The following is a 67,471-nucleotide window of genomic DNA, read 5'->3' on the forward strand; positions in this document are numbered from 1 at the left end:
TTCGAGCGTTGATAGCTCCCTCCGTCGTGGCTTTCGTCCACGCTTTGAACAACCTGCTACCGCGTTTGAAATCTTTGCAGTTCATGCCTTTATGCCATGGCGCGTGGCAATCGAAGCACCATTCGAAATAGCATTCTGGGCACGCGACTTGTTTCGTTCGCTCTTTTTTCACACGGGTTAATACGCTGCAGTTTGGACAAGTTTTAGTCAACGGATTTGTTTGTGCGTGTGCCACAAGACGGGTGAAGTGCTCTTGGAGTAGCGGGTAACCTTGGAGGAATTTCTTGATCAAATCCTCTGATAACAGCGAACTGCAATTTGCACATTCCAGCTTCCATTTTCCTTCAGTTATTTGTAGCCTTATGTAAGCCCCAAGGCAAGAATCGCAAAACACAGCGTTGCATCTGCGATGGGTGCTTGTTCGATTTTCATCAACATTGTCCAAGCAAATAGAGCACAAATTGAGCAAATCGGATCCGCTGCCATTTAAGTCTGGACTGTCTCCAATGTTTTCCATCCTGAAAGTCGCCTCCCTTCAGAATACAAACAAGGCGTCGTGCCAGCTGGGAAGACCCCAAGTTGTTTCAGTTGGTCAGGATACAGTCCATCGATTCAGATTCGTCAGTTCGAATGTCAGCTAAAACAGCGAGAAAGCTCCCCAGTTATTGTTCATTCATTCACTTTAGTGTTGGCTGAAAACGTTTGAGTTAAATAGCCGAAGATTTTTCACAGGCCGCTTGCGTTGTTATAAAAATCGTAGACTTTCTCAAAGTCGCTCGCTCACTTCTCATTGAATTCTGAAATTCTGAAATTGAATTCTCGCTCGCTCGCGCTCCGCGCTCGCTCTCCCGAGCTCTGACGATCGCGCTTCGCGCTCTCTAAGCTCGACTAGTAAGCAAGTCTATAAAAATCGATAAAAAGAACTGAGCGGAAGCAATCTGCGCTGCGTAGCACGAATAATTGCCACTTATTTCAATTTCCATAAAAACATTTGGCTTGGAAGGCAAGGCGGGCGTTTCTGACAATTGATGGGCAGATTGTTGGCCGTGCTTGTGTTTAAAACTGATGAACTGCAACAAAACCGCGTTAACTATTTATCTGATTATAAATGCTTGGCAAGCGGGTACCCGTTGGTAATTTTTCTTACAGTGCCTAATTGGACTACTCCCCATGCCCATTAAGAACTGGTTCAATTAGTGGTGTTGAATTACAGCGGCAGGTACGCTTGTTGTTTCCTAATTGGGTCTTTTAGTAGCTTCGGTCCCGTTTCGTTAGAAATAAATCCCGTGACAAGCCTGCCATGAAACATTAAAAATACATTTAACAACAAGAAAGAAAGGATCTTTTGCAATATGTCACGTAGAAAAACAATCGGGAAATTTTTTCTAACATAGCCATGTAAATTTACTGGCTCATAAAAGCGTCTCCTCGATTTGGCGCCGCCTTGGAATAAACACCACCCCTCGAATTATGAGCACTGCATCTTTCACGATCAACACGCCACATAACTTGAAAGATGTATGGACAGTGCTTCCTATAAATTCAAAGGTATTTTTGCGTGGTTTATAACTATGCTGTAAAGGCAGATCTTAGCAAGCAGGGGGTATCGGAACCCAAGAACAAAATTGGGAGGTGACAATTATTCCAAAAGCTTTTTAAAGCCTTTAGAATACATGGACTTTTTTCGCCAAATTGAAGCTCGAATATCTCTGAAAAATTCGCGGTAACGCCAAATTTTCTTTATGGATTCCACTAGCCCTTCCTAAGATCTACTTTAACCGCATAATTATAAGCTGCCCCCGCCCCCCCACTTCCCAAACCTTTGTATCAGGACCCAAGTTTCACGGACCATCTGGAGATGCGCAGAACGTATGCGCAGTAACAAAAGGTGGTACCATCCTTATGCGAGTGGCTTTTGCTCGATGAGTGCCACGTTAGTCAAACTGTAAAACATTTAAACCGAGTTTTAAGTCTCTGTTATTGTTTTAGATCAAAAAGCTGTTTTATTCAAAAATTTTCCTTATAAGAGTTCTTGATAAGGGCCTTCTCCGATAAAACACTGTTTGTCATTCACTGACGTTTCGACAAGCAAGGCGAAGTTAGTCAATGTCACCTCAAACAGTCTAACTCAGGACTACACTCACCCGGATGATCATAATTTGGCTACTTACGACATGATTCTTGGGTTCAAACCATTTACAGCAGACGGTTGGTTAACAATGTTTATTTATAACAAGTATGCGTGGAATAATCATACTTGAACATGGAGCTGGGTTAGCGGACATACAAGGTTCATAATCTGAGCTACCTAAGGTGATATTCATCGAGTACTGACCCAATCACAACGCGGTACGCTTTCATAAGGTTTTAAAATTTTTCTTAAGAGAGCTATGACAGACACCTTAAAAAATAGTCATCTCTTCCGATATTTTTCCGGAAATAACATTAGAAAAATACATGTTTGCTAAGATCGGGCGTTGCCGCCATGCGCAAGAATATTGCCTTTGGTACCTAGTTTAAAATAAAGAGAATAAAATCCCAAACGTCATTACCTTGGGAAAAGACCTACTGATGCACGAACGGAAACCAGTTTTCGGTAGGCCTGAAATCAGCCCCGAATCTGAAACTAGAAACCTTTCTAAAAGCCCTGAAGACGTCATGGGCCGAAAGATTAATGATTGCTTTTCGAATCAGTTCTGATCAGATTGCAAGAGAAGGAAACGCAGAGCGCAACTCAGTAAAAATCTGCGAGACGAATACAGGACGTTGTCTCTATTTTAGGAATCCTTGTACGTCATCTTTCCTTCGCTTGCCACAATCTGAACGCCTATAACAAACTACTGACTTGATAAACATTCTGCATACAATGGAATCTCTGCTAACGGCTACCTCTCCACTAGTTTATCATTTGATTTCCCGGACGTCCACTCATTCACTCAAATGTTCTTATTAAAACCTCCCCATAACTGGCGCCTCTATAACGATCAGTAATTTTTTCTGGCCCAAAATGTTTCATGAGTTTTAACAAATTCTCGCCAGGATGCTGAAAAATCTTATATCAAGGTCTGAAATAAAACTTACAATAGAACAGGCAGCAAAGACCCCCCCCCCCCACCCCACCCCAAGGTTTCAAACCTTAACCCAACCACCCTGGGGTAAACGTTTTCTTCACAGCCCTCCACAGAAAGTTCCCAGTCTCCTGCTGAATTTGAGTGTCGTTGACCACCTGATGGGTGACACTTTTACCAAGCTCAGCGGCGCTACTTTTAACAACTGAAGACGTGACCAGCTCGCCAAGAGACGCTGCCATGAATCCTTTAACTTCGGGATCTTTTACCAGCTCTTCAAGAAGAACCTTGCAAGCATCTTTTGTGCTCTGATCAAGAATCAAAGCCTTTATATAACCAAGCAGTTGCACTCGTGTCTCTTCATTGGCTAGCAGATCAGACAGTGTGCTCTTCGCAAGCTCCGCAATCTTTGTCAGTGTTGTTGGATCACCGAGCACGTGTTGAGTTAGCTGTATAGCGGCGGCCCTTACATCATCTCTGTTAAGAACTTCCATCACAAACGCGCTAGTTAGTTTTGTGATTTCTGCGTCGTGAAGAACTTCTTGTAGAACTGCTCTGGTGACTTCGTCAGCCTTCTGTATGACATTTTCATCGGCTACACAAGGAAATGAACACAAAATACAATAATAAGCTACTCAGCCAGACTGCTCAGCTACTTGTCATACAATAGACCTTTTTCATAAATGGCAGCCGATAAATTATTCTTTTAACTTTTCACATTCGTTAGCACGTGCAAAATTCAATAAAATTTTTACTCTAAAAACAAGGTTAGTAGGGCTAATTAACACATATTGAAAAGAATAATAAATCGGCCGCCATTTACGAAAAAGGTATGACCCTTTTCTTCTGAGAGCCAGACTAAAAATAAGTCACTTTATTTTGTGTCCAAGTATTTAGCATGGCAGTGCTGAATGGTGACATTGAAAATGACAGAAAGCAGCATTACAAATGGAAAACAAATAAACTTGAAACGTAATAATAATTATTAGATGGGGCATAAATAAAGTCAAGTAAATCTTACTTAATAATGCTTGGCTTAAAGAAAAATAAGGTGGTTCTAGTTGCGTGACTGACATCAGCTTTACGTTCTTGTAGATTCTCATTGTGTTGTTTAAATGAAGTGTCAGATGTAGCAAATGCCATTCATCCCTTATCATTCATCCTGTATGTTGTCATATCATCAGGGGTCAACAAGGTGTATTTTTGTATCAGTAAAAGAATATTTCACCCCAGATTCTAATCCATGCCCATATTTTCAGACCTGGCTCCAGTTGTTCAAAGGCTGGATAACTTTATCCAGCGGATAAGTCACTATCGAACAGTTTCAATCTGTGCAAAGATTTCAGTATTTCCTTGTGCACAAGTGAATATGCACACTCTAACCACAGCTTAATTGGGGAGTGTAAGGAAACCTTGGAAACCATTTAACGTGAAGTATATTTTAGATGTTGAAGAGTACCTTATTCAGCGGATAAAGTTATCTGGCCTTTGAACAACTGGGGCCTGATCCCACAAACAGTCTGCTGTGTAATACCTCAGACAACAACAACAAAAACAAAAACTGCTGAAAGTGATCCCATGGTTTTGTTGATGGTTCAACGTCCTAGATGGGATGGGTGAGAGAGTCTCAAACATGTCATATTTATCCATCTGAAATACAGTACCGTGCAAATGTAAGTTGACAGTCTCGACTCGAAAGGCATGAAAATAACAAATGTTGGTCTGAAGTAAAGTTTAAGCCTGGACACAAAGGGCAACACAGTGTGCAAGAATTCTGGAAAATGACATCCATGCCCTAATAAGTGCCCTTCACTGAATAAAAGCCCCCTTCCTTGGCAAAAATAGCAAATAAGCACCTTCCTCAAATAAGCACCACTCCTCTCTCCTCCCCTGTCACATTCTTTAATAGTAAGGACATCAAAAGGAAGCTATTTTTTGTTGTCACTTTGATCACACACTGGCAAATATAGGAGAAAACTTTCTTCTCCATTAAGTCACTTCCAGTTATTTATATCATGGATATATAATATTGTAGATTTTTTTTCCATATGAAGATTTAGCCAAAATAAAGAATGATGAATGGTGAATGCAATGTTGCACCGTGTCCAGCCTTAAGGGTGTTCAGAACTGGCCAGCGAATTCCCAACAACAATGCCAGGAGTAATCGCTCCCTACCCCCCCCCCCCCCCCCCCACCAGTGGGACTGTGATCCCCCATTGTCATGCATAACCTAACCTGCCATCCTTACCTAAAGATCTACTAGCAACATCCGCCACTTCATCAGCGACGTTTTCCCTCAGCGTCTCACGAAAGACGTAAATCACAAACCCTGCGACAACAAGGGCACTTAGGCCCCATCTCAAGACGGAATGGCCTCTGACACGAAACGACTGTTCTAGGTCATGCAGTCTTTGTAGTATGGTGATAGTGTGATGATGTTGTGAAGAAGCATCCACAGGACTCTTCGATTGTCTTTTAGGCTGTTCTGGGCTTTCATGACTTGCAAATCTTCTTGCTACATGTTTCTTCCCCGCGGCTAGCTCAGCTGGAGAAAACTTAGAATGAAGACTTCTAAATGAGATACATGTTTTGCTCGTTCGAAACGACAAAGTAAACAGGCATCTGTTAAACCACACAGATTTCTCAGGAGTATAAAGCAGCTTAAAAATCCGAACTCCGATCATTTTTTCTTTCGGAATTCTCGCAGCAAAGTCCGCAGGAACAACACGGCCATATTTTAAAACAGCTGTTTCAGTGGTCAGCGTTTAGCTTTAAAAGGATGCTGAGTAACCATGCCTGTACAGTTTCAAAATGGCGGCGAAGGAAGCGGCGAAGCGGTGTTTGCGAAGTTTGTGGGAAACCGACATTCAGTGGAAAGCAAGATCCAAGTTCATTGAAACATGGAAATATCATTTTCCTGAAGATCGATTAGCAGCTTTGTCAATGGTCTGGGCTAATATGAAGTTCCTAGGTTGCAGATATCCGGCTAAAACAGAGGAACTTGTGAACGAACTTGAATCCAAGGGTCAGATTTCGATACCAGATAAAGCGGTGAAAAAACTAAAACCTTTGATCGAGAACTTCACAATTTATGAGCCAGTTGAAGGAGATGAATGTGCGAACCACAATCCTGTGAGCATTATGAACGAGAGTGCCCAAAAATCCAAGAAGGAGATATCTTTTGAGGATCTCGGCTTGAGTGATAAAACTTCTTTATATTCTTATGCCGTGATGGTCGCTGATAAAATAATCGCAACTGGTGAAGGGCCTGTAAAAAAGCAGGCGAAACGAAACGCCGCGGAAAATGCTTTGGTAATTCTTCGCGCTCGTCAACCGATCGTTCGTGTTGGGACCGCATCCAGGCAACATCAGTCTGCACCGTGCGTGTCAAAAACCGACATAGTGTCGAAAGCTTATAAATCAGCACCGAGTATTTCCGATGACAACATCGGGAATCAAATGCTTCGGAAAATGGGATGGACTGGGAGCGGAGGAATCGGTAAGGATGGCCAAGGTCGCGCTGAACCTGTTCTGGCTGTAGGTACAGATGGAAAGTTTGGGTTGGGTTGTAATCCCACCCAGGGGGCTGATGTGACAAAAAGGTCTGTTCAAGAAATTCTTCATTCGTTTATTAGTAGCACTGATCAGGAGATTAAGTTTTCTAATGAGCTGTCAAAAGAGGACAGAGCTCTTGTACATAAAATTTCTCAACAATATGGCTTGAAGCACAGATCATATGGCAAGGATGAAGATAGGTATCTTGTTGTTAGCAAGGAATGAGCACGATTTTTTGGTGTCTCACTAGTTAGGATAGACTGTGATGAACTAGTAAAATAAAACTGTTTGTCACAATAAATATTTATTATCTTTAAGCAGAAATTAAAATGCCATTTTATGCAAATGAGCCTCATGTTGATTGAGGCGAACATGGTGCAAGATACAGTGTTTGTATAGGCATCTGATAAAATATTTGACAGTTCAAATTCGAGAAGTGTAGGGCTGATGAGCATTGGGCAATACAATACATACATCTGCCAATTCATGAAAAACTCAGGGTTTGATTCTGTAGCCCCTATTCATGCGTATAGGGTCCTCAAGTTTGATCAGCTAAACCTTTGGCCAGATATCTTCAGTTTACAGAAATTGATATGTACGGAAATTGCCATCAAATTCCCTGGAAATGGTGTAATCCTCAATTTGAAATGGCGGCCAGTTCCTGTGTATTACTTATTAAATTGAGGTAAAGCTGAAGTAGGTAAATTGTGAACATCCAGGTGAGTGTAGTCCAGAAAAAGTCTCTTTGTGGACAGTGGTGACAATGACTGATGTTTCAACAACCTCGGTGGGAGTCCACACCAAACTCACTTAACTCTGTGGTCATAATTTACCTACTTCTGTAAATATGTATATTGTATCCGCTAAAGGATATGCTTGATTTCCACTGTTCTGTTGATCCTGAGCAACAGCATCATGCATGTACTTATAACAGGTTCTAAATGCTTGAGATAGTTTTCATTTTTTCAGCTTTCATTGCCTTTTTATGCTTTATTCATCTCTCAGCATGCAACATATTTTACATTTTCCTTTTGAGTCTGTATATATTCTTGATCCCACGGTTTGCCCCTGCATTGTCTCCAGCGTGTAGGTAAATGTTTTCAATGTTTCAGACTAATCATGTTTCTTAACAGTTTGTGCCATTTCCCTAGAAGTTTAACCTTATTGGGTATTGTAACTTGTGCAAAGTTTAGTGTTTTGCTATTTTTGCTCTGACTGTGAATTGGTTTGAAATCAACGTGTAAAGGTCTTTCTTGCGGATGGGATATTTTTTAGTATCGCTGTTTTACAATCACATGTGGGGGAAACACTTCATTTTCCATATTAGTATGACATGCGCTTTGTGTGATCCAGGCAGTCGTAACAGTATCCAGTTTTTGCAGAAGAGTGTTCAATGTCGGCACAACCTTTTTAGAGTTACTTGCATTCCTCAGATGAAATACCACCAATCGACGATCTCTCCGATTGTTAACTCCACATGTTTGAGGCGTGTAATCAAGTCATTAAACTATTAAAGCAAACAAACCAAAGAAAAATGCACGATTACTTCGGCTGTTAAGGCGTTGTCGCACTAGTGTGTAGTGTGTTGCGGGACTGCTGGAAAGTTACCGGAAGCACGTTACACGACGAAACCGTGGACGAAAAAATCGCTTCAGCGTTCCCGTAATCTTCGCGAAAAATGGGACCAATTAACAACTTTTACTTTTCATAAAAATTTTCCAAATGACCAGCGTTATAGTTCATGGCGATATTTTATAGGGTACTGAACCGAAAAAAGTAAGACGGAGGCCTTATTCATCAGTTGCTACCACTTGGGAGTGAATATAACTTTGAGCCACACCAAAAACACTAGATCCTGGTACCTTTTAGATACCTTTTAGGCGATTTCTCCCGTCCTTTTATATGAGTTTCCCATCGGGCTGAAATGCCCCAAGTAGACGTGTACGTAAATTTACAGCCCATGATGAACATGTTCTTATTTTCCGGCATTCTTGATACGACATTTCAGAGTCCAAGAGATCTTCACACTGGTATTTAGTAAATTCAACAGTTAAGCCTCAGTGATCAGATTTAGTTTCATATTTTCTCTACAGTTCATCCGTTTGTGGATATTTCGCCTCCAGCTCCATTTTCATAGCAGAAGATTTTCACTGAACAAAACCAGTTCTAACCAGGGCTTATTTTCTAGAATCAACGTAGACTGCGATCAGTCTCTTTCTTCTCCTAAGGCCCCGTTTATATGGAGAAAAGTTGTCCCGGGAAAGAGGGTCACCCTCCCAGCCGAGTCAACTTCAGCGAGCGTTTATATGAGAAAAAAGTTGACCGCTTTGCCCGAGCCAACAGCGCTCGCGCATGCTCTGATTGTCTCGCCTCGACGGAGTTGACCCAGCTGGGAGAACCAAACTGTTTATATGGAGAAAAGTTGGCCCCGGCTAGGAGGGTGACCCTACCATCGTAAAAGGGTGACCCGGCCAGGCGGGTTACCCTTCCAGCCGAGCCAACTTTTTGTTTCTCATGTAAACGGTTCGCCAAGTTTTGTAAGGAAATGTAGGAAAAGTTGGCTCGCCCAGGGTAGCTCGGGTAGGCGAGTGACCCCTCTACCCGGGACAACGTTTCTCCATATAAACGGGGCCTAAGATCCCTCCTCGTTCCGTATTCTAATTGCATAATTTTAATGTCACTTTGCGCGTGTGATCTGAGCGAAAAAGTACGACTGCTCACAGTCTAACAACAGCGGTACTCACTATGTGTTTCACAGCGAAGTCCTGTATATTCAGCCTGACATTTACAAACATATTCGTCAACCTGATCGATACACGACCCTCCGTTTAAACAAGGATTGTTGGAACACTCGTTGATATCTGTAAACATATTAATAAAACAGTTTGGTACATTTAATTATGCTTTAGGTATTCAAGTTGGAAGAGTTTGTTTTTTTACTGTTTTCATCTTTCTAACGGTCTCAACCATGTGTAAGAACATTGAAAAGCCCTGTGGTTATATCCGCGATAATCTTGAGTGAATTCATTACTTTGTTCTGGGCCTTTTTGTCATCAGTTATTACAATTCAAATTCTCTTTTTGATAGCAAAAAAAGATAGCAGAGTACTTACTTGTTTGGCAGTTAAGTCCAGTGAATCCAGGCGGACAGGAACAAAAATATGCATTAACCAGAGGAACCTCGAAGCACGAGGCTTCGTTTAAACAAGGATTACTGGAACATGGATCAATAGCTGCAGAAAAGAAAGGCGTTTGTCAAGTATTTTGTATGACTAAATTATAATGCTTTTGACTCCTTGACTAAAGTTTGCTGTGAACTGAAGGGTTATGCTGTGGAGGTTTTCGGTCCAATGGGTTGTATTTGAGGTAAATATATAGGGAACATTTTTTGGAAGAATCCTGTCTTTTCTTATTCCTGTTCAGGAATAGCAAAGTACACACAATATCAGTAGTCCTAAAAGAACACAAATCTGCCTATTCCGAACCGAAAACCTTCCCAAAAGAACGCAGTTTTATCTATTCCGAGTAAACCGCATTCTGTTCATTCTATCAGGAGCAGAATGAACGGAATACTATTCTGTTCATTCTGAAGTAGGTATTGGTCCCAAAAGAACAAGAACACCGTGTATTCCAATTCTGCAACAGCTCCAAAATAACGTACCCATAAGAGGGATCAGTGAGCCTGAGTATCGATCATACAACGTAAAGATTAACACTTGCAGCTTTGGCTTATACTAGAGGTGTAAGAAAAGGAAACGATTCTTCAAGTTGTTTTCTGTTGGTGAAAGGGGTACCATTTTGGCCAGTACGTGAGGGGAGGAGTCCGCCATTCCGCCTAGAGTGTTGACCCCTTACCCACCTACCCCCTTGCTCCCATATGTTTATCCTTTCACTAGTGAAAACCACTGGAACAAACCAAAACAAACTAACACTTTTCTTTTCTATTTTTTTTTTCATATCAGTTAATCTCACCCAGCCTCGTTCCTAGGCCTAATCGCGCTTATCAAGCGAGCCGAGCATCTTCCCGAATCACGCGCTGGTGACTTCACACTCGACCGCGCGACAAGGGCGACTGGGGACGAGGCTGAATCTCACCTGTTTCGCAGTGCATTCCTTCGTAACCTTGAGTACAGTCACAGTGGTACTGATTGTTACTGTAATCTGGAACACACACGGCGTTGTTTTTACATGGAGAGCTGCTGCAAGGTGTCTGAAAACAAAATACATACTGAGCAAAACACAACACTTGTTTTCTTTATTTTCTCTTGGTTTCAGAAATTTAACTTTTTTTTTTATATCGGTGACTTTAGATCCAAATATGCCTCCGTAAGGTTGTAGTCCATGGCGCTATATGTGTTTGAGAATTTTTTAACGATTTTTGGATTGTTTCTAGGAAAAAAAAGGGAGGGGTTGAGAATTTATGCGGGGAAAGGAAAAATTTAAGAACTAAGGTGATCGGAAAATAAAAATTGGAGGCTTATGATTAACTGACGGTAAGAAATATTACCTTGATCGATAGAAAATGAATTTGAAAACAAAAAATCGTAATCCGGCACGTTTGGATAGTTATCGAGTTTTTTGAGAAAAGGTTTAATCACGAAAACAGATGAGCAGTCAGCATTTGTGCAATGCAATAAACGTGATGGAATATTTGTGATGGAGTATTTGTTTCCCACTTGTCTTAATTTCTAGAGAACGTTTGACATTCTCGGTAAATTAAGTAATGTTCCCCTACGTACCTTAATGCTGTAGTGGTGGTATTTCTGTGAGCTAATTAGCAGATGGAAGCTTCTGTATTTGTCCTCATTTAAGAGCTCGCAAAGAAATCTCCCATCAGAATTAGGAGACGTTGCAACATTGAACGAAGAACATGGCGGAGTGCTGACACAGCTTAAAACGCATTCTCTATAGCTGCTCACAACAGTCGACGATGCAACTGAAACTTGAAGACGATGAAACGTGTCAGCTACAAAGTTACCGTACGACACTTGAGTCGTGCCCTGAAGATGCACCGCTCTCATTAGGGGGCTATTCCCGTTAACTTGAAGTTGGATCTCGTATGGATAAGCCACTGTTTTTAAGTAGGTTATGAGAATGAGACGAAAACAGAAAGCTTTTTGTGACATTTCTACAAAGGTAACTTCCCTCTAAATTTGAACAACCTAGTAAAGCCATCGAGTGATCACCATGAGTTGAAATAATTTTCTTTGCGTGCAGGCAAAAAAATTATCATGGTAATACCACGCCCCTAAACGGCCTGCCCACACGCAAACAAAAAATCACCAGTAGCGTTAAACGAACAAGAAAATATTTCACTTTCCAAGTCCAAAAAAAACCTGCTAATAACCCTTAAACGACTCACACACAAGACTTTTTTTTTGTTTCGTTTTGACGTTTTCACCCTGCAAAACGTTTATCGGCAACATTACCAATTTTAAACTCATATCTTGGCTTTTTGCCTGATTAGAATAGTTGGCGGTGGCCTTCAGCTTCAAATAAACGAATTGGTTAAGGGTTAAGTCGTATGAATTCTGCACGCATTTTTAAAACTCTACCTGATAACACTTTAAACCTGAAAAGTTAAAGTGTTTTACGAAATGATCATCAATATAACTTCTGGTCTTAATTTTTATAATTTTGAAATCCAAAGTTCTTTTAAAAATCTTTTAAATTCCATAAATCATTGGCTACTTTAAATTCAATACAATAACAAAAACAGCTTTGTTAGAAGAGAATTAAAATATTGGTTTTCCTCCAGTTTTAGAAAGCTGGCTTCTTGCGACAGTCATCTGCTCAGTTATAATAGTAAGCCAGTTGAAATCAGTTAACTTTGTAACAGTAAGACAGTGAGTCAAATGATATTCTGAGAGCCTGTCGACTCACCATGCTAACCACCTGTCCATCTCTATTGTAGTCTAAAGGCCGGATTACCTGTGATGAAATGGTCCAAAATATTACATCACATTTCCTTTCATTGCGTATATGCCACCATGACCATACATTGACATTCCAATCCTAGCAGTATGCAGGATGTTTGTCCCATGAACCTAATTTAATGGCCTTAGCTCCCTCGAGTCTCCTGTAGCTCAATGGTAGAGAACCTAAATTAGTAATCGGAAGGTCTTAGGTTCGACTCCTCATGGGAGCACTCGGATTTAGTTTGCCTGTGTCATTACTGAATAATACATAATTCTCAATAATAATTACGTTATTGACAGCCAACTGGCGGATCTTTAGGATTAACGAACGATCATGCAGTTCATCCAAGGAGCAAGTATAAAGAAGAATGCTTTGTAACCTGCTCTTCGGCTTCAGTATCATGCATACACCCGTTTGGATCCGATAGGTATCTAGTATCGATTATGATGGGTTATGTACTGCAATTATACGACTAAATCAAGCAAGCTTCTGTCGAGCGCAAACTCATTTCCTTTCTTTTTTTATCAGGTTAATTTCCGTAGAAGAACTTATTTGCTGCCTAGTGTACAGTGAGCGAGTTTTTCCCCTTCAGTAAAAAAATTGTTGAGAGCAGTAGACGACTGCATGGTGTTTGAAAACTGCTCAACGGGGGGGTACTTGACTCATATTTGCATGATAAGGATGCCGCTGTGCTAAACGCTCGACGACAGTCTTGCAGCCATACCCTGTCTCATATGAGGACGGATCAAGACCCTGATTAGGACAGACTCAGGCTTGAACTGATTTACCCTGTTCAGGGTAGATCGCGCGGAGGGGCCAAATCCCATACCCTATCCAGCGACACGTCCCCGTAATAGGCCATAAAGGGGCCAGGGAAGTACCCCTCGGAGTACCCTCCTCTCGCGGGGAAAACTGATGGCACGTCGACTCAGGAAGCGAGGTCTGAGTTTACTATGCAATGCCGCGGCTGGCTACTGTCAGGAGAGCTTTGATGGGCTAGAAACATTCAAGCCACAGATACACGGTAGTGTCGGATAGATAACTCACACCTTGAGTGCCTGTATAAGACTCGATCTGTATAAACTTTCTCCCTGACCCGAACTGTACGAATTCTCTCTGTTACTATGATATCAGGTACTGGTATCTAATAAGGCCCGGTAACTCTACTTAGAGTTAGAATAGGTTTTTTTTTTTTTTAACTGAATCTACTTAAAGGGGAAGTATCACGAAAATTTGATCTGACACCCGGGGGGGGGGGGGGGGGGTACTCCCATATGGAACAGACAGGGATGCTCGTCAGAAATTTTGAATTGAACCCCTAAAGGAGACCATCTGGGCGTGGCTCAAGCTTTTTGTGACCTCTAAAGGAGACCAATCTGGGTGTCGCTTAAGCAAATTTTGACCCCTAATGCGGTAAAGAAAACAAGTTAAAAAGAAAATTTGACTTCTGTTTCTCTGCGCGTAACTCTGTGTTCCTTCATGGAACCCTAAACGAGACCTTGGCGGCTTAAAATATTGGCGCTTTGCCCGGAACACCCTAAGCGAGACCAAAATCCAAAATTTACACCCCTAAGCGAGACGACGAGCATCCCCGTCTGTTTCATATGGGAGTCCCCTCCCCCCCCCTTCGGGGGTCTGACAACAGCAACAAAAAAACGAAAAAAAAAATTGTTCAGTTTTGTTATAAATTATCATCCCAGTGCAATAAAACTGTCGATTAGTGCCTCTAGTCAGAGACAGAGATTGAAACTTGAAATTGTTAGGCTAATGTTTTTCCATTTTCCGTATTTTTGCTTCCAAAATGCGCCAGAACAGAGTACGAGTTGTTCCTGTCAAGAATTGAGTTCATTTCTCTCCTCTCGTCGTTCCAGAATTATTTTGTAGCAAAGTGAAGGTCTTAATTCACCATTTTTAACAAAAGAGGTGAAAAACGCTATGATACTTCCCCTTTAAGGTTTTCCAAGAAATCTCAAGTACCGCACATGCCAAACTTATGCGCATATAAAATGCGCATTTAGCTCAGAGTGACACCGCTGATCAAACTATCCTCAAAAGTCAAATCAACGAAATGACTGAAAACGAAAGTGGTAACTTTTGCAGAACTAAATGCCTCGTAATGGAACTTATTTCTCGTTGGTAGCTTATCCATTCATTTTGTTATGGAATGCTATATACTTTGTGCTGGTAGTTTCGCTGTGGTCAAACCTATTCGGGACTAATCAGAGGAAGGTAGCGAAATCAGCAGCTCGAGGTACACGACGATTTAAAAATATCATGGCCTCTCGAACTCCACCAAAACCTTGCAAAACCCAGAACTCTCTGGATGAAACTGATGATAGCTTACCGGAAGAAATAATCAATCTCCGAGTGCATCATAAACAAGCCTACGAATTCATCGCGAAGGCTTTGGAAATCGACGAGGAAGGAGGTATATATAAATCAAACGTATATACGTCTTAGTTTGGTAGCTTAAATTACATTACACTACCGGAAAATGCTTATAGAGTACAAAATTATACAGATATTCAAATGTACACCTGGCTGGGATAAATGACAATAATCAGTAAGAGAGGAAAGGGCTAAGTGTTACTCAAAAGCTGTCATTTGAATTACAGTACATGTAAATGAATACACTGTATAGCTTCAACTACGTACAGACTCGAAAATTAGAACCACCTTTTGCAGTATTGTCAATTAAAAAAAAACACCGTTGTCTTTCTTGGGATAAAAAATTTACATGAAGTAAACTAAGCTTCTTCCTATGTTTGCTACATTCCTTATCTCTCATTCCTCTAAACATTACTAACGTTCAGGTTGCTCCTTTGTATACGGGTACTTGTAAACCGCAAGTGCATTCAGCTCAGGCTGTATTTCATGAAGGTGACACACTGGTGTGGGTTTCCATATCAGTCGGCATACTGGTGCATGATCATTGGTCTTTGGCGTAAAGCAGAGTAAACAGAGGTAGTGCCTGGCATTAGATTACCAAAAAGGTGTTGGCGTGGAGAATAATTTAACCTTGGTGTTTGAAAACTTATAGGGTTGGTTGTTAAAAGACAGTTTAGATACTGTTTAACAAAACCACATTCTAAGCCATTTTCAGTTTTGCCAACAGTCATATCTAAACATTGTCTGATGCTGACGATAACAAGAAGGCTTGCATCCCAGACGAGAAAACCATTTATCTACTTAAAATAAACCACTTATTAACAGATTTGGAGGCCCACTGATTCGCTTAAGCCGTGGCCTTAGTTGATACTGTTCAAGTATCAAATATCTAGGGTTTCTCTCCCGGTGTAAGATTTAGTGGGGAGTCTGGGGGTCACGGCTGGCATGGCAGTCGGTGCATCATTTAACTAACATAGGCAATTCTATGTGCTATTTCTGCAGCCGCTTGGCATGGAACATCAAAACTCTCACTGTATCTTCGGAGTGGAACGTACATAGAATGCACCCTGGCATAATAAAACTGACTGGAAAAAGGAAGCTCTTAAGCCCCAACACCAACAATGCTGCTTAACAAGAGCCCAGTAATCTGAGGCACCCAAGAAAATGCTCTGGATGCCTAAAGTTTTTGAAGCAGCACCTAACACTTCACATGTTGGGCTCCTAACTTCTTGGCTTTTGGCCTTGTGGGCTCATTGAAATTTTTCTCAGGCAACAGCCTTGAACATGCATTTTCTCCTCACTGTTCAAATGCATTCCTTGTGGTACTATTTGGGAGAAGTGGAGGCACGGTGGTGTAGTGGTTAGCGTGTCGGACTTTCGATCAGAAGACGGTTGGAGGATTTGAGGGTCGTTGGTTCGAGGCCAGGCTGGTCTCTTCATTGCTGTGTTGTTTCCTTAGACAAGAAACTTTGCTCCACCTTTTCTTTCTTCACCCAGGTGTATAAATGGGTACCAGCGACATACTGCTGGGAGTAACCCTGTGATGGACCAGCAATTCCTATCCGGGGGGGAGTAGCAATACTCCTAGTTGCTTCATGCTACAGAAACCGGGCTAAGCTCCGGCCGTGTGGGCCACTTAGGCTCTTGTGCGACTTTACCTTTACTAGTTGGGAGAATTTGTTTTCACATCAAAACATTGTGGCTTTGGTGATCATTTCTGTTATTCTCATAACCTGCACAGTAATGAGCGAGTAGTGGTATTGTAGGAGATATTAGATACCGGTCACCATCATGGCTCAAATGTTAAAGTGCAACTGTACCGTCCTTTAATAATGTAATTATTAATAATAAAGCTTATTCAATATTGCAACCATTTTTATAATGGTAAATTATAGGGCTTCAAGTGGAGTCCAATTTGGTCTGTAATCATATGAGTGATTAACAAAATCGGACAACCGCGTAGCAGGAGTCTGATTTGTTTAATCACAAGTATGATTAAAGACAGAATTGGACGACACTAAGTCCTGTTACCAATTAGTCATAACTGTAACAACATTTCAGAAAAAAAAGCCAACAGTTTAACTTTTTGGTAAATTAATAGAGGACAACAGTTGAGTTAAGTTTCGAGATAGATTTAATTACAGTGTGAGCAAATGACACATACTGTCCAATTACACCAGGCATGATGCGAAAACTGATGTCTGCCGATAGCCAATCATATTCAAGAATTTTGTTATGGTTATGCTTATGATCAAAATGTACAATGGTTTTACAAATACATGTACAAATAAGAAGAAAAGTCTACAGGTAAAATTAGATAACTAAAACATGTACAATGAAGGATGCAACTGCAGAGTTATCCTGTGCATGCTTTGTGTAAAAAACTTGACCTGAAAATAAATGGAGAAACTAAACTGTTTACCATAGAATGAGTCATTGAGATTTCATTACTGAATTAAATGTGCTGCCACTCAATTGTCTTGAGCATAATTAAGATTCTTCGTTTTATTTTTTATTTAAAGGAGGCCTGACGACAAAGAAGCGAGCTGTAGACTTCTACAAAAAAGGAGTAAATGAGTTAGAGACTGGACTACAAATCTGCTGTGATGGAAAAGGTACTTGAACTTTTCTTTAAAAGACATGCACACCATCTGTAACAATATTTTATGGTCATTGTTGGTTTATTAGAGGTGCAATAAGGTAAGCTAAATAGGTTGAAGAGAGTTCCAGGAACTGTGTTCTTTAGTAGCTCGATCTGCTCACCTTTATCATGAAAGTAAGGTGCATCCTATACCCTGTGAGTAGTTAAACAATGTTTTGGACAGCTGATGATTTCATGGGCATATATGCACAGGGTACACAGCCTTATAATAACCCCTACTTGTACAATATGTTCAATATTGCAGTCACAAAATTGAAGAACATGCACATGTATCTGATGTTTAAGTTTGTACAGTGTAATATAATTTATTCACACTGCATGCTTCCATAGGGGAGGAGTGGCAAAAAGCAAGAAAACTTCAAGAAAAAATGAGATCAAACCTGGAAAATAGTAGAGGAAGACTTGATGAGTTGGGTATGTAAAAGTTAATGTTGTTTAGTTCTCTCAGTTGTCTTTGCAATTGTCTTGACTGTTGCACATGTTTCGTCTCAAACTTAGGTTTCTGTGAAAAAACTTTAATCAAGTGCAAACATCTTGTTGGTGGTTCTTCTTATTCTGAGTTCAGACATAAAAACATTGTCCTTGAATTTTCTTCTCTTTGTTCATACATGTATGTCAATGTTCAAGGAAAAGATCTTAGCCAAAAGCCCCACATGTGGACCCCATACTTGGTCGATAAGCAGTAATTAATATTATTTCCTGTCTTGCTTTAAATTATGTGCAGAAATGCGGTACAATTTTTCAAACGCTGTACATGTAATATCAAGAAAGACGAAACTGTTTGATTGTGATAATTTTCTGATTTCTTTCAGTTGCACTGTTGTTATCAGCATCAAGTATTGATAAGGAAGCAGCTGATAAGCTCATGGAAGACATGGTTGCTGAAGTAAAGGCTGAGGAAACTGGTCCTTCAAAAAGTAACACCGGTAAAACATCAACAACAAAAAGCACCACAACAACTAAAAAGACTTCTACGTATCCAAAAGTTAACAGTAGAACTGTTCCGAAAAAGGCAAACACATCAGCTGGTTTGCCGAGCGTGAGACCTAACGTTCCTGGACGGAGTCCAGTCACAGGGAGAAGGAATCCTCCAGTGGTAAGCGTGCATTGTTCAGTTCTGTAGAAGTTAAAACTGTTTGAATAACGACCAAAATTTTAGGGGATAAAAGTACAGTAAACTTAATTCAGATTATCACGAGTTTAGAATTATACTTTGTTGTAGGTTAAAATTAATCCAGGTTAAAATGATTTCAACCTAGGTTGATTTGTATTTTCCTTTGTTAAGGTTGGGTAATTTACATCTGAAACAAAGGAAAATACAAGTCAACCTAGGATGAAATCATTTTAACTTGGGATTCATTTTAACCTACAACATAAATACAGTACACTGCGCATTTTAGGAAAAAAATATGTCTTGAGTAGTTCCTAAGATGAGTTCAATGTTCATATGGGGGACTTTCAACACCCTTGCTGTGTGCTCAAACAACTGAGATACTAACAGCAAAAACTTGTGGCCAGAAAGATAATGGTCAGATATGTAGATTCTGTGGTATAAAATTAATTGTTATAACTAAACCAATTTTGAATGGCTAGAGGTTGTCTACCGTAAATGGTGTCAAGGTACATGTAGCATGCACCAGTGACTGGACAAACATTTATATATTTAAAATGACCCACTTATGAAGAGATATAAACAATAGGTCTTAGGGTTAGGGTTCAAAGTTAGATTTTATTTGAAGTGTATATGACAGATTTTTTTTTTTTTTTTTCATTTGCTTGATCAAATCTTCATGTTGTTCTTGTATTAGAATCACATAAATCAAAAAATGCTGAGAATCAAAAAATTCCCTATTAATTTTCTTCCTCAGGTTTGAGACATAAAAATGTGAAATTTCTATTTTGGTTAGGATACAATGCCATGCAAGATGGGAGACTGGGAATAGTCGGATATGACATCAATACAGGATTGTTAGTTTCACGAATTCTCTATTCCCCTGTTGTTTTTTGTGTGCAGAGGGAAGAAATAATACTACAACTGGGATTGTTGAATGCTCACAGTGAAACAACCGAGCAATAGAGAAAGTCAATATAAAATTACCTAGTTGTGATCATTATTTTACATACATTTTTCAGTCAAAACCATCAGGAAGGCCTGGTGCCTCAGTGGGTGCTGAGAACGGCAGAATCAAGCAAGCCAATGAAAATAGGAAAAAAATTTCACACCTCAAAAATGTTGATTCTACGTTAGCAAATCACATCATGGATGAGATTATAGAGAGGTAACTACATGTTTATTTATCTTGGTATTATTTTTATTATACGTGTAACTTTATTTTATTTTTAATTATTTATTTGTTATACAGGTGTATGTACCTGTATGAAGTGGTTAAATGAGGTTACTGTAGGGTTTGGTGTAAGAATTTTAAAACTAGATAAAATTTTATTATGAATTTTGTGACTGAGTTTCCAAGTAAAAAAACAAGTCTGAAAGAGATAACTTGCACATAATCTTTGAAGCCCGTTCATTTTTTCTTTGTTGAAAAGTTTTAGCTTTAGTGCTTGCCTTTTTACAAAACATCAAAACCCCAAGACTCACGGTGGCAAGCTCAAACATACCTTTTCTGGGAAAAAATATTACTGTTTGTCCTTGATTTTATGTTTAATATACATGCAAAATGCCTGTATCTAGTTTGGGTACATTGTTGTTTACATTGCATCATGTAAACATGTGGCATTTGTTTATTTACATGTATCTTGGGTACTTAAATGGAACAGCTTTTGGGCTAACATCTTTTTTTTTTTGTTTTTAGTGGGCCCCCAGTACATTTTGATGACATAGGTAGGTTTATTTATATTTCAGACAAAAGGAAATTACAGGTCAACATAGAACACTTTTTCTTGTCAAGTTTTAGAGTCAACTCAGCAGGTTCAACTGTCTTTTTTTCTTGCACATAATGTTTCTTCATTAATTTTTAGTGGGGTAACTTGTTTTCTCTTTGTAATTTTTTAAGCTGGCGCAGAAGGTGCCAAGAAACTTCTTCAAGAAATTGTTATTCTTCCGTATTTGAGGCCTGAGGTATTTCTTCAAGCTTGTTCCTTATAATGCATTTTACAGATGTATGCTTGTGTTTGATCTCAGGTCAAACCCTTAAGATCTTGATCCGATGATTCATCGGCCATCAACTGAAGATTCATCCACCTGACCCAAATGGATGTCATTTGTGGGCTTCTTACTTGTTTATGTCTTGAATTAATAACTAAAGTTAGTTTGAGAATATTATGTCCTTATACATGTACATGTTTGTACACTGTAGTTTCATGATTATCATTTTGTCAGTCATTATTGATAGAAAAAAAAAAATAAGGCCAAACATTAAAAGTTTTGTTTTTCTGTGGACAGCTTTTTACAGGTCTGCGAGCTCCAGCTCGTGGTCTTCTTTTGTTTGGTCCACCAGGAAATGGCAAAACTATGTTGGTAAGACATTTTTTTCCTTTTGGGCAGTGACACTTCAAAGCTGTGACCCGGGCATATATTTGCTATCAAGGGGTGGGCTGGCCTGTTTTTGGCAATAGTGTCTCATCATTTTGTAACCAGTTGTAGCCCCAGCTAGTATTCAATGATTAGTTGACCATTATTTTTTTTTTCAGGCAAAAGCTGTTGCAAGTGAATCAAAAGCAACTTTCTTTAATATTAGTGCTGCCACCCTTACGTCTAAATGGGTAAGATGGATTTATATGTATTTGAAATATATATGGAAGGAAACACATATTCTGACAGTGCCAGTTTTATTTATTTTTTCTTGCCTAAGCAAGTCTCATGTAATGAGATTCCTAAAACCCTTTGTTGGTCTGGTAGGTTGGTGAGGGTGAGAAACTTGTTCGAGCTCTGTTTGCTGTTGCTAGAGAACTTCAACCAAGTATTATATTTATTGGTAAGCAAATTAATATTCACTCTGTCTGGTTACTTAATGTTATTGCTAAACGAAGCACCTGCAATATTTAACAATTATTCCACGAGCACACGTTGGATGTGTATGAGATGATAGATAGCCAACGAGGCACGTAGCACTGAGTTGGCTATAATCAATCTCATATCCAACAAGCGCAAGTGGAATAAATGTTAAATATTGCAGGTATTTAGTTTAGAAAGAAATGTATTGCTAGATCTTCCTGATTTCGCTGTGTAAGAACAACCAGAAGACAATTTAATGATCGCCATACCTTGGCCATGGTATAATGGCTCATATACCATGGCCGCTAAGCCAATCAAATCCCTAGAATTGCATTATACAGTGATTCAGTTTTTAATAAAAATAATTATTTATTAGCTGAATTTCTTGAACATTAATTTTGCTAATAAGTTTGCTTCTTTTCGTCAGTGTCTGGTTGCTTGACAGCCAATTAATGATAATCCTTGTTAAAAGTTACCCCAGGTTTTCATTGTGCTTGTTAAAAAATGTTTCTAAAGTTGATTTTAAGTTGAAGGGAAAGGGAAACCCCAGGTTAGCTTAGTTACAAGTGTGGTGAGAAATTGTTTGACACCAAACGCATGGTCTAGAGAGGGGAGTTTACTCAAAATGCTGAATCTAGGGGGGCTATATTTTTTCAGATACTGCACTTTTTTTTAGAACGTTTACGATTTATTCCAAAATAGTAACCACTTTTGTTTAGTTTTATAGCTAAGTACATTGTAAGTAAATGCATAGTCAGTGAGCTTAAACATGTATCCTAAATTCTGAATTTATTTTCCAGATGAAGTAGATTCTTTGCTTTGTGAGAGGAAAGAAGGTGAACAGGAACACAGTAGAAGAATGAAAACAGAATTTTTAGTTTCTTTTGATGGGGTGAGTAGGTGTACTTAAAACTGTTTTTATTACTTTCTAGTCATGCCGTTGGCTTTTTTGAGAAAATTGTGTTGACCATGCTGTTAGAAATTACAGTTAGCTTTTGAACCAGAAAAAGTACTTGTGTGGTGATTGATTGAAGTTGGTGACCATCCTCAGTTATAAACCTCATTTGAAACAGTTTGAAACATGAGAAAGATGTATTATTCTAGAAAGTGACACAGGCATACTTGAAAAAAAGAAATCCGAGTGCTCCTATCAGGAGTCGAACCTAAGACCTTCAATAATAATAATAATTTATTACTTATTCGCTGCAAATATCTATATGAATATATTCAAATGCGCCTTACAAGTTAAATAATTATTAAAATAATAATAAAATAATAAAACTAATATAATAAAACTATCCAATCCATATCTAATATATAAGCTAAAAATTACACAGAGTCAAAAATGTAAAATTCTAAAAATAACAAGCACACGCTTTCCTAAAAAGATGAGTTTTCACTAAGGACTTAAAAACGTCCATTGTCTTAGCATTTCTAATGTCATTTGGGAGACCGTTCCACAGTTCCGGAGACGCAACTTGAAATGCTCTGTCTCCCAATGTCTTTTTTGTTTTTGTAGCATTATAAGGTTGTAATAGTAGCTGTGACGACTAGTTCGGATGCTCTACCATGAGCTACAGGAGACTTGTGGGAGCCTTCACACAACAGTCCTTATAACTGATCATATTCTGGATCCATAGAGTCATTTGCTTATTCCAAGGGACAGGAAGCAAGAGTGCACAGAGGAGGCTCATTTGTACAGTTGAACCTCCGCTAACAAACACCTCCTGTAGACAGACACCTTGTAAGCGGACACTAGGTCATATTCTCAGCTACATACAAACACTACATTTTTAACCTCCTATAAGCGGACACCTCTCTTAAGCAGACTTTTTCTGGCCCTAAGGGTCTCCATTTATGGGAGGCTCAACCGTTGTAGCTCGTTAATCTCATGTAAGAAAACTGGTTGTTAATTTTTCAGGTAATTGCTGACCCCAATGAAAGAATATTAGTCATGGGAGCCACTAACAGGCCTCAGGAACTTGATGATGCAGCTCTTAGGTAGGTCTGTGATGTACCGTAACTCAGTGCTACATGGGTCTGTGGTACACTGTAGAATCATTTGGTAATTCTGTTGCAGTTCTAAGTTAGGCTTTTAGAAGGTGTGGTCTGTGTTGCAGTCCTTGATTAGATCAGTGGAACTGCTACATACAGTCGACTCCCGATAACTCGAACCCTCGCTAACTCGAAACACACGCTGACTCGAACCAATTTTCCTTTCCTTTGAGGTCATTTTCTGTATAACTTTACCCTCGATAACTCGAACTCCTGATAACTCGAACCTTTTTAAATTTCCCTTGAAGGTTTGAGTTATCGGTAGTCAACTGTATGTACATGAACCTGTAGGTCTGTGCAAGAGCCCTTAATACTTCCATCAACTTGTTATGCTACAAATAAATAAAAATTATTGTTATGTAGATTTGTAGTGCATAGACAGGGCTAAAACTTTAACTGGATTGTGATGTTTTTAAGGGTAATCCTATAGTTTTGTGTTTTCTGGTCAACAGGCGGCTTGTAAAAAGAGTGTATGTACCACTTCCAGACAAAGAGGTATGAGCACATGTTGTATCCAAGTTGTTAGCTATTTTCATTGCTGCTAACCTCAACCATTGTCATCTACAGTGTAACAGGTTGCTGTGATTTGTCTAGTGCTCTTATGCAATATGCAGTCATCACTGTCACATTTCCATCAATGTTTCTCTAGTCTTTACTCAGCCTGTTAAAACACCTGGCCCCGATTGTTCAAAGAGCGGATAATTTTATCCACTGGATAGGTCGCTATGCAGCAAATAAATTTGTGCAAGAATTTCCCTTTCGCCCTATAATTTGTTTATAGATTAGAAGTGTATGTCTAATTTAAGTATGGGATTGTGTGGAAAACTTGTCAGAAGCATTGTTTGGTATGCATTTTCAACGCTGGATAGTGACTTTTCCACTGGATAGAGTTATCCGCCCTTTGAACAACTGGGGCCTGGTTTGCCAGCTCTTGTTTCACTCTTCTTGAAGATTGTGGGTAAAACAAGAGCCAGAAAACCCAATGTTTATCGCAGGCTATCAGTTAAGCAGTGGAACTGATTCTAATGATTGGTTTTCTTTCTTTGTTTCTCTCTGAAGACAAGAAAGGTCCTTTTGTCAAAGCTTCTGGTCAAGAATCATAATCCACTAAGTAGTACTGAAATGGAAACACTAGCTAGGTAACGTGAATAGTTTGTGACAGAAATAAAAAATATAGAAATTGTAATAAATGGAACAAAGATAGATACGATAGAGCGGTTTTCAATTGAGTGTCGAAAGTAATTTCGCGTTTGCTTTGGTTTTGTATTACTAAGCTCTGTGATTGGTTAATAAAACTCGCGCCACTTTCTCAACCAATGGGAATCCAAACCAAAACCAATCGTGTTTTGGCCCACACGCGTTTTCCCGCGCTTGGCGCCAGTTACACGTATTTGCTTCGAATTCTGATTGGCTCGTGGTATTGTTTACATCTGTTGCGATTGGCCAGAGTAATTACTTTGGTTCTGGTTTTACGACACTCAATTGAAAAACCGCTCTAAAAGAGGAGACTCTTCAAGGTGAGGTACATATAGTAATGATTGAATCTGAGATTTAAATTCTACAGTTACTTGTCGGTAAGTAACTTGTTGGTAATTTGAGAACTTAGGCGCTGTCTTCTGCAGACCACGGTTGACTGTTTCCCTTTAGGTTCATTCTGCAGTGATGCCCTTGCTTCGATGGCAAGTTACCAGGCACCGAGCTAGTTTTATTGAACCAAGCTCCGAGAGGCCTCTTATCAAATAGTTTTCTATGGCATTTCCACCAATGTTGCGGCAAAGGGTAGATGACACCTCTGATATTCTTATGCGCATTTAAAAGTTTTTTCGTAAAATTTTGTACGCGCAAATAAAGGAACTCTTTTGTTTAGAATGCAAGCAGCATTCCTCCCCTCTGCCGCTTCCAACACAAATGATAGTTATTGACGCTGTATTGTTTTTGTTCACTCTTTCTTCGTTCTTTACTATAGACAAACTGAAGGCTATTCTGGCAGTGACTTAACAGCTCTCGCTCGAGATGCTGCACTCGGACCCATAAGGGGTAAGACATGAAATTTTCAAATTTTCTTAGTTACAGTGTATTTTGATTTCTCAACCGAACAATTAAAACACCCACCAGACAACTGATTCATGTTGTTTTCTCTCACTGTTTAACAGAACTTCCTCCTGATCAAATCCAGTCTGTGGATGCAGCTAAGGTGGGCTATTATGTTTTGCCCTGGCCAAATTAAACATCTAGACTTTAGCAGACGTCTTTATATTCTTATGGTACAAATTGGGAGATTTTGTGCAAACATCGAGACTGCAAGTGGTGAATAAGTGTCGTTACTTCTTTGGGTGTTTTCACGGGTTTGAACTAGAAGGCGTTTGTTTCCCCATGTAGTGGGCAACTTTCTAAAGGTTAAGATGTCTTTGTTACCTTTGATTCATTAATTAATTAATTTATATTTTGCGTTTCAGGTTCGAGATATTCAATATCACGACTTCAGAAACTCGCTGAAAGTTATTCGACCCAGTCTTTCTCCGCAGTCCTTGAAGTTTTTCGTGGACTGGAACAGTCAATATGGCAGCAGTGCTTAGGAACTGTGATACCTGGGGCGGGGGGGGGGGGGGGGATGGGGGTGGGGAAGTCTTCCTGGGAAGATTTCTAGTAGAGTGAAAAATGCCTTGGAAATAAAACTGAAATCCTGAGGAGCTTGAATTACATGGCGAGGTTTCCGTTACCGTCTATCTGATCACGTGCTCTCACTCGCACAGGCAGTGTACTGTCAGGTCACAGGCACCCCACACCGCCACTAGTCAACCTGGTGTCTGCCACAATAGGATTACTACTCACTACTCCCTGGATGGGATATTAGTCAAAAACAGGTTAAAGGCGTTCTGGCACGGTAAAGCAAAGTTGTTTTGACAAAAATCAATTGGCGTGCATGTATGTTGTAACAAGTGAAACTGTGCGGAGCTGCTCAGCAGAATATAATAGAGCTCAGATTTTGAGTTTGCATGGCGTATTGACCCCTGTTTTTTAACTGAATGAAACCATAAGTCATGCCTTGAGAAGTAAAGTGAGCGGAACACGCGAGCATTCCGACTACTGTCTACTGTCGGTAAACGGCGTCATTAAATCAAAATAAATTAATGTCATCCATGCGTTTGTGAAACTCCGATGAAGTCTAAAAAGCATGCGACGATTAGAACAGGGCTCTAGTCTGCCGTCAGCAAAACTTGCAAACCATACTGGTCAACACCCTTTTTAAGGCGGATAGTATGCGTGCAGACTTGAGATTCTGTTATCTGAAGTGCACGCGGATAAAAATATATACGGCTGTGTTTTTGTTTTGTGAGAATCCATAGTCTGATTTGCGTGATATCAGATCACATGGATTCTTCACCAAAAACCCCAAAAAATCTGGAGAAGAATAAATTGCTATCGGATATGCGGCATGGAGGCCGTATCGCCACATAATTGATTGCATTTATGAAATATCACCAAACAAATTTTTGTCAAAAGGTTCTGAATAGATGTAGTTTAGTTTTTATTCGAGTAATCATTTGTACTGTGTTCTTGAGTTGGTTCTGCCGAAAATAATCGTTCAACCATGAATTGAGTGTTGATGCTCCTTGCGTCCCAACTGTCTGCCTTTTCGAATCCGTGGCCCGTCGTGTTAACTTACATAGTTAATTAAGCGTAAGTTACGATGCGCTCAGTTCAATATAGTGTGAAACCTGTGCCATCCTGGATGTAACATACGATCATACCCTGGACACCTGATGACAGGTTATCCTGAGTGCCATATGTTCCGACAACTGGACTGACAGCCGTCTGAGTGCATAATTCATATCTGCACAGACCCAATTGTCACGTGACAACTAAAGTTGTCTAATAAAAACAAAGTCCTTCAAATCTGTGCACCTCCCGTATCCGATAATAAACAAAACGATTTCAGCGAAATGAGATTGTTACCACCGACGTCGAAACCGTTCCTGGCCTTCGAGGAAGGACCCTACCCTAATATAAATACACGATTACTCTGTTTCTTCGAACCTAATCCGCGCTAAAACTGAAAATTCCGCGAAATATTCGATACGGTGTTCTCTCATGCCACAGGCAACCCACTCAATCAAGTTCAGCAGTGGATTCTGTCCTATAAAGCAACTAACAGAACAAATACTCAGTCCTCCCTGGATGGTTTACAAGTCCTTTGCACGGTTCCCGCCATTCTATAGTCAAACTGCTTGCAAATTTGCTTTGCCCAGAAACAAAAGGGCGCGTACGTTTGTTGCGTAAGCAGTATTGCTCTGTGTCGTTCACACGCGCCAACTTGTATATGGTAACAAATGTTGGCTGATTTCTACATGTGGTGGGCAGATGACGCTCCTTCCGGCAATCTTTAAATGAAAGTCAGTCAGACGCGATGACCACCAGACAACCGCTTTAATCATTTTTGTTTTTGTTTTTGTTTTACTTCAAGAGGGGTCTTTAATTAATTGTTGTTGCTAGTGAGATACATTTACCGCTTCGGTTACTGTTGAGGCTACATCAAATAAAGCGAGACGCAGGGTTAGAGTTTAGGATTAGACTTCCTACAGCCATGACGTTTTGTCCCTAAATTTGATGGCTTTTTTATTACTTAAAAAAGTCAAACTTACAGTACAATAGTTTGCAAAAGTAATATGTAGCGGCAAGAGAAAATTATGGAAAATCATCATAATCTCCTGGTATCAGAACCTTCCAGAACGCGTAGAAGTTTCATCTCGTATAACTCATGTCTGACCGTTTGACCTTGAAAACATCATAAGACAAAAGCAAGATTCATAAATTTATACCTTGCAAAACTTGTCTGTTTATCTTTTACCATTTTTTTTTTCAAGATTGTGTCAATTTTTATTCCAGGGGTTATGGGAGGGCCAGGGTGACTCTGGTGTGAAAATGACTGTCTGGTTATGTCGCAAAAAGATTGATGTGAAATAAATACCTGACACACCCACGATACAGTGATAGTGCTACCTCAATAAGATTTCTTTTCAAAATTTCTGGTGATTTCATTCCTCACTGCTATGCACTAACCTCCGCTCAGAACCTCTCCCCCCTCCCCCCTTGTTAACTAGAAATTAGAAATACGCTGACCGATTAATCTTCTCAAACATGCAATGACATATCCAACGTAAGTTGAAACCGATCGTATCTGTCAAAGCAACCGAAACTTCTTGGCGTGGAATTGTGGAAACTTGTGACATAAGTCAGTAAGACCCATAGCCAGTCTAGCAGTCGTCATTAGGTGGTAAAGCACAGTTCATTAATTTATTTGGCATTAATAAGCAGATCAAATACTGTTACGATCATTGTTTCATCAACTTCTCGGAAATAAAGATTTTGAAGGAAGAACTGACCATTGCCGTGAAACCGTGAAATGGCCGCTTTCCTGACGAGTTTTATCAAACATTTTGGTGGATTTTTCTTGGTAAGTACATGAATTTACTAACTATACATTCTGGTTGACGCTGTTGAGCAAATGTACACTCATCATAGAAACAAATGAGTAATCTGACAGGCCCCATTAGTCCGTCCATGATTAGTCGAGCCCCTTTTTTTGGATACGCTTCGAAATTATTGCTTTCACGTTCCAAGCAATAACAATAAACTTTAGAACCTGACTTAAGGACTATTTGTTACAGTTTCTGTTTGTAACTTTGTTTCTTTTGATTGTATGATTACCGAATATCCGTTTTAGAAGAGGTTGAATCAGTCTCTATTTCTTTAGGGCTAAATAGGCACTTGGAATAGATCCTTGGAATTTACAGTAGTGCAAATCAGATATTGTGTTGTTCTTTACTTTCTTCATTGTTTTTCCTTCAACTAACTCAAACTTCATAATTTATCCTATTCTATCTTGACAAACTGGTCAAGTTGAATGTGGAGACAAAAGAGTTTGTTACATGGGAGGAGTCGGGCGGGTTTGTTTCAGAGCCCGTGTTTGTTAAAGCTCCTGATGGAAAAGAAGAAGATGACGGTGTTGTGTTGTCGTGCGTCATCAACGTTGATGACCAGACCACCTCTCTGCTGGTACTGGATGCGAAAGAATTCAAGGAGCTGGGGCGAGCTGTGGTTCAAGGAATTACCCCAGCAAACTTCCATGGCTTTTTTCAGTAGCACTTGTCGGGAAAACAGTGTGAGGTTTTCGTCTGTGGATTTTATCTTCTATGTGTGATTGCGTTTTTATTTTCAATGTTTATCTACCAGCGTGAAAGAAGAAATTGAGAAAGGTTTATTGCGTTCGACGTAGAAAAAACGCATTTTTTATTACGTTTGGAGTCGAGACTGTATGGGATAATGAACTAATCAAACGAATTAATGGAACTTGGGACGCGTATATTGCATCCCCCGCAGATTTTTCAGGGGCGGATGACATCATCACCTACTTATTTATTGGCAAAAGAGAGAGAGAGCCTGGGATCGAGATGATCGAACGCGCTCCCTAATCTTTGATTGCTATAGTTATACCTTCAACTTGGACCACTTTTTCAAACGATCCTGACTTGCTCGCGCATGCGTTTTCATGTGCTTCCTTCCGTTTCCGGTTGGATATATACCTGGGGTTTGTTGTATTGTCTGTTATAATGGTAAGGTTTTAGCCACGAGGCCTTTCTTACTGTTAAGAGATCTTTAAAAAGATTCTAGGTTAAAAAGTAATACAGAAATAAAAAAAAGATAAATATAAGAGCAAATAAATTACAAAAACAGGGCAATAATTAAAGGTGAACTGGGATTAATTATTGTCAAGGGTAACTTCACGTTTTAATTTTTTTAAGAACTGATGTCTCAGTCCAGCGTTCTCCATTTGTTTTTAAACAGCAACAACGACAACAAATTTTATTTTTATACCACACTGGAGTACAGAAAAAGTAAATGTAAACACTACTTATGCAAGGTATAATGCCACCTAGAAAAAAACCAATAAGCTAATCTAGTTAGGAGAGACAATAATAACTACATGAATGTCAAAAGTAGTCGTAATTGGGAGGCAAAAGTATAAAAATAAAGCACACACAAAATACTTTCTGTGTAAGATGGTGTGGAAAGAAAGGAGGAACTGTTAAAAGATTTGACAAAACATTTTTCGATTCTGTTTCTGTTTCGTTTTTTTTTTTTTTTTTTTTCACCTTTCTCCCGGGTATATTTCTTAGCCTCCCCATTTGAGCTCGTGCCCATTCCCCTCCTGCATCCTCAGTACAGACACTATACAATGATTATAATGATAGCTTGGATAGATTTTTCTAAATCTTATCTTGAAGTTTGTTCTATCTTGTCTTGAGCCAAACCAAAAAAATCCAAAATAGACCGCTTCATGTACATAGTCACTACATTGACGTAATTACGTTATCTTTACTATGAGTCTGACATTTCTCTTACATCAGTGCAACTTTCCCTTCAACATCTATATGACGATTTAATGTCACGGCTTGCTGACCGTGTGCCAGTGGCAGCGCATAAGGCTTTCTGTACTCTTCTCATTTCATGAATCTCCGTTTTGGTACCCGCAAATTTTTGAAAGCCACACATCTTCCAGCGGCGAAGGCCTCGGCGATGGTGTACAACATACAGTCATACATCTTCACCCTTATCGTAACTATCGACACGTGCTCTGCTCTTTGACTGGCTCAGTCGATTTTTTTTCTGCGAAATCTCTGTTATAAAAATCCTCTTGGAGTTGTCAGAGATCTCTTTTTGGATCACTGTTTTGAAATTCTTAGAAATGGCTTATCCTCTTCTTCTCTTTATCATGTTTATAAAAGAACAGATTGCTTGAAAAAATAAAGAAAAATTTCAATTTCCGTCTCAAGTGTTTAACTTAAAACCGTTTTCAGTCGCCATAATTTCTAAAGTTTGTAGCATTCGGCTGTTTCAAACAAAAGCGTTTGTTTCGTCAACAGGCTCTCAGAAATCTCAGAAAAGTGTAAAACGCTAACAGCAGTTGGTTCTTTAGTTGGTTATTACTCCATTAATCTTAACGTTCCAGTAGTATTACAGTTTTACTGTTCAGTAGTGTATTTAGTTGAAGGTTGTCGAATCAGTGTTGTAACATCTTACGAGAGCTCCTGCACCAGCTAGGCCAAACCATAACATTTGAGCTTTCCTAACGTGTGATAACCTTCTTCGCTCGAGTCATCAAAATCTGCCAATCTGATTTGTGTAACAGGCAGAGCAGACTTGTCTGTCAGCAGACCGCTGTCTGATCTCCAACCACCGCTACTGTTACGACAGTTACACTTCTTACCATTAGAACAAGAGTTTGTTACTCCGCATGCGCACATATTACTAGATCCACCAGCACCTCCCCAGTAGTTCATTTTTGTTCCGTCACGTGACACCCACCAAGCAAGCGCCTCTTCAACAAAGGCAACGTCACTGCGACATTCAAACTTGATAAACTGTTCACAGTTCTGTGAGACTCTAGTGAGTGCTGCTAGCTGAGCGGTGCTAACTCCAGTGTAACTCACGTTCTTACTGTAGCATCCTGCATAACTACATCCAGGAATGTTAGCAACATGGGTTCTACTCTCACTGTCGTGACTGATGACCGTCACGCCAACTCCACCCTTGTCACTCATGTCACAATACACACTGAATGGAGTCACGCCTCCTTTGCCGTCAGGGTCAATCATATAATTACCTGAAGAGCTTCCACTGTTGCCTGATTTTATGCCGCTGCAGGACACGCGTTTTGTTACTAGTACCTCAACAACAGAAGTTGCCTTTATTGTTCGTCGATAATTCTTTGCCTCACACGTGTAAGACCCAGCGTCACTTGTGGTCACTTTACTAAGAAGCAAAGTTCCGTTTGGATAAACAACATGATTTTGTGGAAGAGTTTTGCCGACTCTTTTCCAGACAGTCACAAGTGAACCCTGTGCTTCACAATTCAGCATCACATTGCTAAACTCTGATACAGCATCTTTCAAGGGAGGGGTGAGGGTAAATTTGAGCCTGTCAATCACCGTCAGTAGTGCAACTGCGGAGTTCTGTCCAAAACGATTCTCAGCTGAGCATGCATAAGCCCCGCCATCTGCCTTTGTTACGTTAAGGATAGTCAAATTCCCTTCAGTCACTGTGGTCTTGTCTTTCGGCACGTGGCCCAGTGCCTTTCGCCACGTGACCTTTGGTTTGGGGTGACGAGTAGCTTTGCACTGCAGGCTCACGTTTTCTCCCTCTTCAACTATGACTGACGAAGGCTTTTGAGTTATCTTGGCACCAACTAGAAGTCAACAAAGAACAAGTATGAGGAAAAGGATTGTTTCGTATCCGCCATATTGAATTGGAACTTAGATAAAGGGCTTTTCACATGCACAAGGTTTTTAATATATTCCCCCACAAGAACCTCCGTGTAATCTAGATCCAGTTCCATACGGAGAATACTAAATGGCCTGTTATCGCTTGATATAAGACTTTAAAAAATTTTCTCGTCGAAAGAAAAATATTGAGAGAGTCAAACTGATGAAAGTCTAGCCTTCAACTGACACTTCAAGAAACTTAATTTAGCTGTCAACCAAAAACATTTGACCTGGCGGTGCTTTACTATATGTCCAGTAGTCGTTGTCAGGAAAGTTTAGCCATCACCGGCAGTTGCTGATAAGCTTGACCTTTTAGATCGGAGTTTAATCAAACTAGACCGCGAATGTCAAAGACTATCATCTATCAGAGCCATTTCATTCCCAGGGCCACCTTCTGTACTGGTCATCAACAGAGAACACAGAGGTGCAGACGTCACTCATGGTTCTAGCTCAGACGTAGCCGTACCCATCCCGTGAGGGGAAAGCATGGGGTGAGTACCGCTAAGCGTAAGCTATGGTGGCTCAGGCCTGAAGTTTCCCTTAACCTTAGCAGGCTCAACCCCAGTTGACACCCGCGTGCAAATCTAAGATAAAATCTCTCCAAACGAAAAGACGCACAGGATAACAAAATTCTTTGAGCGGGCCGTAAGATTCCCTCCACACAAAAAGCCTTCACAAATCAGCCACTCTAAAAAATTTTAGTTAAGATCTGTTAAATCAATCTATTTACCTTGAACAGTTAACGTGGCTGTTGATGCCTTTTTCCCAAGGATATTTTTTGCAACGCACGTGTACATTCCACCATCTTGTGACGTCACGTCTGTAATCATAAGGCCACCGCTTGATTGTATAATTCGTTTATCCTCGAGGAGACTGGAATTCTGTTTCAGCCACGTGACCTGAGGTTTTGGGTTTCCTTTAACCTCGCACTGAAACGAGGCTGTACCAGTCTGGTTTACCACCAAAGACACTGGAGGTGACACAATAGAAGGGGCTGAAATGGATTCACCAGGATTGCCCTTGGGTCCTTGAGGACCCTGATCACCTTTAGGTCCGGGAGGTCCCTGATCTCCTTGAGCACCTCTTGGTCCCTGTGGTCCCTGAGGCCCGGGCGGACCATGTTTGCCTGGGGGACCAGGCCTGCCTCGTTTTCCCCTGATTCTTTTCGGGCAGTGCACCATGCAGGCCAGGCTGCTCAGAACAAGTTGAACTTCTTTTCTGATAGCGTCTCGAATGATGTTTTCACTGGTGTTTTTTACCTTGTTATCATTCCCCAGCTGGCGTTTGTGACGAATCTGTATATCTGTGAGTGAAAAATGCAGTTATTTATATATCAAGGCATGGCAGGCTGGTTATTAAGCCTGGGGCTGAAACGCTGAAGGGAAATTAGCATAAACTACAATACGTTTGATTGAGCTAGTAAAAACATTGTTGCATTTTGTTATATTAAAGTAAACATAGATGTTTATCATAATTTCTGCATTGCTATGCTTTCTTAAAATTGAAACTGAGGAACCCTTATAATCCCAGTTACGACCCGGGCGTAGATAACAGTTCACAAGGATCGAAGTATATTCGGCTCGCAAGCAGCTTAAACAGTGATACTCAAGAACTTACTCTGTAGCATTTAAGGAAAGGTTTGAAATTGTGGGTACAAGCTAAGATCTTCTTTAAACCAAAGAGTGTTCCTTGAAGTTTTCACGATAAGTGCAATAAAACGCTGATCTAGCTGGATGAACCGAACGCAAAAAAAAAAAATAAGGAAAGCGAAAGGTATTTCTACAGGGGTCCACTAAGCGCCACGCACGCGCGGTGAGAGACGTTTATTAAGGTTTGTATTTTTAGCAGTCAATGATGGGATATACCGCGACTCATGAAAGAAATTATTTGCCCTCAAGAGGCAAGTTTTTAATTGCATAAAGCAAATACGATATTAAATGGCAGTAGCGAAACACCGGTCAAGGGAACATTATCGGCAATCGCTCTGTAAGTGTGGCGTTATTTCATTTTTCTTCACTATTTATAAGGAATTGAAACTCCCAGTACATCAGAAAAAAATTCTTGAGTATTATCAGGTTCGGCTGGAGCCTTGCATTTGCGCATTAAGGTATTTTTGGACTGTTTGGCCATATCGTGTAAAGGAGACTGGAGACACTGAAACGTACGTAAGAGAAACAACCTGATCAGATGTCAGTGTTTCTCCCTTCAATCCTCCATTGAGTTAAAAGCGAAACCTTGATTTTGTAAACTGCAACTGAATACTCACCATTTTCCGAGTCACCGTGCAAGAAGCGCTTCAACAAAGAATCCGCAATCGTCTCGTCGTGTATAGTGTTTCGTGGCTCGACATTTTCTTGTCTTTGTTGATTCAAGGCTTGAAGCATTTGTCGATGAGCGTGAAGTTCGATCTCGACATGAATCAGTGCCACAAAACAAACAGCAACGGATAAAAATATTGATGAAAACATCACCGTGTTGGAGACCGGGCGCGACTTTGATTTCTCCATAATAAAAGCTTAAGACTATAAAAACCAGGGAAGGCTTCCAGTTGAAATCTTCCCTGTTCGGTAGAAGCTGTGTTCAGCTGTGTGTCAAGTGGACGTCTCTTGTCAGTCCAGCTTCTTGGTCCTCTTATTTGACCTTTCTTCCACTATTCAATAGTGGCATTTTTCCAAATCTCCGACTTATTTTTAGCCATACAGGAATTCCATCAATTCCGGGAATAAAGACACAGGACATCTCTACAATAAACTGGTTATGTGGAGTATATTGTTTTTTTTTCGCGACTTAATTTCTTAGTTTTCAAACCTGATAAATGGAACTAAATTGAAAGAGAACAATTTTAATTACTTTAATTGGAGGAACATCTAAAGAAGTTCACCGTTTTCAAGCATGGAACAACAACCTACTGGATGACACATGGCAAGACGCATGCGCGCATGATCATCGTCTAAGCCCATTGGTAGAACAGTTCGGCCTGACAGAAAATTTTATCTGGAAAGATAGATATCTGGAACTGAGTTCTTGCTCACAGAATCTTCGCAACAAGCCCGGAAAATTGGCTCAGTTGGAATGAGAATGAACCAACGAGATTCCACGTCATCGACAGAAAACAAGGCGACTGTGTAGGCGTCTTCACTGCGGAGCCATTCCTTGTGTTTCACCACATCAACGCCTTTGAAAAAGATGGCAAGATTTACCTTGATGCTTGTTGTTACCATGACGACTCAGTCATACGCCAGGCATACCTGAGTAACTTGCGAGCCCCTGTGCAACCAGGCCAGAAGAAGTTTGATCTTTCGGCTTCCGCTTGGAGAACTGGGCGGTGTGAACGAGGAGAGAGGCCTCCACAAGGGAGGGGACGGGCGAGATTACACTTTGCTGTACCTGGGGATGGATTTACCGAGAATCAACTACGAGGAGAACAATGGCAAACCGTACAGGTTTGTGGAAATATTTTCTGAAGGTCTTACAAACTTGTTAACATTTGAGGAACAGACTTAGAAACCAGTGGACTTAACACTTACCTCTATACAATAACCACTCTCAGTCAACCCCAAAGCCAGCAATGCTTATTTAGAGGAACAACAACTTCTTCTGCAGAGGGTAGCGACGAAGTTTTATTAAAGGGAAGCAATTTAGGCTACGTCCGTCATCCCTCAAAATGTAAGCTCTAAGAAACCCAACTTGGGCCAAATGACGAGATTTTGCGTATCAATTCACTGTAGGCTCTGGAAGCAGAAAGGACGATGCCTCCCAATACATAACTATTTTCGCGAAGTTTATCACTATGAGGAAAAAGCAGATCTTAGTGAGGGCTGTTGTAATCTAAAAAGGAAATTAGGGATAACCACGCATCTGTCAGAAATAATCAAATCATGGAACAGTTATAGATGTTTAAAATGGAATAAGTCAATTGTATGTGTTCATGACCGGTCCATAGCACGGGCGTATGTCCTTGTATCTTTGGCAAGTTGGCATATGGCACGGGGAACTCCGAGCAAACATTACCTGATAAACTGGTCAAGTTGAATGTGGAGACTAAAGAGTTTGCTACATGGGAGGAGTCGGGCGGGTTTGTTTCAGAGCCCGTATTTGTTAAAGCTTCTGATGGAAAAGAAGAAGATGACTGTGTTGTGTTGTCGTGCGTCATCAACGTTAATGACCAGACCACCTCTCTGCTAGTACTGAATGCGAAAGAATTTAAGGAACTGGGGCGCGCTGTGGTTAAAGGAATTACTCCACCAAACTTCCATGGCTTTTTTCAGTAGCACTTGACGGGAAATTAGTATGAGTTTTTCGTCTCTGGATTTTATCTTCTATGTGTGATTGCGTTTTTATTTTTAATGTTTATATACCAGCGTGAAAGAAGAAATTAAGAAAGGTTTATTGTGTTCGACGTAGAAAAAACGCATTTTTTATTACGTTTGGAGTCGAGACTCAGTATGGGACAATCAACGAATGAATGGATCTTGGGACGCGTATCTGGCATCCGCCGCAGATTTTGCAGGGACGGATGACACCATCACCAACTTGGCAAAGGAGAGAGAGCCTGGGATTGAGATCATCGAATGCACTCCCTAATCTTTGATTGTTACTAGTTTAGTGTTATCGGATGGCCTTCAACTTGCACTAATTTTCGAACGATCCTGACTTGCTCGCGCATGCGTTCTTTATGTGCTTCCTTCCGTTTCCGGTTGGATATATACCAGGGGTTTGTTATAATGTCTGTTATAATGGTAAGGTTTTTGCCAGGAAGCCTATCTTTTGTAAAGTGATCTTCAAAGATAAGATATCCTAGTGCTCCTGGTATTACTTTTTAACCGGGAGCCCATTTCGAAAAGTAATACTGAAATGAAAAAAAGATAAATATAAAAGCAAATAAATTATAAAAACAGGTAATAATTAAAGTGCATTGGGATTAATAATTGTCAAGGGTAACTTCATGCTTTAATTTTTTTAAGAATTGATGTCCCCGTACGGTCCAACGTACTCCATTTGTTTTTAAACAACAACAAATTTTATTTTTATACCACTCTGGAATACAGAACAAATAAATTTCTCTAACTCTACCGTGACCGTGGTTTGGCTATGTGATTCTAATTACCATAAAATTTTGCCAACTTTAGCCTTGAATTTCTCCAAGAATTATTGATCATTTGAGAAGCCATACCAAACACTCGAAAGTGTGTTTCATCAGATATTCAAACACCTCGAAGTCGTTTAAAAAAAATCTCGGCTGCGCCTCGTTTTTTCAACCTACTTCTCAGTGTTTGGAAATCTGATGAAACAGGCTTTCTCGTGTTTGATATATTACTTAAACACTGCTTATGCAAGGTATAATTCCACCTAGAAAATAACTAATAAGCTAATCTAGCTAGGAGGCATAACAATAACTATGTATTAATGTCAGAAGTTTCGTAACAGGGAGGCACAAGTATAAAAATAAAGCACACACAAAAGACTTTCTGAGTAAAATGTTGTGGATAAAAAGGAGGAAATGTTGAAAAATTTGACAAAACAACTTTCCATTTTGTTACTTTGACAAAACGTCTTTCGTAAAGAGGAATGCATTGGGTGTTTTTTTTTTCAGCTTTCTCCCCGGTATATGTATTTCTTAGCCTTCCCATTTGAGCTCGTGCCCATTCCCCTCCTGCAACCTCGGTATGCAGGTGATCGAGACTTTGCAATGATTGATAGCTTGGAAAGATTTTCTAAAATCCTATCTTTGTTCTATCTTGACTTGAGCCGGATAAAAAAAATCCAAAATAGGCCGCTTCATGGACATAGTCACTACACTGAGATAATTATCTTTGGTAAGAGCCTGACATTTCTCTTACACCTTACCCTTAGGCCACGCCTTGCTGACCGTGCGCCAGTGGCAGCGTATAAGGCCCTGTACACTCTTCTCCGTTTTCGTGCCCGCAAATTTTGCTTAAAAGTGGCTGAAAGGAATGATCTTCTTTTCTTTATAAGAGAACAGATTCCTTGTAAAATAAAAAAATCAAAATTTCGCTCAAGTGTTAGATTTAGAACAGCAGTTTTAATTCAACATAATTTCTGATGTTTGACGGATTTGGCTGTTTCGAATAATAAAAAAAGCATTTGTTTCGTCAGCAGGCTTAGAAAACTCACAAAAATGTAAAACGCGAACGGCAGGAGGTAATTTATTTGCTATAAGTCCATTAACATAGTAGTAGTATTAGAGTCTTACTGATTTTTAGGCAATAGCATCTGCTATTGTTTCTAGGGTTAGGTGCATTGTTTCTATTGTCTGTTCAGTAGCGTTCTCTTGAAGGCTATCGAACCAGTGTTGTGAGATCTTACGAGAGCTGCTTCACCAGCTACACCAAACCATAACATTTGAGCTTTCCTAATGTGTGATAACCTTCTTCGTTTGAGCGATCAAAATCTGCCAATCTGATTTGTGTCACGGGCAGAGCAGACTTGTCTGTCAGCAAACCGCTGTCTGATCTCCAACCACCGCCACTGTTACGACAGTTACACTTCTGACCATTGGAACAAGAGTTTGTTACTCCGCATGCGCATATATTACTAGATCCAGCAGCACCTCCCCAGTAGTTCATTTTTCTTCCGTCACGTGACACCCACCAAGCAACCGCCTCTTCAACAAAGGCTACGCCCCCAGTGCACTCAAACTTGATAAACTGTTCACAGTTCTGTGACACTCGAGTGAGTGCTGCTAGCTGAGCGGTGCTGACTCCAGTGTATCTCACGTCTTTACTGTAACATCCTGGATTAACACCACATCCAAGAATGTTAGCAAGATGGGTTCTACTCTCACTGTCGTGACTGATGACCGTCACGCCAACTCCACCTTTGTCACTCATATCACAATACACACGGACAGGAGCCGCGCCTCCTTTGCCGTCAGGGTCAATCATATAATTACCTGAAGAGCTTCCACTGTTGACTGATTTTATGCTGCTGCAGGACACAGAGAATACTTCAACAACAGTAGTTGCCTTAATTGTTCGCCGATAATTCTTTGCCTCACACGTGTAAGACCCAGCGTCACTTGTGGCCACTTTACTAAGAAGCAAAGTTCCGTTTGAAAAAACAACATGATTTTGTGGAAGAGTTTTTCCGACTCTTTTCCAGACAGTCACAAGAGAGCCCTGTGCTTCACAATTCAGCATCAGATTGCCAAACTCTGATACAGCATCTTTCAAGGGAGGGGTGAGGGTAAATTTGAGCCTGTCAATCACCGCCAGTAGTGCAACTGCGGAGTCCTGTCCAAGAAGATTCTTAGCTGAGCATGCGTAGGTCCCGCCATCTGCCTTTGTTATATTCAGGATAGTCAAATTCCCTTCAACCACTGTGGTCTTCTCTTTCGGCACGTGGCCCAGTGCCTTTCGCCACGCGACCTTTGGTTTCGGCTGACCAGTAGCTTTGCACTGCAGGCTCACGTTTTCTCCCTCTTCAACTATAACCGACGAAGGCTTTTGAGTTATCTTGGCGCCAACTAACAAGTCAACAAAAAACAAGTATAAGGGAAAAGATTGCTTTCTTATCGTCCATGTTGAATTGGAACTTGCTTGAACATGCGTTTTCACTAGAGGAACCTAGACAAAGGGATTTTTACATGTACAAGGTTTTTAATATATTCCCCCACCAGAACCACCATTGTAATCTAGATCCAGTTCCATACGGAGAATACTAAATGGCCTATTATCGCTTGAGAAAAAAGCCTGCGAACAGCAGACGTATTTCCGGTCGTAGCTCCGAAAAAGAAAGAAAAAAATAGTGAGAGAGCCAAATTGATGAAAGTCTAGCCTTCAACTAACACTTCAAGTAACTTTATTAGCTATCAACCAGGTGGTGCTTTACTATGTGCTCAGTACTCGTTTACAGGAAAATTTAGTCATCACCGGTAGTTGCTGATGAGGTTGACCTTTAAGATGGGAGCCGGTTTAATCAAACTAGGCCGCGAATGTCAAAGACTATCATCTATCAGAGCCATTTCATTCCCAGGGCCTCCCTCTCTACTGGTCATCAACAGAGAAGATAGAGGTCTCGGCAGACGTCACTAGTAGTAGTTCTAGCCTACTCGTCACGACTGAGGGTAAAGCATGGGGTGGATACCTCTAAGCGTAGGCTATGCTGGCTCAGGTCCCTAAACCTTAGCAGCCGCAGCCCCAGTTAACACTCGCGTGCAAATCTAAGATAAAGTCTCTCCAAACGAAAAGACGAACAGGATTACTAAATTCACCGCAGTAGGCCGTAAAATTCTCTCCACACAAAAAGCCTTAACAAATCAGCTTCTTTGAATTATTAGTTAAGATCTGTTAAATTCCTCTATTTACCTTGAACAGTTAATGTGGCTGTTGATGCTTTTTTCCCAAGGATATTTTTTGCAACGCAAGTGTACATTCCACCATCTTGTGACGTCACGTCTGTGATCATCAGGCCACCGCTTGATTGTATAATTCGTTTATCCGCGAGGAGACTGGAATTCTGTTTCAGCCACGTGACCTGAGGTTTTGGGTTTCCTTTAACCTCGCACTGAAATGAGGCTGTACCAGTCTGGTTTACCACCAAAGACACTGGAGGTGACACAATAGAAGGGGCTGAGATGGATTCACCAGGATCGCCCTTGGGTCCTTGAGGACCCTGTTCACCTTTAGGTCCGGGAGGTCCCTGATCTCCTTGAGCACCTCTTGGTCCCTGAGGCCCCTGAAGCCCGGGTGGACCATGCTTGCCTGGGGGACCAGGCCTGCCTCGTCTTCCCCTGATACTTTTCGGGCAGTGCACCATGCAGGCCTGGCTGCTCAGAACAAGTTGAACTTCCTTCTTGATAGCGTCTCGAAAGATGTTTTCACTGCCGTTGTTTTCCTTGTTATCATTCCCCAGATGGCGTTTGGGGCGAATCTGGATATCTGTGAGTGAGAAAAGCAGTTATTTATATATCAAGGTATTACAGGCTGGTTATTTAGCCTGGGGCTGAAACGTTAAAAGGAAATTAGCACAAACTACAATACGGTTGATTGAACCAGTAAAAACATTGTGGCATTTTGTTATATTAAAGTAAACATAGAGGTTTATCGTAATTTCTGCATTGCTATGCTTTCTTAAAATTGAAACTGAGGAGCCCTTATAATCCCAGTTACGACACGGGTTTACATAGCAGTTCACAAGGAAGTACATTCGGCTCGCAAGCAGCTGAAACAGTGATACTCAAGAACTTCCTCTGTAGCATATAAGGAAACGTTTGAATTTGTGGCTACAAGCTAAGATCTTCTTTAAACCAAAGAGTGTTCCTTTTATTTTTTACGATAAGTGCAAAAAAACGCTGATCTGGCTGGATTAACCGAACGCAAGAAAAAAATAAAGGAAAGCGAAAGGTATTTCTACAGGGGTCCACTAAGCGTCACGCACGCGCGGTGAGAGACGTTTATTTTGGTTTGTATTTTCAGCAGTCAACGATGGGATATAACGCGACTCATGAAAAAAGTTATTTGCCCTCAAGAGTCAGGTTTTTAATTGCATAAAGCAATCACGATGTTAAATGGCAGTAGCGAGACACCGATCACGGAAACATTATCGGCAATCGCTCTGTAAGTGTGGCGTAATTTCAGTTTTCTACACTATAATTTATAAGGAGTTGAAACTCCTAGTACTTCAGTAAAAAAATTCTTGAGTAGTATCAGGTTCTGTCGGAGTCTTACACTTGCGCATTAAGGTATTTTTGGACTGTTTGGCCATATCGTGTAAAGTAGACTGAAACGTACGTAAGAGAAACAGCCTGATGTCAGTGATTCTCTCTTCAATCCTCCTTGATTTAAAAGCAAAATCTTGATCTTCTAAACTGCAACTGAATACTCACCATTTTCCGAGTCGCCGTGCAAGAAGCGCTTCAACAAAGAATCCACAATCGTCTCGTCATGTACAGTATTTCGTGGCTCGACATTTTCTTGTCTTTGCTGATTCAAGGCTTGAAGCATTTGTCGATGAGCGTGAAGTTCGATCTCGACGTGAATCAGTGCCACGAGACAAACAGCAACGGAGAAAAATATGGATGAAAACATCACTGTGTTGGAGACGGGTCGCGACTTTAATTTCTCCATAATACAATTTTAAGACTATCAAAACCAGGGAAGGCTTCCAGTTGACATCTTCCCTGTTCGGTAGAAGCTGGATTGAGTTGTATGTCCAGTGGACGTCTCTTGTCAGTCCAGCTTCTTGGTCCTCTTATCTGACCTTTCTTCCGCTATTCAATAGTGGCTTTTTTCCAAATCTCCGAGGAGGTCTTTTTCCCATTAGTCGCCTTATTTTAACCATACAGGAATTCCATCGATTCCGGGAATAAAGACGCAGGTCATGTCTACAGTAAACTGTATATGTCCGAGTTTATTTTTTTGTTCGCGACTTAATTTCTTAGTTTTTAAACCTAATAGATGGAACGAAAATGAAAGAGAACAAATTTAATTGGAGGCACATCCAACGAACGTTTTCAAGAATGGAGCAACAACGTACTGGATGATACGTGGCAAAACGCATGCGCGCATGAGTACCGTCTAAGCCCATTGGTAGAACAGTGCACTTGTATCCCGGAGATAAGGGTTAGAATACCGTTCAGTCGTGCGTGATTATTTTTTCATGCTTTATTTTCGCTTCTGATTAATTGTGTACACAACTTTAGGTATTTCTTTCAATAAGTCCCCTTGTTAGCCTCAATAGAGTATTGTAATATAGATTTTTATTTAAACCAACAAACCGGCCAACTAAGCATCTGTACGTAGAAATATACAGGCGGATTGTTGTTGTATTCAGTTATGAGAGAGTATCGGGACTTGGGCACTAGTGTCTCCATGCTTCTGGGCTTACGTAGAAATCTGGAAAATTAGATTTGATTCATTCATTTAGGGCTGTTCTAGTACTCCAAGCCTATTGTTTTGCTGTACTGCTTGCCTTATCAAAAACATCTTGCATCTTGCCAATTAATTGATGATGTCACAAATGGTACAATTTGCATACCCGTAACTGAATACCCACAAAACAAGTGACTAAATTTGAACCTGGTAGTTAAGTGGTAACACTCACTTAACTCATTTGGGTCTAAATATCGAACAGCTTAAAACCTAATGTAAAAACATCCATCCCAAGAATTTCCAAAATGTATAAGCTTTTTTGTTTTGCTGCACCAGTTGCTCGTCAAAACAATCTTCAGATTGTAAAAATTGACGACGTCACAAATGGCACAACTTGCATACCCCTAATAAGCCTCTGCCTATCACAGTAAAAAGTCTATTCACGAGATAAATAAATGTCTGGCCAAGTACTGACGTGCTCAGCGGAGGGTGAACACTTGTTTCCACATCTCAAACTGACCTTAGACATTTGCTTAAAATTACCTTAAGTAAAACTTATTTCAAACTTTATAGTAAAAGAAAGAGAACTTCAAAAAAGTGTTCGCCTCGAACCCGAGTCGTTTTTTTTTTTTTTTCTTCTATCCATAACTATAACACCTATGGAACTAGCTGCCAAGGAATGTACTCTCTAACGTATTTATATAGTTGCCCATCATAATAAATGAAAGGTAACTGTATTCAAATCAGTCACTTAACCGTGCATCGGGGCTAAACCCTAAAATGGTGTTTCTTGCTAGACTGGAGCTCAGTTGTCTGCCAAAAAGAGTTCTGTTCAGCGAGGGATCGATCGTCGGAATAGTGATTGGAGGCCCGGCTACTGAGCCTGTGAAGACAAAGTTTAGATCCTTACTTCAGGTACACTGAGGTAATTATATTATCTTTACTATTAAGTATAAGTCTGACATTTCTCTTTTATCAGTGCAACTTTCCCTTCAGTATCTATATGAAGATTTTTTGTCACAACTTGCTGACCGTGTGCCAGTGGCAGCGCATAAATATCTTTGCACTCGTCTCATTTCATGAGCTCCGTTTTCGTACCCGCACATTTTTGAAAGCTACACATCTTCCACCGGCGGTGGCGTACAACATCGACACGCGCTCTACTCTTTGATAGGCTCAGTCGATTTTTTCGCGCGAAATCTCTCTTCTAACGATAGCCTTGGAGTTGTCAGACTTCTCTCTTTGCATAACTGTATTGAAATGCTTAGAAAAGGCTAAACAAAATAATAATATTTTCTTTATAAGAGAACATATTGCTTGTAAAATAAAAAATCAAAATTTGTTAAAGTGTTAGATTTAAAACAGTTTTCAGTTGACATAATTTCTGATGTTTGATGGATTTGGCTGTTTCAAACAAAAAAGAGTTTGTTTCGTCAGCAGGCTCAGAAAACTCATCGAATGGCGGGCGGTAATTTATTTGCTATCAGTCCATATTACAGTTTTACCGTTTTTTTTTAGGCTGTAACAACTGCTATTATTTCTAGGGCTAGGTGCATTGTTTGTACTTCTGTTGTAGTGTTCTCTTTAAGGTTATCGAACCAAAGTTGTGAGACCTTAGAGGAGCTGCTTTACCAGCTACACCAAACCATAACATTTGAGCTTTCCTAATGTATGATAACCTTCTTCGCTCGAGTCATCTAAATCTCCCAGTCTGATTTGCGTCACAGGCAGAGCAGACTTGTCTGTCAGCAGACCGCTATCTGATCTCCAACCACCGCCATAGTTATGACAGTTACACTTGTGACCACCGGAACAAGAGTTTGTTACTCCGCATGCGCACATCACGTTATGGCCTGTAGCTCCACCCCAGTAGTTCATCCGGTTTCCATCACGTGACACCCACCAAGCGAAACTACCCTCAACAAACGCTACGCTCCCAGCGCACTCAAACTTGATAAACTGTTCACAGTTCTGTGACTTTCGAGTGAGTGCTGCTAGCTGAGCGGTACTGACTCCAGTGTATCTCACGTCTTTACGGTAACATCCTGCATAACCACATCCAGGAATGTTAGCAACGTGGGTTCTACTCTCACTGTCGTGACTGATTACCGTCACGCCAACTCCACCTTTGTCACTCATGTCACAATACACACGGAAGGGAGCCGCGCCTCCTTTGCCGTCAGGGTCAATCATATAATTACCTGAAGAGCTGCCACTGTTGCCTGATTTTATGCTGCTGCAGGACACTGGTTTGAGTACTTCAATAACAGTAGTTGCCTTAATTGTTCGCCGATAATTTTTTGCCTCGCACGTGTAAGACCCAGCGTCACTTTTGGCCACTTTGCTGAGAAACAAAGTTCCGTTTGGATAAACAACATGATTTTGTGAAAGAGTTTTGCCGACTCTTTTCCAGACAGTTTCAATTGAGCCCTGTGCTTCACAATTCAGCATTACATTGCTTAACTCTAATACAGCATCTTTCAAGGGAGGGGTGAGGGTAAATTTGAGCCTGTCAATCACCGCCAGTAGTGAAACTGCGGAATCCTGTCCAAGAAGATTCTTAGCTGAGCATGCGTACGTCCCACCATCTGCCTTTTTTACATTAAGGATAATCAAATTCCCTTCAATGACTGTGGTCTTCTCTTTCGGCACGTGGCCCAGTGCCTTTCGCCACGTGACCTTTGGTTTGGGTTGACCAGTAGCTTTGCACTGCAGGTTCACGTTTTCTCCCTCTTCAACTATGACCGACGAAGGCTTTTGAGTTATCTTGGCACCAACTAAAAGTCAACAAAGAAGAGCTATGAAAAAAAAGATTGTTTTCTTATCCTCTATATTGAATTGGAACTTTCATCATCATCATTTATTCCTTTGCCTTACTAAAAAAAAGAAGAAATGATAGAATTTACAATAATGGCGAGGAGACCTCAAGAAACCACCAGGCTTATAAGAGAGGCCATCTCGACTGTCATTAATAAATAGAAAGTGTGTGGTGCTGCGTAAGTGCGGCTTGGTCAATTCATGATTTTATAGATATAAACTGCAACATTTTTTTCTTGAAGGTGAAAAAACTAGATGAAGAAGTTATTGATATTGGGAGAGAATTTCAGACAGGCTTGGACATGAGGTTTAATTGGGGGAACCTAGACAAAGAGTTTTTTCCACAAGAACTTCCATTGTAATCTAGATCCAGTTCCATACGGAAAAAAATATTGAGGGAACCAAATTGATGGAAGTCTAGTCTGCAACTGACACTTCAAGGAACTTTATTTAGCTGTCAAGCAAAAACATTTGACCTGGGGGTGCTTTTTTATATGTCCAGTATTCGTTAACAGAAAAATTTAGCCATCACCGGCAGTTGCTGATGAGCTTGACCTTTTCAGATTTTAGATTTGTTTTATTCATGTACTATTTCAATAGTTAACCACAAAAGGAAATTCCGATACATCACAAAAGTAACATAAATACAACATTAAATTACATAAATCATCAACGGTAAAATGTGCGCAGTGACCAAAGGAGCTTAGGCTTCTGAGTTGGTCACTGCCACGTGCGGCTAACTGGTGTATAACGTGCAACTAACTAAGTAGCACAAAACAAAAGACAAGAAAATTAAGAGTGCATAAAATGATACTACAATTTGTACCTAAAAAACAATTGAAATGATAGTTAATAGTGAGGGCAGAGAAATCAAATACTCATTGCGTATTTAAAAGGTACAATTTGTATTGCTTGTAGAAGCTATTATATGGGAGTTTTTTTTAAATTTAGAGGGAATTTTTTCCCAAATTTTAGACCCAGCATATGCAAAAGTGGCAGCTCCGTAATTATTCCTTATCCTCGGCTGATGAAAATTAAGGTTTGATGCAAATCTGGTGTTGTAGCTATGAACTTCAGAGGCAAGAGTAAGAGTTCCTTTGAAAATCATTGGAGCGTTAGTAGTATTGTTAGTAATCTTATATGTGAAAGGGGCACCTTAAATTTGTAAATGTTTTCAAGTGTAAGAATACCTAAGAGATTTAAGTATGGCATAGCACTGTCCCTACTATAAATAAAGAAGATGCTACGCACACAGTTATTCTGTTTAGTTTTAATTTTATGTAATCTGGTCTTACAACCACTGCCCCAGGTCTTAATACCATAAGTTAAATATGGATAAATGAAGGAGAAATACATGTCTTTAGACCGGAGTTTAATCAAACAAGACCGCGAATGTCAAAGACTATCATCTGTCAGAGCCATTTCATTCCCAGGGCCACCTGCTCTACTGGTCACCAACAGAGAAGACAGAGGTCTCTGCGGACATCACTGGTGGTTCTAGCCTACACGTTGCCATACCCATCCACCACGGAGAAAGCATGGGGTGTGTACCACTAAGCGTAGGCTATGGTGGCTCGGGCCTGAAGTTTCCCTAAACCTTAGCAGGCTCAACCCCAGTTAACACCCGCGTGCAAATCTGAGATAAAATCTCTCTAAACGAAAAGACGCACAGGATTACAAAATTCGCTGAGTATGCCGTAAAATTCCCTCCACACAAAAAGCCTTAACAAATCAGCTTCTTTAAATTTTTAGTTAAGATCTGTTAAATTCCTCTATTTACCTTGAACAGTTAATGTGGCTGTTGATGCTTTTTTCCCAAGGATATTTTTTGCAACGCAAGTGTACATTCCATCATCTTGTGACGTCACGTCTGTGATCATCAGGCCACCGCTTGATTGTACAACTCGTTTATCCGCGAGGAGACTGAAATTCTGTTTCAGCCACGTGACCTGAGGCTTTGGGTTTCCTTTAACCTCGCACTGAAATGAGGCTGCATCAGTCTGGTTGACCACTAAAGACACTAGAGGTGAGACAATAAAAGGGGCTGAGATGGATTCACCAGGATTGCCCTTGGGTCCTTGAGGGCCCTGGTCACCTTTAGGTCCTGGAGGTCCCTGGTCTCCTTGAGCACCTCTTGGTCCCCGTGGTCCCTGAGCCCCGGGCGGACCATGCTTGCCTGGGGGACCAGGCCTGCCTCGTTTTCCCCTGATACTTTTTGGGCAGTGCACCATGCAGGCCAGGCTGCTCAGAACAAGTTGAACTTCCTTCTTGATAGCTTCTCGAATGATGTTTTTACTGCCGTTTTTTTCCTTGTTGTCATTCCCCAGATGGCGTTTGTAACGAATCTGGATATCTGTGAGGATTAAACCATTTATTTATATTAAAGCATGACAGTTTGGTTTACATATCTTCTTTGCTACCTACCCCTGAACATATAGTGAAAGAATTAAACTATTTGATATACAATTTCCTATGGAAAGGTAAAGACAAAGTAACTAGAGTATCTGCAATAAATAATTATGAGGGAGGTGGCCTCAAAATGGTTGATATTGAAAGCATGATCAAATCTCTCCGCCTCTCCTGGCTGAAAAGAATCTTTGGTGATAATTCAGGCGTATGGAAAAGCTATTTAGAATATCTTCTAAAAGAAACAGGTGGTCTGGTTCTTTTTAATTGCAATTATAATATTAAAGACTTAAATATTAATTCTCAATTCTATGCAGAGTTATTGAAATGGTGGTCTGAGTTTCGCAAAGACAATGCAAATGATACTAACTGGCATTACTTTATCTGGAATAATCAAGAAATACGAATAAACAATAAACCAGTTTTCTATAAAAGGTACTTCAATAATGGGATTCGAACTGTGGGCGACTTACGCTTTGATCTTAATAATATCGACTCTTATGAATTACAGGCAAAATACATAGAGAAGACGAATTTTCTGGAATGGACTGGTCTACGCCACTCCATACCGCTCAATTTAAGAAATGCTAATTATAAACCGGATCCCATAGTCCTAAATCCATCCTTCAAAACTGACAGTGGTCTTTTCGATGTAACTAAAAAGAAATCTAAAGATTACTATTCTCTTTTTGTCCGTAAAAAGGCACGCTTCCCTAATCATGCGCAAAAACTAAAGTGTGAATTTAATTTATCTGATGAGGCGTTGAAAAAAGCTTTCTGTCTTCCCCATTCAGTTGCTTTTGAGCCATACGTTCAGGCCTTTCAGTTTAAGGTATTAAACTCTATACTTTACACTAATTCAAAATTACATAAAATCGGCTATATTTCAGACAATCTGTGCTCTTTTTGCAAACGGGAATCAGAAACTATACAGCATCTCTTTTATAATTGTTCTTACTCAATTACTTTTTGGAAAAACTTTGAATTATATTACTTATCCCTGACAAAACAACAAATACATCTTGAATTGAGAGATATTTTAATCGGTGTTCTAACACCAGAATGCCCCTTACTAAATTACCTGTTACTTATAGGAAAAATTTATTTATGGGGGTGTAGAAGAAATAACGAACTTCCGAATATAGGTGGTTACAAATTTAAAGTATCGTTAAAGTATGACACAGAGAAATTTATTTGTACGAAAAATAATACATTAGACATATTTAAAAAGAAATGGACAATATTTAGACCTATTTAATATATATGACTTGTACGGGTGTGACTTTGAATTTTTTGTGAGTGAGTGCATGAGAGCATGAGATGAGTGAGTGAGTGTTGTGAATGGTGTGTTAGCGGGCCAGCGAGTGAGTAAGCTAATTGTAATATTGTACAAAGTGTAAGTGCGTAAGTACTGTCTAGTTTATTATTGTATGTAACTGTGTGTTTTCTTGCAAATAAAAATTAAAAAAAAAAAAAAAAAAAAAAAAAAGACAGTTTGGTCCGTAAGCGTAGGCCTTAAAGGCAATTGAAATCAGTGAAGATGGTTGTTCTTAACGCTCTAATTGACATTGTGTTAAATGAACCATTAAAAACTGAGAAGCCCTTAAAATCCCGGGGGGGTTCTCCCTTATATGGGCTATATAGGTATGTGCAGCGCCAAAGGGTATGGTTTTTCGGCTGTTTTGGTACGGTCATAAAGAGGGTATCGATTTTAGCCACTTTGCCGCTATTTTGGTAATAAATAGGGTATAGATTTTTGCACTGTAGTCCTGGGTTCGTTTTTTTTTTTAGAAGAAGCTACTTCAGGTCATAAATAGGGTAGGGAAAATCGCAGATTTTGGTCATAAATAGGGTAAGGGTTTTGGGAAGCGGACCGCACACCCTTACCCAATTTTTTTTGGAGTACCCCCCCGGGCTTAAAATCCAATAGTTCACAAGGAAGTATATTTGCTTCTCAAGCAACGGGAACAATGGTACTCAAGAACTTCCTTTACAGCATTTAAGGAAACGTTTGAATTTGTAGTTGCAAGCTAACATCTTCATTAAACGAAACGGTCAGTGTTCCTTGAGGTTTTCACGTTTTCTCAAACGGTAATCTAGCGGGATGATTTTTTTATAAAACATAATTTAAGAAAGTTGTAAATGAAAATGAAAGCGATTTATTGAGGGGTCAAATAACCGCCATGCACGTGAGAGGGGTTTAGTTTGATTTGTATTTTTAGCAATCAGTAATGGGATAAACTGCGACCCGTGAAAGACATTATTTGCTGTCAAGAGTCAAGTTTTTAATTGCATCAAAGCAATTACGATATTAAATGGCGGTAGCAAGACACCGATCACAGAAACATTATCGGCAATTGCTCTGTAAGTGCGGCGTTATTTCATTTTTCTACACTATTTATAAGGAGTTGAAACTCCCAGTACTTCAGAAAAAAACTCTTGAGTATTATCGGGTGCGGCCGGAGTCTTATACTTGCGCACTAAGGTATTTTTGGACTGTTTGGCCATATCGTGTAAAGGAGACTGAAACGTTCGTAATAGAAACAGCCCGATCAGATGTCAGTGATTCTCCCTGCAATCCTCCCTTGAGTTAAAAGCAAAATATTGATTTTCTTAAATGCAACTGAATACTCACCATTTTCGGCCGAGTCGCCGTGCAAGAAGCGCTTCAACGAAGAATCCGCAGTCGTCTCGTCATGTGCAGTGTTTTGTGGCTCGACATTTTCTTGTCTTTGTTGATTCAAGGCTTGAAGCATTTGTCGATGAGCGTGAAGTTCGATCTCGACGTGAATCAGTGCCACGAAACAAACACAAACGGAGACAAATATTGATGAAAACATCACCGTATTGGAGACCGGGCGCGACTTTGATTTCTCCATAATACAATCTTAAGATTGTAAAAACCAGGGAAGGCTTCCAGTTGAGATCTTCCCCGTTCAGTAAAAGCTGTGTTCAGCTGTGTGTCCAGTGGACGTCTCTTGTCAGTCCAGCTTCTTGATCCTCTTATCTGACCTTTCTTCCGCTATTCAATAGTGGCATTTTTCCAAAATCTCCGAGTAGGTCTTTTCCCCATTAGTCGTCTTATTTTTAACCTACAGGATTTCTAATAATTCCGGGAATAAAGACACAGGTCATGTCTACAGTAAACTGTATATGTCCGAATTTATATTTTTGTTCGCGACTTAATTTGTTAGTTTTCTAACGTAATAAATGGAGCGAAAACGAAAGAGAACAATTTAATTGGAGATATCCAACGAACGTCTTCAAGAATAGAACAACAACCTACTGGATGATACATGGCAAGACGCATGCGCGCATGAGTACTGACTAAGCCCATTGGTAGAACAATGCACTTGTATCCCGGAGATCAGGGTTAGAATACCTTTCAGACGTGCGTGATTATTTTTTCATGCTTCATTTTCGCTGCTGGTTAATTGTGTACACAACTTTAGGTATTTCTTTCAATTAGTCCCCTTGTTACCCTTAATAGAGTAATGTAATATAAATTTTTATTTAAACCAACAAACCGGCCAACTACGCATCTGTACGTAGACATATACAGGCGGATCGTTGTTGTATTCAATTATGAGAGAGTATTGGGACCTAAGCACTAGTGTTTCCATGTATCTGGAGAATAGGCCATTTCCGAGTTGCTGTGAACCTCATTATGAAAGCGAGGCTAAGTGCAAAGCTTTTCATATGAAGATTAGTTTTGTTTGCATATGAATGAAAACTAATTTTCACAACAAAAACCTTGCACTTAGCCTTGCTTTCATAATGAGGTTCACAGCAACTCGGAAATGACCTATCAGATTTGATTCATTCATTTAGGGCTGTTCTAGTACTCTAAGCGATTAGTTAGTTTTACTGTAATTGGTTTCCGTTAATCCTGGTTCTGCTGTATAATTTGTAAATAACTTAATAATTATAATTAATGTAATTTAACAGGGAAGAGCCACCCATGTGGATCTGTTAATGAACCATTATTATTATTATTATTATTATTATTATTATTATTATTATTATTATTATTATTATTATTATTATTATTATTATTATTATTATTATTATTATTATCAAACAATATCCACAATACACGTGACGAAATCTGAACCGCTTAAGTCATTTGTCGGCCGGTTTAAAATATGGAATAGTTTAAAACCTAATGCCCAAACATCCGTCCCCAGAATTTCCAAAATGTATAAACTTTTTTGTTTTGCTGCACCAGTTGCTCGTCGAAAACATCTTGCATTGTAAAAATTGACGACGTCACAAATGGCACGACTTGCATACCCCTAATAAGCCTCTGCCTATGACATTAAAAAGGCTATTCACGAGATAAATAAATGTCTGGCCAAGTACTGATCTGCTCAGAGAAGGGTGAACACTTGTTTCCATATCTCAAACTGACCTTAGACATTGACTTAAAATTACTTTTAGTAAAACTTATTTCAAACTTTATAGTAAAAAAAGGAGAACTTCAGAAAAGTGTTCGCCTCGAACCCGAGTCGTTTGTTTTATTTCTTCTATCCATAACCATTACACCAATGGGACTAGCTGACGAGAATTGTAACTTTTAACGTAGTATAGTAGCTACCCATCACAGTAAATGAAAGCTAACCGTTTTGAAATTAGCCGCTTAACCCTGAATACTGTACATCGGTGCTAAACCCTAAAATGGTGTTACTTGCCAGACTGGAGCTCAGTTCTCTGCTAAAAATATGGAGTTCTGTTCTCGTGTATGTCAGTGCTATGAAGATAAGGAATGCTTTATTGTGTAAACATCATAAGGTGTCCAAGGTCAGTTTGAGATATGGAACCGAGTGTCGAAATAATGGCCGGCCACAATTAGATCACGAGCGCATTGAAAGAATTCTTTCATTCATACATCTTTATCATGTGATTTATGATAGCCTGATAAACACGTGCGGTGGATATGCCATATCAGTAGTAAAAGTAAATGGCCTTCGTTTCGTGTGATCGAGGCACACGTAGCACGAGTTCTTTCCTCCAGACCAGTACTCAATGGCAGTACAATCCGCACAGAGGTGTTTGCATTCCTGTGAAGTAGTGCCTCTTGAGATCAATTGCCGATTGCTGTGACCACACCATTGGGGTGTGTAGTGCAACCATACTAAAAAAAGAAAATAAACGTATTCAAAAAAATTGGCTGAGATAACTAAATATTATCACTAACTCACGCACGGAGTTTTGCTCGTACGCTATTGAAATGCCTTTAGTGTCAGTTTAACGGCAATTTTATGGGTATATCAACGAGAAACCACTTTCATTGTCCATTTTGTCCAAAAGTGTCGGTCTGATGAAACAAGTGAATTCTTTTTGTATTCTTGCCTGTCTAGTGGGCGTTACCAGGGAGGGAAGGGTGAGGATATTCACTCTGTTGAAACAACTGAAATTGTAATGCCGTAATTTCCAGAAACAGACCCCCGCATCGTAGTAACACCCGTCCAAAAAAAGAGGAATAAACCAGTCTTACAAGAAATATTAAGACATACGTGTCACTTATAAACTGGTTTGACTGTAACAAAAATAAAGTAAAAAAACAAACAAACAAACAAGCAAGCAACTACAACAACAACAACAAAAAGATAAAAAGAGGGAAAGAAAACTAGTGAGAATGAGGCATACAGTACTGTAATTGGTCAAAAGTGGATTGTATACCAGACTTGATCACAAACGATGCCATCTTAACGGGAAACCTATTTGTAATGAGTAGACTGAAATCCCAACACAGTCCCCCCCCCCCCAGTCCCCCCCCCCCCCCCTCAATTTGAACACTTTCTTCATTCACAATAAACCCCTCCTCTTGTTTCTCTGTCATGACACACTGGTGAGTGATGACCACCACGTCATTATTACGTCACCCCTTTTTTACTCGAGAGCACACCGTAGCAAGTCATGTCGCCTACAGTATCATACAATTACCTTCTTTCTTGAGAACTTCAAGAACAGTTGTTGCTTCGATGGAACGATGAAAGTTTTTCGCAACGCATATATAAGACCCAGAATCGTTTTGGGAAACATTCTTTAAATGCAAAGTTCCATTTGGATAAAGAACATGATTTCGAGGGAGGATTTTACCGGCTCTTTTCCAAACAATCTCTTTTGTACCCTGAGCTGTACAATTCAGCATCACATTGTTATACTTTTTCGCAACAACTTTCAGGGGAGGGGTAATGATATATTTGAGCCTGTCAGTGACCATTACTATGGCGACGGCGGAGTCCTGTCCAAGGAGATTCTTAGCTGAGCATGCGTACGTCCCGCTGTCTGCTTTGGTTACATTCCACAAGGTAAGCTTCCCATCGATTGCTGCAGCTCTTGCTTTTGGCACGTGACTTAATGCTTTTCGCCACGTGATCTTTGGAGTTGGCTGACCAGTAGCTTTGCACTGCAGGCTCACATTTTGACCTTGTTCAACAATGAGAGACGAAGGCTCTTGAATGATCACTGCGCCAACTGCAATTAAAATATTGACACCAAGTTAAATTGTCTCTAGGCAGGAGCGCGTCGGTCTGTTACCCAGAAAAGCCGATATCCCACATCCCTCGTGCTCGTCCGAGTTTTCACGCGCCCTCTTTGATCTAGCAGTTTGTAGGTTTGTCTCATATGTACTTAAAGTCAAATGGTTTTGTTCGCCACAAATATTTTAGCTGCAGCTCAGCGTGCAGTGTATTCAATCGGAATGCGGAAGGTTGCAGTTTCGATTGGTAATTTTTGGACATAAATTTGCACGTTAGTCATCATAATCACCATCGTCGTCTTCATCGTCAGCGTCATTAACATCATCATCGTCATCATAACCAATATCGTTATTATTATTAGTTGTTATCATTATCGCTAAAGGTGATATAAATGTGTCATAAACAGCCACGCGTATTTGTTATGTAATCAAAGTCGTCACGCTTTTCGTTTTGTTTGTACAAAGAGAGCACATGACAACAACTTGATTTACTGGTTTTTGTAGGATATCAAATTTAGTGGGTTTATTTAGGGGCGTGTGATTTAACTCGAAAGGGGTTCTTTCTGTACGATATCAGAGTGGAATAAATCAGAATTTATACGAAAACGATTACGACTACTTCGTGTTTATAACAAAATGAGAGCCTACTAAAAATTAGATACTAAACTATTTGTAGCACACGCATACATTAGTCGTTGCATTTGGCCCACGCAAGCACCTGATGCTTTTCATTTCTCAAAATCATAGTTGACAACAGCTGTTCTGCGGAGGGTGGGGGGGGGGGGGGACGGGAATGCGACAGCTACTGATAGGCTATAACTAAATCCACCCAATGTTTCTTTCTGATACACGACACGATAGTACCTGTCGTAAAAAGTAGAATATGCACTTTTATTCACCTTGAACAGTTAATGTGGCCGATGATGTCACAATTCCAAAAATATTTTTTGCTACACACGTGTACACTCCATCATCTTGTGACGTCACATCAGTCATCAACAGGCTACCACGTGACTGCACAACTCGTTTGTCTGCGAGGACAGTGGAGTTCTGTTTCATCCAAGTGACTTGAGGTTCTGGGTTTCCTTTAACGTGGCATTGAAACGAGGCTGCACCGGTTTCGTTTACCACTAAAGACACTGGAGGTGACAAAATAGAGGGGGCTGAGATCGATTCACCAGGATCGCCCTTCGGTCCTTGAGGGCCCTGGTCACCTTTAGGTCCGGGAGGTCCCTGGTCTCCTTGAGGACCCTTTGGCCCCTGTGGACCCTGAGGCCCAGGCGGACCATGCTTGCCTGGGGAACCAGGCCTACCTCGTCTTCCCCTGATACTTTTCGGGCAGTATACCGTGCAGGCCAGGTTGCTCAGGGCAAGTTGAACTTCTTTCTTGATGTCGTCACGCCTGATGGTTTCATTAGCGTTGGTTTTTCTGTTTATATTTTCCAAATGGCGTTTTTGACGAATCTGAATTTCTGGAAGTGAAGGAGAGACGTCTCATAAAATTCTGGTATAAGTTCCCTCTGAACAGCAACAACAGAAAAAGGCTGTTAATAAGCCTAACCCATAAAAAAATTTCTTTGAACGAATTAGCCAAGGGCTTATATTTAATGACTCAAATTATATTTTTGGCTGATTAGATCTTTCACAGATCCTGCGTATACTTGCAGCATTTTCGTTGTGCGGTTCCTTGCTTATTGTTTGCTTATATTTAAGCATCATACTTTGGTCATTTACCTTCATCTTTAAATGTGAACTAACGTGTTTCGACGGACGATTTCAAAACGAGGGGTTTACAAGCTGCCGTTTTACCCCAACCACCTCCCCCTATCGGGCCCCTATCCCATAAGCAAATACAGGCAACATTTAAACCTAACTGGGTCGGAGCATTACTACGTATGAAAACTTTTGAGCAATGCAGTAACGTTAGGTTTGAAGGGCGATGACTGGCTTTTCTATTTGAGTATTTATTCTCAGTCGAATTTGGGCGTTTCTAACTGGTTATAAATGAAACTCTTCATAAAATTTTCAAATAAACAAGAGTCACAACTGGCGGAACTGACACATAAACGAAAGGAAAACACGAAATTGAACTGTGAGACCTCTAATATCCCCTTGAGTTCATGACGATCGCGAACACTTTTAAGACTTTTTAAAATCAAATTCAAAAACTACTCACCTTTTTCTCCGTCGCCATGTAGTATCTTCAACAAAGAATCCGCAATCGTCTCGTCATGTACAGTGTTTCGTGGCTCGACATTTTCTTGTCTTTGTTGATTCAAGGTTTGAAGCATTTGTCGATGAGCGTGAAGTTCGATCTCGACGTGAATCAGTGCCACGAAACAAACAGCAACGGAGACAAATATTGATGAAAACATCACCGTGTTGGAGACCGGTCGCGACTTTGATTGCTCCATAATTAAACCTGTGGAAACCAGGAAGCGATTTCAGTTGAGATCTTCGCTGTTCACTAGAAACGTGTTTCAGTGAACGACCCTATTCGTTCCTTAACGCTCTGTGAGCTCTCTTCCGCTATTTGGCTTTTTTCCAGATCTCCGAGGAGGTATTACTCCGATCAATTGCATTATTTTAAGCCCTTCAGAAATTCCTCCAATTCCGGAATTGAAAGACCCAGGTCATGAGTGAGGAAAGTGCGTGAAGAAAGCCAAATAGATTTTGTCTGAGTTCGCCTTTTTACGACTTTTTTTGCGATGCATGTCTAACAAATGGACCAAATTTAGAAAATCACACTTTTGATATCTTTTAAATCAATGAATTTTCGTTTCCAATAAATGTGGTAGTTTAAGCGGGTTTAAACAAATTGTATACTCGGCTGTCTGGGTATTGCAAAATAAGTTGCCTCATTATAAAAACCCGAGCATCTTCAAATCTCAAAACTTCGCCTCCTTCTCAAAATCGCAAATTCAATTCACAACTAAACTGCGGTAAACGTTTCATTTTACATGGTAACAGCACAGCGAGATAAACAGGACATTGTTCCTCTTCTCCTATAACATAACAAAACATAAAAAACGGGGGTGAGTGTGGGGCCGTGCCAAAAAGAAAAAGATAAAAATACAAAACTAAAAAAATTTCAAAACTCAAAATTTCCTGACCCTCTCTCTACAACTTGATCTATATCTCACGGATAAATACAAAATCTAATCATAAGTATACAAAATCTGTGTCCATATGTTACACGGCGGAAGGCGATTCGGCTGAAAAGTTCAGTTCTCTAAGATCTAGCTGATGTTTGCCAAGCCTTCTTCGTGAAGGCTTTGATTCTGTGCCATTTGCAAGCGGTGAGAGTAGATTCCAGATGACGGCACTTTGGTACGCGATAGCTGAGAGCACGAAAGTAATGGCTAAATTATTCGTATTTGTTAGATTATGTGTGGTTGAGCGATTCTTTGTTATGAATTCCATACATGGTGGTGCTAACTGAGAATTTATCTTAAATATAAGGGTGGCTAGTCTAACTTTATATAAATCAGAGAGCTTGGACCAATGGGCTAGCTGGCGGGCAGTGGGCTATACTTCCAACAAGTCAACATTCGCTTATGAAGTCAGTTTAACGCGAGGAATTTAGGAGCGACGACTGACTGACAAAAAATCTGAAGGAAAATTTGTATTGGAGAGAACGTTTGGAAAGTTCACATAAAAGCATGCGCGCACTTGACGTGCGTCACTCAATGTGCATATAAACAATTTAAAAATTATTGGCAACGGGCGGAGGGGAGGTGGGGGGGGGGGGGGGGGGGTTGACGACGAACGGAGCAGTTTTATTAGCCAGAATATTCTGAATATTTTCGCTTCGCTAAATCCAACATTCCCTATACCCTGTACCAATGGTTCCCAGTAACCTCCCCTGTTAGCTGAGCGGGACCTTGATTAGGGATGGGCCTGGTAAATTTGAGTATGCTAATACCTCCTACAATCACTGGTTTGATGGACAGGCTCTCCTGCACCGCTTCCACATACAAGATGGTCACGTGACTTACAGTAACAGATTCGTGCGAAGCCAGTGTTATGCAGATTCCTTGAAGCACGGAAAGTCAAATCATTTGGAATTCGGCACATTTATTCCTCCAGATCCCTGCCAGGACATCTTTGCTCGTTTCTTCTGGCGTTATTTCGGAAAAGAAGTTCCCACAGATAACACGAATGTTAATGTGTTCATGATGAAGAATAAAACGTATGCAACCACTGAATCTAGCATCATGTATGAAATCGACCGCAAGACGCTAAACACTTTAAAAGACGTGGATATTTCAAAAGAGTTTCCAGGTAACCAGACAAAAATGACTTTTAAAATTTGTTTTTCACTTTGCACTTTCTTTTATTTTGCCATACTTTCAAACTAAAGAAAGGTGAATTGGTGAAGAAACCACCAGGCCTATGAAAAATTAGGTTTCTTTTCGAGATTCATGATTAGATGTCCTACTACAAATGTGGGTCAATCGAGAAGGAAAAGGCGAAAAAAAAAAGGAAAATTAAATATAACTGACTGTTAAAGATCAACAATTGTAAAAGGGAATTCTTTTGGCTTTCTTTTGAAAGCAGCAAGGATCGAATGAAGAACTAATGACCTAAGAAAATGCAGGAGTGGTGTTATCAGAGCTATGAAATTAGTTATTTAGTAAAAATATACCATCAAAGTTTAAAGGAAGAGTAGAGACCTTCTTAAAAAAATAACCATATATCAGTAAGGCCTTTCTTTATTAACTCAAACATTGGATGTTCAATGTTTTTTGAGAACGAAAATTTTAATAATTACCTGAAGTTGTTGAAGAGTACATTTCCATGGCGATATTTGGAGATTAAGAGATTAATCTTAGTCCAGCTGAATTCTCTTTATTTCTCTTCAGGAAGTGTCACACTCAACACCGCAACAGCACACCCACACCACACCCCAGATGGCTCAGTGATCAATGTCGCGGTCTCTTATGGTCTGAACTCCGCTTACAAAATCATCCAAATACCACCCTCCTCGGGGAAGCCAAGCGAAACTCCTCTAGAGGGGGGTAAAGTGCTCCCTTCCATTCATCCTTCGGGTGGCATTGGGTATGTCCACAGCTTCGGCCCGACAGAAAATTTTATTGTTATTACCGAGGGCCCCCTCAAAATAGATATCTGGAAAGTTCTTGCTCACAGAATCTTCGCAACAAGCCCGGAAAATTGGCTCAGTTGGAATAAGAATGAACCAACGAGATTCCACGTCATCGACAGAAAACAAGGCGACAGTGTAGGCGTCTTCACCGCGGAGCCATTCCTTGTGTCGGCCACCACATCAACGCCTTTGAAAAAGATGGCAAGATTTACCTTGATGCTTGTTGTTACCATGACGACTCAGTTATACGCCAGGCATACCTGAGTAACTTGCGCGCCCCTGTGCAACCAGGCCAGAAGAAGTTTGATCTTTCGGAAGTACGTCGTTATGAGCTTCCGCTTGGAGAACTGGGCGGTGTGAACGAGGAGAGAGGCCTCCACAAGGGAGGGGTCGGGAGAGATTACACTTTGCTGTACCTGGGGATGGATTTACCGAGAATCAACTACGAGAAGAACAATGGCAAACCGTACAGGTTTGTGGAAATATTTTTAGAAGAATGTACAAACTTGTTAACAATTTGAGGAACAGACTTAGAAACCAGTGAACTTCACACTTACCTCTATACAATGACCACTCTCAGTCAACCCCAAGGCATCAATGCTTATTTAGAGGAACAACAACTTATTTTGCTGAGGGTGACGACGAAGTTTAATTAGAGTGAAGTAATCAGTAGGCTACGTCCGTCATCGCTTAATGTAAGCTCTAAGAAACCTAACTTGGGCCAAATGACGAGATTTCGCGTCTGATTTCACTGTAGGCTCTAGAAGCAGAAAGGACGGTGCCTCCTTATACAGAAGTATTTTCGCGAAGGTTATGACTGAGAGATCTTCTTAACGGCTGTTGTAATCTAAAAAGGAAATTGGGGATAGCCACGCATCTGTCAGAAATAATCAAATCAAGTAACAGTAGTTCTAAAAAGGGATGGAACAATTATAAATGTTTAAAATGCAATAAGTCAATTGTATGTGTTCATGGCCGGTCCATATCACGTACGTATCTCCTTGTATCTTTGGCAGGTTTGCGTATGGCACGGGGAACTCCGAGCAAACATTACTTGACAAACTGGTCAAGTTGAATGTGGAGACAAAAGAGTTTGTTACATGGGAGGAGTCGGGCGGGTTTGTTTCAGAGCCCGTGTTTGTTAAAGCTCCTGATGGAAAAGAAGAAGATGACGGTGTTGTGTTGTCGTGCGTCATCAACGTTAATGACCAGACCACCTCTCTGCTGGTACTGGATGCGAAAGAATTCAAGGAGCTGGGGCGAGCTGTGGTTCAAGGAATTACCCCAGCAAACTTTCATGGCTTTTTCCAGTAGCACTTGTCGGGAAATCAGTGTCAGGTTTTCGTCTGTGGATTTTATCTTCTATGTGTGATTGCGTTTTTATTTTCAATGTTTATCTACCAGCGTGAAAGAAGAAATTATGAAAGGTTTATTGCGTTCGACGTAGAAAAAACGCATTTTTTATTACGTTTGGAGTCGAGACTGTATGGGACAATCAACTAATCAAATGAATGAATGGATCTTGGGACGCGTATATTGCATCCCCCGCAGATTTTGCAGGGGCGGATGACATCATCACCAACTTGGCAAAGGAAAGACAGCCTGGGATCGAGACCATCGAACGCACTCCCTGAACTTTGATTATTACTAGTTTAGTTTTACTGTGATTGTCTTCAACTTGGACCACTTTTTCAAATGATCCTGACTTCCTCGCGCATGCGTTTTCATGTGCTTCCTTCCGTTTCCGGTTGGATATATACCTGGGGTGTGTTATAATGTTATAATGATGACGTTTTTGCCAGGAAGCCTATCTCACTCAGTAAGTGATCTTCAAAGAGATTCTAGGTAAAAACGTAATACTGAAATAAATAAAAGATAAAAATAAGAGCAAATAAATTATAAAAACAGGGTAATAATTAAAGTGAATTGGGATTAATAATTGTCAAAGGTAACTTCACGTTTTAATTTTTTTTTAAGAATTGATGTCTCAGTCCAGCGAACTCCATTTCTTTTTAAACAACAACAACATGTAACAACAACAAATTTTAATTTTATACCACACTGGAATACAGAACAAATAAATGTAAAAACTACTTATGCAAGGTATAATGCCACCTAGAAAATAACTAACAAGCTAATCTAGCCAGGAGGCATAACAATAACTATGTATAAATGTCAAAAGTAGTCGTAACAGGGAGGCACAAGGATAAAAAATAAAACTCAAGCACACACAAAAAGACTTGCTGAGTAAAATGTTTGAGATAAAAAGGAGGAAATGTTGAAAGATTTGACAATACAACTTTCGATTCTGTTACTTTGACAAAACATCTTTCGTAAAGCGGAATGCGTCGTTTTTTTCTTCACCTTTCTCCCGGGTATATTTCTTAGCCTCCCCATTTGAGCTCGTGCCCATTCCCCTCCTGCATAATCGGTATGAAGACTATACAATGATTATAATGATAGCTTGGAAAGGTTTTTTTTACATCTTATCTTAAAGTTTGTTCTATCTTGACTTGAACCGGATAAAAAAAAAAAATCCAAAATAGACCGCTTCATGGACATAGTCACTACATTGACGTAATTATATCAGTTATCTTGACTATGAGTCTGACATTTCTCTTACAGCAGTGCAACTTTCCCTTCAATATCTTTATGACGATTTTATGTCACGGCTTGCTGATCGTGCGCCGGTGACAGCGTATAAAGCTCTTTGCACTCTTCACATTCCATGAATCGCCGTTTTGGTGCCCGCAAATTTTTGAAGGTCACACAACTTCACCCGGCGAAGGCCTCGGCGATAGTGTACAATAAAGAACCCGTATTGAACCATCGACATGTCATCTGGCTCAGTCAATTCTTTTTCTGCGAAATCTCTGTTATAAAGATAGCCTTGGAGTTGTCAGACTTCTCTCTTTGGATAAATGTATTGAAATCCTTAGAAATGGCTAAACCACGGGACTCATCTGTTTTTTTCGAAAGAACAGATTGCTTCTGAAATAAATTAAATTTCTCCCAATTAGTGCTAAATTTAGAACAGTTTTCAGTCGACATAAGTTCTGATATTTGACGAATTGGCTGCTCAAGTAAAAAACCGTTTGTTTCGTCAGCAGGCTCAGAAAACTCTTAAAAGTCCAAAACATGAACAACGGACGGTAATTTATTTGCTATTTAATAGTCCATTAACATAGTAGTAGTATTAGTCTTACTGGTTTTTAGGCTGTAGCATCTGCTATTGTATCTAGGGTTAGGTTCATTGTTTGAATTGCCTGTTCAGTAGTGATCTCTTGAAGGTTATCGAATCAGTGGTGTAAGATCTTACGAGATCTCCTGCACCAGCTACGCCAAACCATAACATTTGAGCTTTCCTAATGTATGGTAACCTTCTTCGCTTGGGTGATCTAAATCTGCCAATCTGATTTGCGTCACAGGCAGAGCAGACTTGTCTGTCAGCAGACCGCTGTCTGATCTCCAACCACCGCCACTGTTATAACAGTTACACTTCTGACCATTGGAACAAGAGTTTGTTACTCCGCATGCGCACATATTACTAGATCCAGCAACACCTCCCCAGTAGTTCATTTTTCTTCCATCACGTGACACCCACCAAGCAACCGTCTCTTCAACAAAGGCTACGGCGTCATGGCACTCAAACTTGATAAACTGTTCACAGTTCTGTGACACTCGAGTGAGTGCTGCTATCTGAGCGGTGCTGACTCCAGTGTATCTCACGTCTTTACGGTAACATCCTGGATTAATTAAGTCACATCCAGAAATGTCAGCAACATGGGTTCTACTCTCACTGTCGTGACTGATGACCGTCACGCCAACTCCACCTTTGTCACTCATGTCACAATACACACGGAAGGGAGTCACGCCTCCTTTGCCGTCAGGGTCAATCATATAATTACCTGAAGAGCTTCCACTGTTGGCTGATTTTATGCTGCTTCAGGACACAGAGAATACTTCAACGACAGTAGTTGCCTTAATTGTTCGCCGATAATTCTTTGCCTCACACGTGTAAGACCCAGCGTCACTTTTGGTCACTTTGCTGAGAAACAAAGTTCCGTTTGGATAAACAACATGATTTTGTGAAAGAGTTTTGCCGACTCTTTTCCAGACAGTCACAAGTGAGCCCTGTGCTTCACAATTCAGCATCGGATTACTCAACTCTGGTACAGCATCTTTCAAGGGAGGGGTGAGTGTAAATTTGAGCCTGTCAATCACCGTCAATAGTGCTACTGCGGAGTCCTGTCCAAGAAGATTCTAAGCTGAGCATGCGTAAGCCCCGCCATCTGCCTTTGTTACATAAAAAATAGTCAAATTCCCTTCAACCACTGTGGTCTTCTCTTTCGGCACGTGGCCCAGTGCCTTTCGCCACGTGACCTTTGGTTTGGGTTGACCAGTAGCTTTGCACTGCAGGTTCACGTTTTCCCCCTCTTCAACTATAACCGACGAAGGCTTTTGAGTTATCTTGGCACCAACTAAAAGTCAACAAAGAAGAATTATGAAGAAAAAGATTGTTTTCGTATCCTCCATATTGAATTGGAACTTGCTTGGACATGAGTTTAACTGGAGGAACCTAGACAAAGGGCTTTTCAAATGCACAAGGTTTTTAATATATTCCCCCACAAGAACCTCCATTGTAAAATAAATCCAGTTCTATATGGAGAATACTAAATGGCCTATTATCCCTTGATATAAGACTTAAAAAACATTTTCTCGTCGAAAGAAAAATATTGAGAGAGCCAAATTGATGAAAGTGAAGCCTTCAACTGACACTTCAAGTAAGTTTATTTAGCTGTCAACCAAAACCATTTGGCCTGGGGGTATTTTACTATGTGCCTTGTACTCGTTTTCAGGAAAGTTTAGCCATCACCGGAAGTTGCTGACGAGCTTGACCTTTTAGATCGGAGTTTAATCAAACTACACCGTGAATGTCAAAGGCTATCATCTATCAGAGCCCGATCTCATTCCCAGGGCCACCCTCTCTACTGGTCACCAACAGAGAAGACAGAGGTCTTTGCAGACGTCACTGGTGGTTCTAGCCTACACGTAGCCGTACCCATCCTCTGAAGGGAAAGCATGGGGTGAGTACCGCGCTTAGGTTATCGTGGGGTGGCTCAGGCCTGATGTTTCCCTAAACCTTAGCAGGCTCAACCCCAGTCAACACCCACGTGCAAATCTAAGATAAAATCTCTCCAAACGAAAAGACGCACAGGATAACAAAATTCACTGAGTAGGCCGTAAAATTCCCTCCACACAAAAAGCCTTAACAAATCAGCTTCTTTAAATTATTAGTTAAGATCTGTTAAATTAATCTATTTACCTTGAACAGTTAATGTGGCTGTCGATGCCTTTTTCCCAAGGATATTTTTTACAAGGCAAGTGTACATTCCACCATCTTTTGACGTCACGTCTGTAATCATCAGGCCACCGCTTGATTGTACAAAACGTTTGTCCGCGAGGAGACTGGAATTCTGTTTCAGCCATGTGACCTGAGGTTTTGGGTTTCCTTTAACCTCGCACTGAAATGAGGCTGTACCAGTCTGGTTTACCACCAAAGACATTGGAGGTGACACAATAGAAGGGGCTGAGATGGTTTCACCAGGATCGCCCTTGGATCCTTGAGGGCCCTGATCACCTTTCGGTCCAGGAGGTCCCTGGTCTCCTTGAGCACCTCTTGGGCCCTGTGGCCCCTGAGGCCCAGGTGGACCATGTTTGCCTGGGGGACCAGGCCTGCCTCGTCTTCCCCTGATACTTTTCGGGCAGTGGACCTTGCAGGCCTGGCTGTTCAGAACAAGTTGAACTTCCTTCTTGATAGCTTCTCGAAAGATGTTTTCACTGCCGTTTGTTTCCTTGTTGTCATTCCCCAGCTGGCGTTTGTGACGAATCTGGATATCTGTGAATGAGAAAAGCAGTTATTTATATATCAAGGCATGACAGGCTGGTTTTTTAGCCTGGGGCTGAGACGCTAAAAGGAAATTAGCACAAACTACAATATGGTTGATTGAACCAGTAAAAACATTGGGGCATTTTGTTATATTAAAGTAAAAATAGATGTTTATCGTAATTTCTGCACTGCTATGCTTTCTTAAAATTGAAACTGAGGAGCCCTTATAATCCCAGTTACGACACGGGTTTAAATAGCAGTTCACAAGCAAGTATATTCGGCTCGCAAACAGCTGAAACCTTCCTCTGTAGCATTTAAGGAAACGTTTGAATTTGTGGGTACAAGCTAAGATCTTCTTTAAACCAAAGAGTGTTCCTTGAAGTTTTCACGATAAGCGCAGAAAAACGCTGATCTGGCTGGATGAATCGAACGCAAGAAAAAAATAAAGGAAAGCGAAAGGTATTTCTACGGGGGTCCACTAAGCGGCATGCACGTGCCGTGAGAGCCGTTTATTTTGGTTTGTATTTTTAGCAGTTAATGATGGGATATACCGCGACTTATGGAAGAAATTATTTGCCCTCAAGAGTCAAGTTTGTAATTGCATAAAAGCAATTACGATATTAAATGGCAGTAGCAAGACACCGATCACAGAAACATTATCGGCAATCGCTCTGTAAGTGTGGCGTTATTTCATTTGTTATTTTGAGTATTATCGGGTTCAGCCAGAGTCTTGCAACTGCGCACTAAGCATTTTTTGACAACTTGGTTTACAATCGTGAAAAGGGTACTGAAACGTACGCCACGAAAAACAGCCCGATCAGATGATAGTGATCAGCCCCCTTCAATCCTCCCTTTCAAGCGAAATATTGATCTTCTAAACTGCAACTGAATACTCACTATTTTCCGAGTCACCTCGCAAGAACCGCTTCAACAAAGAATCCGCAATCGTCTCTTTATGTATAGTGTTTCGTGGTTCGACATTTTCTTGTCTTTGTTGATTCAAGGCTTGAAGCA

General features: G+C 40.3%; 9 protein-coding genes and 2 pseudogenes across 13 annotated transcripts in view; 3 read left to right on the plus strand and 8 right to left on the minus strand.

Moving 5' to 3' along the window:
- Nucleotides 1-1,148, minus strand: part of LOC146478587 (E3 ubiquitin-protein ligase RNF217 pseudogene) — a 1,770-nt pseudogene extending 622 nt beyond the window's left edge. Inside the window, exons 1-2 of the transcript XR_014865143.1 lie at nucleotides 925-1,148; nucleotides 1-765 (exon numbers count right to left, since the gene is read on the minus strand). The exon at nucleotides 1-765 is cut by the window's left edge and continues 622 nt beyond it. The product of XR_014865143.1 is annotated as an E3 ubiquitin-protein ligase RNF217 pseudogene (transcript). The remainder of the gene's footprint in view (nucleotides 766-924) is intronic.
- Nucleotides 1,149-2,208: 1,060 nt separating this feature from the next.
- LOC146478588 (uncharacterized) lies at nucleotides 2,209-5,834 on the minus strand. Its single transcript, XM_085112195.1, has 2 exons — nucleotides 5,317-5,834; nucleotides 2,209-3,663 (listed from the first exon to the last, which is right to left on the minus strand). The coding sequence occupies exons 1-2, from the start codon at nucleotides 5,750-5,752 to the stop codon at nucleotides 3,137-3,139; spliced, it is 963 nt and encodes a 320-aa protein (XP_084968321.1). The 5' UTR covers nucleotides 5,753-5,834; the 3' UTR covers nucleotides 2,209-3,136.
- Nucleotides 5,834-7,881, plus strand: LOC146478589 (NF-kappa-B-repressing factor-like). The gene has a single exon (XM_085112194.1). It carries the CDS (start codon nucleotides 5,880-5,882, stop codon nucleotides 6,846-6,848), a length of 969 nt encoding a protein of 322 aa, XP_084968320.1. The 5' UTR covers nucleotides 5,834-5,879; the 3' UTR covers nucleotides 6,849-7,881.
- A 6,691-nt stretch (nucleotides 7,882-14,572) lies between these two features.
- On the plus strand, nucleotides 14,573-26,735 carry LOC146478590 (spastin-like). 2 transcript variants are annotated; one of them, XR_014865141.1, is made up of 18 exons: nucleotides 14,573-14,969; nucleotides 17,452-17,544; nucleotides 17,922-18,005; nucleotides 18,404-18,687; nucleotides 19,725-19,870; nucleotides 20,402-20,430; nucleotides 20,603-20,667; nucleotides 20,992-21,066; nucleotides 21,240-21,311; nucleotides 21,448-21,523; nucleotides 22,344-22,435; nucleotides 23,465-23,544; nucleotides 24,051-24,093; nucleotides 24,658-24,737; nucleotides 25,565-25,635; nucleotides 25,752-25,792; nucleotides 26,055-26,599; nucleotides 26,653-26,735. XR_014865141.1 is itself a non-coding variant. In XM_085112186.1 (17 exons), exons 1-17 carry the CDS (start codon nucleotides 14,648-14,650, stop codon nucleotides 26,172-26,174), a joined length of 1,773 nt encoding a protein of 590 aa, XP_084968312.1. In that variant the 5' UTR covers nucleotides 14,573-14,647; the 3' UTR covers nucleotides 26,175-26,735. The 2 variants fall into 2 exon arrangements, 1 of the variants encoding a protein (XP_084968312.1); XM_085112186.1 differs by having other exon boundaries at nucleotides 26,055-26,735.
- A 4,018-nt stretch (nucleotides 26,736-30,753) lies between these two features.
- LOC146478591 (peroxidasin homolog) lies at nucleotides 30,754-35,553 on the minus strand. Its single transcript, XM_085112184.1, has 3 exons — nucleotides 35,188-35,553; nucleotides 33,652-34,224; nucleotides 30,754-32,845 (listed from the first exon to the last, which is right to left on the minus strand). The coding sequence occupies exons 1-3, from the start codon at nucleotides 35,426-35,428 to the stop codon at nucleotides 31,698-31,700; spliced, it is 1,962 nt and encodes a 653-aa protein (XP_084968310.1). The 5' UTR covers nucleotides 35,429-35,553; the 3' UTR covers nucleotides 30,754-31,697.
- A 2,360-nt stretch (nucleotides 35,554-37,913) lies between these two features.
- Nucleotides 37,914-43,126, minus strand: LOC146478592 (peroxidasin homolog). 2 transcript variants are annotated; one of them, XR_014865140.1, is made up of 4 exons: nucleotides 42,769-43,126; nucleotides 41,249-41,821; nucleotides 38,247-40,407; nucleotides 37,914-37,988 (listed from the first exon to the last, which is right to left on the minus strand). XR_014865140.1 is itself a non-coding variant. In XM_085112185.1 (3 exons), exons 1-3 carry the CDS (start codon nucleotides 43,007-43,009, stop codon nucleotides 39,266-39,268), a joined length of 1,956 nt encoding a protein of 651 aa, XP_084968311.1. In that variant the 5' UTR covers nucleotides 43,010-43,126; the 3' UTR covers nucleotides 37,914-39,265. The 2 variants fall into 2 exon arrangements, 1 of the variants encoding a protein (XP_084968311.1); XM_085112185.1 differs by having other exon boundaries at nucleotides 37,914-40,407.
- Nucleotides 43,127-44,884: 1,758 nt separating this feature from the next.
- Nucleotides 44,885-51,950, minus strand: LOC146478593 (peroxidasin homolog). The gene is made up of 3 exons (XM_085112197.1): nucleotides 51,601-51,950; nucleotides 48,351-48,915; nucleotides 44,885-46,530 (listed from the first exon to the last, which is right to left on the minus strand). Exons 1-3 carry the CDS (start codon nucleotides 51,853-51,855, stop codon nucleotides 45,389-45,391), a joined length of 1,962 nt encoding a protein of 653 aa, XP_084968323.1. The 5' UTR covers nucleotides 51,856-51,950; the 3' UTR covers nucleotides 44,885-45,388.
- A 1,905-nt stretch (nucleotides 51,951-53,855) lies between these two features.
- On the minus strand, nucleotides 53,856-57,967 carry LOC146478594 (roundabout homolog 3-like). Its single transcript, XM_085112188.1, has 4 exons — nucleotides 57,637-57,967; nucleotides 56,360-56,932; nucleotides 54,923-55,456; nucleotides 53,856-54,110 (listed from the first exon to the last, which is right to left on the minus strand). The coding sequence occupies exons 1-4, from the start codon at nucleotides 57,872-57,874 to the stop codon at nucleotides 53,881-53,883; spliced, it is 1,575 nt and encodes a 524-aa protein (XP_084968314.1). The 5' UTR covers nucleotides 57,875-57,967; the 3' UTR covers nucleotides 53,856-53,880.
- A 1,338-nt stretch (nucleotides 57,968-59,305) lies between these two features.
- On the plus strand, nucleotides 59,306-62,470 carry LOC146478595 (carotenoid-cleaving dioxygenase, mitochondrial pseudogene; annotated as a pseudogene). The gene is made up of 3 exons (XR_014865069.1): nucleotides 59,306-59,744; nucleotides 60,326-61,039; nucleotides 61,584-62,470. The product of XR_014865069.1 is annotated as a carotenoid-cleaving dioxygenase, mitochondrial pseudogene (transcript).
- Nucleotides 62,471-62,597: 127 nt separating this feature from the next.
- On the minus strand, nucleotides 62,598-64,467 carry LOC146478597 (contactin-associated protein 1-like). Its single transcript, XM_085112196.1, has one exon. The coding sequence runs from the start codon at nucleotides 64,465-64,467 to the stop codon at nucleotides 63,904-63,906; it is 564 nt and encodes a 187-aa protein (XP_084968322.1). The 3' UTR covers nucleotides 62,598-63,903.
- LOC146478596 (uncharacterized) overlaps nucleotides 62,598-67,471 on the minus strand; it is a 5,193-nt gene continuing 319 nt past the window's right edge. The window contains exons 1-3 of the mRNA XM_085112193.1: nucleotides 67,355-67,471; nucleotides 65,894-66,466; nucleotides 62,598-65,048 (exon numbers count right to left, since the gene is read on the minus strand). The exon at nucleotides 67,355-67,471 is cut by the window's right edge and continues 319 nt beyond it. Coding sequence (XP_084968319.1) covers nucleotides 64,831-65,048; nucleotides 65,894-66,466; nucleotides 67,355-67,471 — 908 coding nt within the window. The 3' untranslated portion in view covers nucleotides 62,598-64,830. The remainder of the gene's footprint in view (nucleotides 65,049-65,893; nucleotides 66,467-67,354) is intronic.

This window comes from Pavona decussata, unplaced genomic scaffold (genome assembly GCF_977016875.1).
Source record: "Pavona decussata unplaced genomic scaffold, jaPavDecu1.1 SCAFFOLD_64, whole genome shotgun sequence".
Lineage (NCBI taxonomy): Eukaryota > Metazoa > Cnidaria > Anthozoa > Scleractinia > Agariciidae > Pavona > Pavona decussata.

Bases quoted from the DNA above. Each gene is read 5' to 3' on its own strand.
- LOC146478594 (XM_085112188.1), bottom strand. From the start codon at position 57,874: ATGGAGCAATCAAAGTCGCGACCGGTCTCCAACACGGTGATGTTTTCA. The intron at 55,457-56,359 runs GTGAATAAAAGT...TTTTAATTGCAG, and splicing joins GGCCACATTAACTGTTCAAG to TTGGCGCAGTGATCATTCAA. The intron at 54,111-54,922 runs GTAATTGTATGA...TTCTTTTTTTAG, and splicing joins TGAAGTTCTCAAGAAAGAAG to TATGGTTGCACTACACACCC.
- LOC146478590 (XM_085112186.1), top strand. From the start codon at position 14,648: ATGCCTCGTAATGGAACTTATTTCTCGTTGGTAGCTTATCCATTCATT. The intron at 17,545-17,921 runs GTACTTGAACTT...ATGCTTCCATAG, and splicing joins AATCTGCTGTGATGGAAAAG to GGGAGGAGTGGCAAAAAGCA. The intron at 21,524-22,343 runs GTAAGCAAATTA...TTTATTTTCCAG, and splicing joins ACCAAGTATTATATTTATTG to ATGAAGTAGATTCTTTGCTT.
- LOC146478593 (XM_085112197.1), bottom strand. From the start codon at position 51,855: ATGGAGAAATCAAAGTCGCGCCCGGTCTCCAATACGGTGATGTTTTCA. The intron at 48,916-51,600 runs GTTGCATTTAAG...ACAGATATCCAG, and splicing joins CCGAAAATGGTGAGTATTCA to ATTCGTTACAAACGCCATCT. The intron at 46,531-48,350 runs GTAAATAGAGGA...GTTGACTTTTAG, and splicing joins AGCCACATTAACTGTTCAAG to TTGGTGCCAAGATAACTCAA.
- LOC146478592 (XM_085112185.1), bottom strand. From the start codon at position 43,009: ATGGAGAAATTAAAGTCGCGACCCGTCTCCAACACAGTGATGTTTTCA. The intron at 41,822-42,768 runs GTGAGTATTCAG...TCTCACTCACAG, and splicing joins GCACGGCGACTCGGAAAATG to ATATCCAGATTCGCCCCAAA. The intron at 40,408-41,248 runs GTAAATAGAGGA...TTGACTTGTTAG, and splicing joins AGCCACATTAACTGTTCAAG to TTGGCGCCAAGATAACTCAA.
- LOC146478597 (XM_085112196.1), bottom strand. From the start codon at position 64,467: ATGATTGACCCTGACGGCAAAGGAGGCGTGACTCCCTTCCGTGTGTAT.
- LOC146478589 (XM_085112194.1), top strand. From the start codon at position 5,880: ATGGCGGCGAAGGAAGCGGCGAAGCGGTGTTTGCGAAGTTTGTGGGAA.
- LOC146478588 (XM_085112195.1), bottom strand. From the start codon at position 5,752: ATGATCGGAGTTCGGATTTTTAAGCTGCTTTATACTCCTGAGAAATCT. The intron at 3,664-5,316 runs GTAAGGATGGCA...TTCCTTGTGTAG, and splicing joins TGTTGCTAGTAGATCTTTAG to CCGATGAAAATGTCATACAG.
- LOC146478591 (XM_085112184.1), bottom strand. From the start codon at position 35,428: ATGGAGAAATCAAAGTCGCGCCCGGTCTCCAACACGGTGATGTTTTCA. The intron at 34,225-35,187 runs GTGAGTATTCAG...TTTCACTCACAG, and splicing joins GCACGGTGACTCGGAAAATG to ATATACAGATTCGTCACAAA. The intron at 32,846-33,651 runs GTAAATAGATTG...GTTGACTTCTAG, and splicing joins AGCCACGTTAACTGTTCAAG to TTGGTGCCAAGATAACTCAA.